The sequence below is a fragment of the Engystomops pustulosus genome, chromosome 7 (genome assembly GCF_040894005.1).
Source record: "Engystomops pustulosus chromosome 7, aEngPut4.maternal, whole genome shotgun sequence".
Lineage (NCBI taxonomy): Eukaryota > Metazoa > Chordata > Amphibia > Anura > Leptodactylidae > Engystomops > Engystomops pustulosus.
In genome coordinates this window covers 145,312,631-145,384,719 of record NC_092417.1, presented here as the reverse complement: position 1 = coordinate 145,384,719, position 72,089 = coordinate 145,312,631, and the positions used below count along the sequence as shown (strand labels likewise).

The window sequence follows — 72,089 nt, the reverse complement described above, 5'->3', positions numbered from 1 at the left end:
TCGGACAAGACGCTAGCGGCAGGGCAGGCAAGAACCTCCAAGGCGTACAGCGCCAGTTCGTGCCACATGTCCAGCTTTGAAACCCAGTAGTTGTAGGGAGCTGTGTGATCATTTAGGACGATGGTATGGTCAGCTACGTACTCCCTCACCATCTTTCTGTAAAGATCAGCCCTACTCTGCCGAGACTGGGGACAGGTGACAGTGTCTTGCTGGGGTGACATAAAGCTGGCAAAAGCCTTGTAAAGCGTACCCTTGCCAGTGCTGGACAAGCTGCCTGCTCGCCTACTCTCCCTCGCTACTTGTCCCGCAGAACTACGCACTCTGCCGCTAGCGCTGTCAGAAGGGAAATACTGTTTCAGCTTGTGCACCAGGGCCTGCTGGTATTCATGCATTCTCACACTCCTTTCCTCTGCAGGGATGAGAGTGGAAAGATTTTGCTTGTACCGTGGGTCCAGGAGAGTGAACACCCAGTAATCGGTGCTGGAATAAATTCTTTGAACGCGAGGGTCACGGGATAGGCAGCCTAGCATGAAATCTGCCATATGCGCCAGAGTACCAACGCGTAAGAATTCACTCCCCTCACTGGCCTGACTGTCCATTTCCTCCTCCTCCAACTCCTCTTCTTCTGCCCATACACGCTGAACAGTGAAGGACTCAACAATGGTCCCCTCTTGTGTCTCGCCAACATTCTCCTCCTCTTCCTCCTCATCCTCCTCCACCTCCACCTCCTCCGATATGCGCTGAGAAACAGACCTGAGGGTGCTTTGGCTATCAACAAGGGAATCTTCTTCCCCCGTCTCTTGTGACGAGCGCAAAGCTTCCGACTTCATGCTGATCAGAGAGTTTTTCAACAGGCCAAGCAGCGGGATGGTGAGGCTGATGATGGCGGCATCGCCACTGACCATCTGTGTTGACTCCTCAAAGTTACTCAGCACCTGACAGATATCAGACATCCACGTCCACTCCTCATTGTAGACTTGAGGAAGCTGACTGACCTGACTACCAGTTCTGGTGGAAGTTGACATCTGGCAGTCTACAATCGCTCGGCGCTGCTGGTAAACTCTGGATAACATGGTCAGTGTTGAATTCCACCTCGTGGGCACGTCGCACAACAGTCGGTGAGCGGGCAGTTGGAGGCGGCGCTGCGCTGCCCTGAGAGTGGCAGCATCTGTGCTGGACTTCCTGAAATGCGCACAGATGCGGCGCACCTTCGTGAGCAAATCAGACAGATTGGGGTATGTCTTGAGGAAACGCTGAACTATCAGATTTAACACATGGGCCAGGCATGGCACATGTGTCAGTCTGCCGAGTTGCAGAGCCGCCACCAGGTTACGGCCGTTGTCACACACAACCATGCCTGGCTTCAGGTTCAGCGGTGCCAGCCACAGATCAGTCTGCGCCGTGATGCCCTGTAATAGCTCTTGGGCGGTGTGCCTTTTATCGCCTAGGCTCAGCAGTTTGAGCACCGCCTGCTGTCGCTTAGCGACGGCACTGCTGCTGTGCCTAGAGCTACCGACTGATGGCGCCGTGCCCACGGATGGTAGTTCGGAGGAGGAGGTGGAGGAGGGGTGGGAGGAGGAGGAGGCATAGTAGGCCTGAAACACCTGGACCGAGGTAGGCCCCGCAATCCTCGGCGTCAGCAGTATATGACCAGCCGCAGGGTCAGACTCGCTCCCAGCCTCCACCAAGTTAACCCAATGTGCCGTCAGCGATATATAGTGGCCCTGCCCGACAGCACTCGTCCACGTGTCCGTGGTCAGGTGGACCTTGTCAGAAACGGCGTTGGTCAGGGCACGGATGATGTTGTCTGACACGTGCTGGTGCAGGGCTGGGACGGCACATCGGGAAAAGTAGTGGCGGCTGGGGACCGAATACCGAGGGGCGGCCGCCGCCATGAGGTTGCAAAAGGCCTCGGTCTCTACTAGCCTATAGGGCAGCATCTCCAGGCTAAGCAATCTGGAGATGTGCACATTAAGGGCTTGGGCGTGCAGGTGGGTTGCACTATATTTGCGTTTCCGCTCCAGCGTCTGGGGTATGGAGAGCTGAACGCTGGTGGATGCTGTGGAGGATCGTGGAGGCGACGATGGGGTTTTTGTGGCAGGGTCCTGGGCAGGGGGCTGACTATCAGCTGACACAGGGGAAGGAGCAGTGGTGTGCACGGCCGGAGGTGAACGGGCTTGTTGCCACTGAGTGGGGTGTTTAGCATTCATATGCCTGCGCATACTGGTGGTAGTTAAGCTAGTAGTGGTGGAACCCCTGCTGAGCCTGGTTTGGCAAATGTTGCACACCACAGTCCGTCGGTCATCCGGTGTTTCCTTAAAGAACCTCCAGACTTCTGAAGATCTAGCCCTCGCTGCAAGAGCCCTCGCCACGGGAGCTTCACTAGTTGACACATTTGCCGCTGATGCACCAGCTCTGGCCCTGCCTCTCCGTCTGGCCCCACCACTGCCTCTTCCAACCTGTTCTGGTCGAGGACTCTCCTCCGTCTCAGAAGCACTGTGTTCACCCGGCCTCTCAACCCAGCTTGGGTCTGTCACCTCATCATCCTCCGATCCCTCAGTCTGCTCCCCCCTCGGACTTCCTGCCCTGACAACAACTTCCCCACTGTCTGACAACCGTGTCTCCTCATCGTCGGACACCTCTTTACACACTTCCACTACGTCAAGAAGGTCATCATCACCCACAGACTGTGACTGGTGGAAAACCTGGGCATCGGAAAATTGCTCAGCAGCAACCGGACAAGTGGTTTGTGACTGTGGGAAGGGTCCAGAAAACAGTTCCTCAGAGTATGCCGGTTCAAATGCCAAATTTTCCTGGGAGGGGGCAGACTGGGGGGGAGGAGGCTGAGGTGCAGGAGCTGGAGGAGTGGCGATTTCGGTGACATGGGTGGACTGCGTGGAAGACTGACTGGTGGACAAATTGCTCGAAGCATTGTCAGCAATCCACGACATCACCTGTTCGCACTGTTCTGGCCTCAACAGTGCTCTACCACGAGTCCCAGTAACTTCAGACATGAACCTAGGGAGTGTAGCTCTGCGGCGTTCCCCTGCTCCCTCATAAGCAGGTGGTGTCTCACCCCGCCCAGGACCACGGCCTCTGACCCCTGCAGTAGTTGGACGCCGACGTCCCCGCCCTCGTCCTCTACCCCTAGCCCTCGGGTTAAACATTTTTAAAATGAGAGTTATAACTTTAATTTTTTTTTAACTTTTTTTTGTGTTTTTTGTTTTTTTTTGTGTTTTTGAGTTTTTAAAAACAAACAATGCTATCCTATAGCTATGGCTATTTTCTAGCCAAGTATGAAAGCACACTACTATGCCAGATGAGATGACACTGAGTTATTAAACAAAATAAACGTAAAATAAAAAAGGACAAATGGCAGACTGTGCCGAATTGAAATCCAACCCCTACAAAATTTTCCCACTTCGGTCTTTGCAATGGATATGTGCGTCACTAAGCGCAAAACACAGCGGTCGCAAGTCTCACTACAAATTGCTCACAATTGGCTAGTAGATGCACTGCAGCAAGTACAGCCACCAGCAGATCAACCAGAAATCAAATATATAACGCTACTGTAGGCGCAAGTAAGCCGTTTGGATTCTCCTATGGCTATTTTCTAGCCAAGTATGAAATCACACTAATATGCCAGATGAGATGACACTGAGTTATTAAACAAAATAAACGTAAAATAAAAAAGGACAAATGGCAGACTGTGCCTAATTGAAATCCAACCCCTACTAAATTTTCCCACTTCGGTCTTTGCAATGGATATGTGCGTCACTAAGCGCAAAACACAGCGGTCGCAAGTCTCACTACAAATTGCTCACAATTGGCTAGTAGATGCACTGCAGCAAGTACAGCCACCAGCAGATCAACCAGAAATCAAATATATAACGCTACTGTAGGCGCAAGTAAGCCGTTTGGATTCTCCTATGGCTATTTTCTAGCCAAGTATGAAAGCACACTAATATGCCAGATGAGATGACACTGAGTTATTAAACAAAATAAACGTAAAATAAAAAAGGACAAATGGCAGACTGTGCCGAATTGAAATCCAACCCCTACAAAATTTTCCCACTTCGGTCTTTGCAATGGATATGTGCGTCACTAAGCGCAAAACACAGCGGTCGCAAGTCTCACTACAAATTGCTCACAATTGGCTAGTAGATGCACTGCAGCAAGTACAGCCACCAGCAGATCAACCAGAAATCAAATATATAACGCTACTGTAGGCGCAAGGAAGCCGTTTGGATTCTCCTATGGCTATTTTCTAGCCAAGTATGAAAGCACACTAATATGCCAGATGAGATGACACTGAGTTATTAAACAAAATAAACGTAAAATAAAAAAGGACAAATGGCAGACTGTGCCTAATTGAAATCCAACCCCTACTAAATTTTCCCACTTCGGTCTTTGCAATGGATATGTGCGTCACTAAGCGCAAAACACAGCGGTCGCAAGTCTCACTACAAATTGCTCACAATTGGCTAGTAGATGCACTGCAGCAAGTACAGCCACCAGCAGATCAACCAGAAATCAAATATATAACGCTACTGTAGGCGCAAGTAAGCCGTTTGGATTCTCCTATGGCTATTTTCTAGCCAAGTATGAAAGCACACTAATATGCCAGATGAGATGACACTGAGTTATTAAACAAAATAAACGTAAAATAAAAAAGGACAAATGGCAGACTGTGCCGAATTGAAATCCAACCCCTACAAAATTTTCCCACTTTGGTGTTTGAGGTGGATATGTGTGCCACTAAGAGCTAAACACAACGGTAGCAAGTCCCCCTGCTAATTCCTCACAAAATGGTACTAGATGCAAATAAAAAAAAAAAAGTAGAACGTTATTGTAGCCCTAAGAAGGGCTGTTGGTTTCTTGGAGAATCACTCCTGCCTAACAGTAAGCTAATAGAACACCCTAACGCTTTCCCTGACCAGCAGCAGCTCTCTCCCTAGCGGCATCCAGACACAGAATGATCCGAGCAGCGCGGGCAGCGGCTAGTCTATCCCAGGGTCACCTGATCTGGCCAGCCAACCACTGCTATCGACGTGTAAGGGTACCACGTCATGCTGGGTGGAGTGCAGAGTCTCCTGGCTTGTGATTGGCTCTGTTTCTGGCCGCCAAAAAGCAAAACGGCGGGAGCTGCCATTTTCTCGAGCGGGCGAAGTATTCGTCCGAGCAACGAGCAGTTTCGAGTACGCTAATGCTCGACCGAGCATCAAGCTCGGACGAGCATGTTCGCTCATCTCTAGTAGGGACTATAATATTCATACAGACCAAGCCCATGGCAGTCTTAGTCTGCCCCTGATCATGACTCAATGCCCATGTTGCCCTACAGGAATATTTCATCTTTCAAAAATGTTACCAAAATCTATAGTCCAGTGTGTGAACATGAGATGTGTTTCTGGTTATTACTGCAGTTCTCACCTCTGTAGTCTGTTTCTCTAGTTTAATTCCTTTCTGTGCTGGGGGATAGAGACCTAGCTGCTGTGACACACCACTCCCCCTCTCTTTTGCAAAGAACTTCTATGTAATGCAACACATTTGGGCACATTTACTTACCCAGTCCTGTAGCAATCCCCAATCCGGACGGTCCGACGAAGATGAAGTCCTGCGCGATTCACATAGCTTGTGCGCCCGATATCCTTCATGTGTCGCTTCCCCGCTGAGGTCCGCCGGAGTTCACCTTCTTCTTCCCGGTGCTTGTGCATGTCTTGTGACACAATTTGAATTTTAAATCCAGCGCATAGTCTGAATCAGTTGGGTTGCCAGGCGCACGCCCCCCCCAGATTTGCATTGCATGAAAGTCAGCGTGATTGTGCCAAAATCCGATCGCGTGCGCCAAAAACCCCTGTTAAATGCGGTGCAAAGCGGAAATCGACGGGAAACCCGCGGACCCTTAGTAAATGAGCCCCATTGAGTGAGTTTCTGTCTGTCTTGCTAGCAAGAAGGAATTCAGCAGAAAAAGAAATTAGGATAAAGGATAATAAGAGGCAAAGTAAGGGAAAAGAGAAACATTTTACTAAAATTAGCTATATTACAGAGTATTCATTCTTCACTTGTACTATTGAATGATGCAAAGGATTTTTACAAATACCGGAACATCCTAATCAATATTTCCTTTTTCTCAAGGATGCAATAACAAAACATTAAACCCAATAAAATAAAAGATAACCCAATAAAATAATTTCTTATGCAGATAAATCCGACTGAGATTCTGATTTCTATCTTTATATAACCGGGGTGCTGTATATATAACTGAAGCCTGTATATTTTACTGGGGGCTGTATATATTACTGGGGGCTGTATATATTACTGGAGGGGCTGTATATTAATGGGTGGCTGTATATTACTGTGGAGCTGTTTATATTACTGGGGGCTGTATATTCTTGGGAGGCTGTTTATATTACTGGGGGGCTGTATATATTACTGGGGGGTGTACATTACTGTGGGGGCTGTATATTACTGAGGAGCTGTATATATTACTGGGGGGCTGTATATTACTGGGGGCTGTATATTACTGGGGGGCTGTATATTACTGAGGGCTGTATATTACTGGGGGCTGTATATTACTGAGGAGCTGTATATATTGCTATGGGCTGTATATTCTTGGGAGCTGAGGAGCTGTATATATTACTAAGGAGCTGTATATATTACTGGGGCTGTATATTACTGGGGGGCTGTATATTACTGAGGGCTGTATATTACTGGGAGCTGTATATTACTGAGGAGTTGTATATATTGCTGGGGGCTGTATATTCTTGGGAGGCTGTATATATTACTGGGGGGCTGTATATATTACTGGTGGGCTGTATATTACTTGGGTGGTTGTATATTACTGGGGGCTGTATATTACTGAGGAGCTGTATATATTACTGGGGCACAAAAACGGGCACAAAAATACTTCAGCCTGAAGGTGGCATTAACTGAGAAGTAAGCGCTGAACCCCTGTGCAGAGCAGCTCATCCCCAGCAGCAGAGCTCAGGAGACACTAGTACAAATAATACAGACACCACAGACACTACAGACATTACAAACACTGCCTGCAAACTCTATTTACAGTTCATCACCTTCTATTTACTAAACAATATGCAGAATCCTGAGCTCTTGAATAACGAGCCCCATTGAAGTCAATGGGAAACTCAAGCATTTTTCACTGAAAGAACACATTGAAAGAACTCTAAAGAAGAACACATTGCAGATGTTTGCAGATGTTTTCACTGAAAGAACACATTGAAAGAACAAATTGAAGAACACTTAATGTTCTTCATATACTATTCTGAAGAACACCGTTCGGCGCGCTTGTCTTCCGATAAGTTAGCACAGCGATGGCGAACCTATGGCACGCGTGCCACATGCGGCACGCAGAGCTGTTCCTGTGGGCACGCACCTCCTGCTGTCGGGAGCGCTGAATGTTATTGTGGTTCCCATAGAAACCACTGTGGGGAGAAGAGAGCAGCATGATACAGCTGCTCCCACATAATAGAATTGGGCAGGGGCATAAGGATCTGGCCCTTAGATACAGGGGTCCAGCGGCTGTCACTGTTCAATGTGCTCTTTTGGGACCCCTGAGCACAGTAATGTCGGCAGGAAGGCAGTCATTGCTCTGCCTTCCCCCTGCTAAAGCCGAGACTCACACAGAGGGCTGGTCACCTGACCCAACCAGCCAATAGGATAGGAGAGGAGGGAGGAGGAATCACCAGAGCCCGGGCTGTATGTAGCAGCTGCTGTATAGAAAGGTAATAAATGACATACATAAAGTATAGCATCAGCTCATTCTCCCCTGCTATCCTGTAAATATAAACTACATCATGCAGCTATTTCATATCTTTCCAGCACCCTCATATCTATCTCTCTGTCTCTCTCATATCTATCTATGTATCTATCTATCTATCTATCTATCTCATATCTATCTATCTATCTATCTACTTTAAGAAAGTTCAAAACAGCACACTTTCGTATCACAGAAGAGAGTAGTTCGGGTGCACGCTCAAAGAGATCGGGCTTCAGATCCTCCAAATAGATGATAGAAAATAAGCAGCACTCCCAGACTTGGTTAGTCAAAATGAAAAAAAGTGTTGGTCTTTATTCCATGTTTTTAGGGTACAAAAAAAATGTACAGAAGCAACGTTTCGGCTAAGAATAGCTTGACAAAGGCTATTCTTAGCCGAAACGTTGCTTCTGTATCTATCTATTTAACTGTAGGAAAGAGGCAGCACTCCGAGGTACGTAGAAAAGGGTGAAGCTTTATTCCATGTGCAACGTTTCGGCGTTTAGGCACGCCTTTTTCAAGCATTGATGTCCTGCTTGAAAAAGGCGTGCCTAAACGCCGAAACGTTGCACATGGAATAAAGCTTCACCCTTTTCTACGTACCTCGGAGTGCTGCCTCTTTCCTACAGTTACCTAGACGGACCCTGGCCAAGGGACCTACGGCTGCTGCACCCTTGTCTCCCTGTGCTGCTTTGGACTCTCCTTTTTCTATCTATCTATTTATCTATATATCTATCTATCCATGTATCTATCTATCTATCTATCTATCTATCTATGTATCTATGTATCTATCTATCTATGTATGTATCTATGTATCTATCAATCTATCTATCTATGTATGTATCTATCTATGTATCTATCTATCTATCTATCTATCTATCTATCTATCTATCTATCATCTCATATCTATCATCTAATATCTATGTATCTATCTATGTATCTATCTATGTATCTATCTATGTATGTATCTATCTATGTATCTATCTTTCCATCTATCTATCTATCTATCTATCTATCTATCTATCTATCTATCAATCAGGGCCCACTGGTGTCTTGTTACACCACTGGGATTGAGGTCACATATAAAGGTCAGCAGACCCCTATGTGTGACATATGACATAGCTATAAATAAAATACATCTATATTAAAATGGGGCAATTCTCTCTATAATGCTGGTTATCAGCTGCAGGTGTACCTGAGCTCTGCCCCAATCCTTCCCCTGAACAGTATACAACAGTTTTAGGCGAGCAGCGGACAACAGTACACTGCCAGGATTTTTTAACGTTTATTACAGAAGTCCCTATATTAAACACCCATATGTTTTTTTTTTTCAATTTTTGTCTTGGCACTTTGCTATAAGTAAGTTGGGTTTGAGTTGCATTTTGGGCACTCGGCCTCTAAAAGGTTCGCCATCACTGAGTTAGCAGATGTTCTGAACATCTGCAAAGTGTTCTTCACTGTGTTCTTTCTGTGCTGTTGGTCATGTTTCAGCCCGCTCCACTCAAGCCTCCACTTCAGGCTCTGATCCTCCAGGCCCGCTCCATCCCCGCTCCTCCATGCCCGCTCTTCCATGCCCGCTCCTCCATGCCCTCTCCAGCCCTGCTCCGATCCTCCATGCCCGCTCCAGCCCCGCTCCGATCCTCCATGCCCGCTCCAGCCCTGCTCCGATCCTCCATGCCTGCTCCAGCTCCGCTCCTCCATGCCCGATCCAGCCCCGCTCTGCTCCACTTCAGCCTCCGCTCCTGCATGCCTGATCCAGCGTCGGCGCTCGTGTCTTCTGCTAAGTAAGCAGATGTTCGGAACATCTGCAATCTGTTCTTCACTGTGTTCTTTCACTGTGTTCTTCAGTTGAATGATCCTGTGTTCACTGTTTTAATTGTGTTCTTCACTGTTCTTCACTGTCTTTTCTTAATTAAATGCTCGATCTCGAGCAGGGGAAATACTTGTCTGAGCAACGAGTCGTTCCGAGTACTCTAATACTCGAACCAGCATCAAGCTCGGACGAGTATACTCGCTCGTCTCTAGTTATAAGCTATGGATAGAAGTTAGGTATATTATTATTAATATTATATATATTTTTTTATTATTATTAGATATATAGATAATAGATAGGAAATAAATAGTTATGAGCAATAGATAGATGATTTATAGATAGATAGATAGACAAACAGACAGACAGATAGATAAAAAGATAGATAGATAGATAGATAGATAGATAGATAGATAGATAGATAGATAGATAGATAGATAGATAGATAGATAGATAGATATAAAAGAAAAAAAGTCCACAGCAGGTGAGAAAGGTAGTAAAACACCGAAACGTTGCTGGTTTTGGATTAAACCATTCCTATTTTCACTTTTGAATTTGGAGTGCTGCCTCATTTTTTTCGGTTGATAGATAGATAGATAGTGTAGATGTGTGCATGTAGATGCATTCTAACAAATCCCCAGTGTATCTCGCTGTTCATGGCAGGCTTTCCTTTGTGTGAGTACGGGTGTAGTCTTGGGTGGAGAATATATTAAGAACTGGGTGTGGCCATAATAATCTTTCCTACAAGCTTTTACCTGCTGGGAGTCAGGTAATGACTACCCCCCTCCACACCCTGTGAATAGCAAGAAACAAGGCTCAACTTGAGTTTCCCGCAGGGGCTTTCAAACAGCCGAGGTGCTTCTTAACACCAGAGTTACAGTATATCTGCTGGTACTATCATCTTGCTTCATTCTGCAGTCCTGAGCTTATCATTGTACATTATGTTTTTTGCTTGCTGTCAGTGAATGGAAACATAGATATAGACGTTATACACCTGTCACAGTCATCAAACAATCAGATGTTCAAAGTGTTTATTAAGTAAAAACTGAAAGATAATAAAGACTCCTCCTAAGAACAAAAACTCCAGTAATAATACCGCTAAAGAGTGTACTTATTCCTATATGACTACTGTAACCGTACAGTGATAGAAAATACTCACCTTTTTGCATTGTTTTCAATGTGGAAGTTAATTGTGTAGGTAGCAAGGTCTATTTCTTCCATTAAAATAGTACAGATTAATATAGAGGGTCTTCCCTAATTGTTTGGAAAAAAAAGCATAAAGGCTCCCGGCACTTTCAATCATCCCCAGAGGGTCATTGACGCATTTCGGCACATGAGCGTCTTAATCATGATCATTTCCACATTCTTGTATTCTTTATGGTGATTAAAAGTCTAATCTCCGCCCTCTAGGATTCATCCATGAACTTATCCAAGATTTCAGTGGCGTATTAGGATGTGAGTGACACCCTAAAATGATGCACTGGATTGGCGCCTATGTTAGGCCAGTAAAGAGTACCTTTCTTCCAACAAACCTGCTTGGTGCGAATGTGAATTTACCTGACTGAACTTAAAGCTGCATAATTGAGCCCGTTATGCGCATGCAGTGAGTTGGTTGCTTGTGGATGGCCATACTGGTTTGCTATTTGATGTATATGTAGCTGAAAAAAAAAGAAACTTCCCCAAAAAACGCAAGGAATTTAAATTTTAAATTTCATTTAAAATAACCTTTGCATTTTTCAGTCAAGAAAATATGTGACATGAATGTACGTCCTCACTCTGCATATTTTACTGGGTGAATTACACAAAAAGAGGACACTGAAATACAGGTGGCTTTTGCATTTATTTGGTGAACATTGCAGTGAATATGGAAGGTTTTATATATTAGTATCTCCTCTGCTTCTCTGATTCCATCTTGAAGAGAAAATTCACTCTAAATCCATCTAGATGGAGTGAGCTTCCAAATTATGTTATAAGCAGAAGCCAAGTTAGTGAGGAAACCCAGGGACAGATAAGGTGGCTAGGCTAAAAAGAAAGTTTCTATTTTGCCCCAAATGCTTTATTTCTACCAGTATAGGTCAGCACATTCCATGTTCAAGCTTATACTTGTAAGTAAGGGCTTATCCAGGTGAACATGGTCAGTCTGTGGATCCCAGGCCCTGTCCACAGCATTGTGAGTGCCCCCATTAATAAATTATCCAGCAGAGTGCCCCATTACTGTAATGTCCAGCAGAGTGCCCATATAAATGTAATGTCCAGCAGAGTGCCCCCATTCATAAAATGTCGAGCAAAGTGCCCCATAATATGTAAAGTCCAGCAGAGTGCCCCCATAAATGTAATGTCAAGCAGAGTGCCTTATAAATGTAATATCTAGCAGAGTGCCCCCATTAATGTAATGTCCAGCAGAGGGCCATATAAATGTAATGTCCAGCAGAGTGCCTCCATTAATGTAATGTCTAGCAGAGTGCCCCCATTAATATAATGTCCAGCAGAGTGCCTTATAAGTGTAATGTCTAGCAGAGTGCCCCCATTAATGTAATGTCCAGCAGAGTGACCCCATTAAAGTAATGTCCAGCAGAGTGCCCATATAAATGGAATGTCCACCAGAGTGCTCCCATTAATAAAATGTCCAGCAGAGTGCCCCCATTAAAAAAGTGTCCAGCAGAGTGCGCCCATTAATAAAGTGTCCAGCAGAATGCCCGCATACATGTAATGTCCAGCAGAGTGCGCCAGAAATGTAATGTCTAGCAGAGTGCCCCATTAATATTTACATCCAACAGAGTGCCCCATTGATATAAAGTCCAGCAAAGTTCCCCCAACAATAGTGTCCAGCAGAGTGCCCATATAGATGTTATGTCCAGCAGAATGTCCAATTAATAAAATGTTTAGAAGAGTGCCCCTATATATGTAAAGCCCAGTAGAGTGCCCCCATAAATGTAATGTCCAGCAGAGTGCCCTCATTAATAAAATCTTAATAAAGTCTCCTTAATAAAACTTAGTACTAACCCTCCGGCCCTGACCCCCAGCCTCTTCTCCCCACAGCACGTCTTTGGGTTCCCGACCGGGCCGGCAGATGGGCGTCTGTGCAATATGACGGCACACAAACTATGACGTCAGCAGGCGGTATCACTGCCAGGTCATAGTTTCTGTGAGTATTAACCTCATTTCTACTTATTCACATTGAAATATGTATAGAATCTAAATAATCCACAGCAACAAGAACAGAGAGTACAAAAGTGTGAGATATCTTCCCACGTGGGTCAACCAGTTACTGGTAAAAATATTCCTAGAATTACTCTTCATGTAAATGTTATTTAGGTGTAAATCGGGTCAGTCACTTCTGGAACTCACCTTGTGTACATCTATCTTTAATTTTAAGTACCTGGATACCAAACTATCCAATGTTACCTGAAACATTAATAGACCTTCAAACCTTTGATGGCTTCCAAACCAAACCGTGTTTGATCTCTAATGGGATTCCACAATGCCAAATTTCCTGTTGCTAAATGCATGGAAATGGTCTAAGCAAAAACAGAGGTATGAAATGAAGGTACTAGCTATACTAGACGGCAAAGAACAAAATTGTAGTTGTCAGTAGATCAAACAATCCTCTCTTCTGGTGGTCTGTCTGGGCTGAACGGAATATACTTATTCAAATGTTGGGGAAACATAGCGAGTAAATGTCAAGATCCCACGAAACTGAATCACAGAAAACATTGAACAATGACCACAATACATAGTAGTATATGACTATTAAAAGTATATTTATTAATGCATAATGTATAAAACAGTTAAATGGGAACATACACAGAACAAAAGGCTAGTCCAAAGTCAATAAAGTAATATTAAAATAAAGAAAACGATGACAGGTCAGAATAACCTTAATGGTAGGCAATTCATCAAAACAACTATGCTGTCTTCCAACTGGTCAAAATGTCTTTCATTGCATCATAGAGGCATGTGTAGTAGGCACTCTCCAAAAGCAGCCTCTGAGAGCCTTCACATGGAAAAGCCCAAGTGTGATCCAGTTATTCTTATACCGCTTCCTATAAGTTTCACAGGTCGTTTAAAAAAAGTGGTCATCCCTCAAATTTTTGGCCACCACTTGTGGAGATTGGGGTGTAAAAGGTTGCACCCTGGTGTCACTCAACAAGATGTTCCAATGTCAACACAATAATTGATATTTTTCCTTCCAAAGATTATTGTAAGTGGTGACCAGTTGTGGAAGATCGGAACAGGATGTAATCCATGGGAGCAACAATTAGTAAGGCATGCTCGTCTGAAGGCTTAGCAGATCACTCTTTTCGGGTAACCTCTCTTTTTAAATCGTTGGGTAAGATCAAGTGAGTCTGAAAGTTCAATTCAGTCATACAATTTTGTTTGCTTCGAAAAAATTGTCCATTAGGAATTCTGTTGCAAGGGTATTCCGGGTGGAAACTGTTGTGATGTAAGAGACGTAATACGTTTTGTATCATGAATTGAAATCTTCAAAACCAAGAATTCAACATGAAAAGTCAAGAAGATGTGCCACTGATTTCTGTTAAGGTAATGGTACAGTCCGGGACATCAATATCATCAAGATATCATCAATAAAGCGGTATCAAGCCTTCATATGCCACTCCTCCCACCAACTGAAAGATAGATTGGCATAGGAGGGTGCACAACCAGACCCCAAAGCTGTGTCTGGTATAAGCATGATCAAAGATGAAATAATTCAAAATAAAGTCAAGAAGCTCCGTTAGAAAAAAAAGCACAATCCCCCGATCTATGTCAGTGAAGAAAATAGGAATCTGTTTTGAATGTGTTTCATTAGTCCACTTCTGCCTGTCCAAGTTGCATAAATTTTTATACCAGTTTTTTTTTAATGTAAGATTTATTTCTGTCTTTCTGTACACGTTACAGCCCCATCCTCTGTATATTCTGTAGGGACAGCTGGGTGGGTTTGCCCATGGATTAACATTGCCATGGGCTCTGGGCTGTATGAATATTATAGCCCCTACAAGTCTGGAAATCACTACCTACATATGGTACTAGAAGCATGCTTCTTGAGAAATGGAACATGTGTTCCTTCTAACTGCTTTTAATCCGTGGGTTTAGGACCCATGGAGAACCTTAAAGGTCCTGAAATAGTGCTTGTGTATTAAAGGACATCTACTACCAGGATGAAGGATTGTAAACCCAGCACATGTACATACTGGTGTGTGCCCCTCTGGCAGAATCTGCTCTTCTTTTAGCTACTTATGTCCTGTTTTTACACAAAAAGGCTTTTAAAATTATGCAAATGAGTCTGAGGGGCTCCATAGATGTTAACGGCTCATTTGCATAATTGAAAGCCTTTTTCTCTGCAGACTCTGCTTCTGGTTTGTGTGGTCATGGGTCCCCCTAGAAGGCGTGGGCCCTGGGTTACTTCTCAAACCACCTATATGATAATCCACTACTAGGTTTACCGTTAGGGCTCCATTACTTACTCCCTTGGTTGTACATCCCCTAAAAAGCAGCAATACACATACACTCACCAGCCACTTTATTAGGTACACCTGTCCAACTGCTCGTTAACACTTAATTTCTAATCAGCCAATCACATGGCGGCAACTCAGTGCATTTAGGCATGCAGACATGGTCAAGACAATCTCCTGCAGTTCAAACCGAGCATCAGTATGGGGAAGAAAGGTGATTTGAGTGCCTTTGAACGTGGCATGGTTGTTGGTACCAGAAGGGCTGGTCTGAGTATTTCAGAAACTGCAGAACTACTGGGATTTTCACGCACAACCATCTCTAGGGTTTACAGAGAATGGTCCGAAAAAGAAAAAACATCCAGTGAGCGGCAGTTCTGTGGGCGGAAATGCCTTCTTGATGCCAGAGGTCAGAGGAGAATGGGCAGACTGGTTCGAGCTGATAGAAAGGCAACAGTGACTCAAATTGCCACCCGTTACAACCAAGATAGGCAGAAGAGCATCTCTGAACGCACAGTACATCGAACTTTGAGGCAGATGGGCTACAGCAGCAGAAGACCACACCGGGTGCCACTCCTTTCAGCTAAGAACAGGAAACTGAGGCTACAATTTGCACAAGCTCATCGTAATTGGACAGTAGAAGATTGGAAAAACGTTGCCTGGTCTGATGAGTCTCGATTTCTGCTCCGACATTCGGATGGTAGGGTCAGAATTTGGCATCAACAACATGAAAGCATGAATCCATCCTGCCTTGTATCAACGGTTCAGGCTGGTGGTGGTGGTGTCATGGTGTGGGGAATATTTTCTTGGCACTCTTTGGGCCCCTTGGTACCAATTGAGCATCGTTGCAACGCCACAGCCTACCTGAGTATTGTTGCTGACCACGTCCATCCCTTTATGACCATAATGTACCCAACATCTGATGGCTACTTTCAGCAGGATAATGCGCCATGTCATAAAGCTGGAATCATCTCAGACTGGTTTCTTGAACATGACAATGAGTTCACTGTACTCAAATGGCCTCCACAGTCACCAGATCTCAATCCAATAGAACATCTTTGGGATGTGGTGGAACGGGAGATTCGCATCATGGATGTGCAGCCGACAAATCTGCGGCAACTGTGTGATGCCATCATGTCAATATGGACCAAAATCTCTGAGGAATGCTTCCAGCACCTTGTTGAATCTATGCCACGAAGAATTGAGGCAGTTCTGAAGGCAAAAGGGGATCCAACCCGTTACTAGCATGGTGTACCTAATAAAGTGGCCGGTGAGTGTATATTTAGATGGTTTGGTTAATATTACATAAAGACTGATCATGTGTGTTTTATTGTGGTTGCTTTTTTTCTTTCTTTTTATTTTTTCTTACAGGTGTAACACATTTATTTAACATGTTTTATTTGTAAAAACATCAACCATGCCAAAACTTGTAACCAAACCTCATATGGTTTAACCACACTATAAATATATTCTTCTTGTAGGTACCTAGTTAATAACGTGTCATTGTATCAAGTAAATCCCCAAAACTATGCATTATCTGGTATTTTATAGTGATTTTCTGGTGTAATGTGACATATCACGCTTTATGAGGGAGGTTGGGAATCACTACAACATAACCTATTGCACAACCATAATAACACATACAGGCGGTTCCCTACTTAAGGACACCCGACCCCCTGTGACCTCTGAATGCTTTACTGTTGTCCCAGACTGCAATGATCAGCTGTAAAGTGTCTGTAATAAAGCTTTATTGATAATTCTTGGTCACATTACAGAAAAAAATTTTGAAACTCCAATTGTCACTGGCGCAATTTTCGACTTACATACAAATTCAACTTAAGAACAAACCTATGGGCCCTATCTTCTCTCTATTGTATCACTATTAGTTCCTCTATCACTTATATATCAGTTATTAATTCACTATTACATAAAAGACTGAATCATCTATGAAATTCCCTTTACTGTTACTATTACATAACTGGCTTTATTGTCACACTTTAGCCTCTTTCACCTCTATAACCTGAACTCTTACATCACTATTGCATTACCAATACATCTAGTAATAGATCCCCATTACATTACATCACATAATATTCATGATTATAACAATAGCAACGTCAGAATAGCATCAGGTCAAGTATTACATTTCCCACACATGACATGTATCATTACTATTACTATTGCGCTAGTATAATAATATCTGGTGCATTCCTATAATATTTATGAACCATGATTATTACATGCACAATTGTTTGCTGTTTTTAATGCAAAACTACGCTAGATTGGACCTGGCATAGTTTTGGCCAGCAGAAGCGCTGCCCACCTAAGCCTCTTAATGTATCCGGCACGACAAGGGGGGGCATGGCCACTATCATAAGATTTGATACATCTCCCTCAAAGATTGCATGGGAACATAAAATATGTCTCTCTCTTATGTCCTAGATCATAAATCTGTTTTCTGCCCATTACATGTGCAATACCTTCACATATATTTTTTTTGTTTAAATAGCCATGTATGTTGTGTTTTAATGAAACCACTTTAAAGTACATAAAATGCATTGGACAGGGAAGAATAAAAGAATAATGGAGAACAAAACAGTATTAATGTTATTGTATTTTAGGGTTTGGCTTGGTTTTATTATTTACACCATTCCGTATAAATAGCTTTTATTTTGCCAGTACAGAGAAGAAAATCTATTAAGCAATTTCTAGATTCAGTGCGAAACTGCCATTTAGCCAGCACCGAATCCGAATATTTTCTGTATTGCTTTGGACTGACCTTTAAATTAAAATCCCAGAGCTTAGAGAGGAAAGGTAGGCAAGGGAAAATGAATAAATTCATAAACCTTGCACTATGTACATAAATCTTACTTCTTTCACCTGATATAAAAAAATCTTAAAGAAAAAAATTTGGACCACTTTTGGTACATGACTTTTTAATTACCCTGACACAGGATAAAGCAATAAATTGAGTAGTTTTATATTGTTTTTATAGTGTTTTATACTATTATTAATACATTGTTTGCAATGCAGGATAAATAATGTGTTCATTTAAAATATCTGGTGTGACAGAAGGCAACAGATGTATTTATTTTGAGTTGTTCTATTTTAATTATAATTATATTTTTTTGTGTCAAAACTCATTCATAATCAAATACACCCGTGCAAATGTCGGCTAGCTCACGGCACAGATTAGGAGAGATTTATCAGGGTGTGTGCGCCAGAATTCTTGGGTACAAGGCCAGAAATAGTTCTGGCATATGTCCTGGAATTGCGCCTATGTCCTACTTACACTATCTGCATGCCAAGACATGGTGCGGCCGGAGATGCACTATCCATAGCCTGCACCAGGAACTGCCACAGGCTAAGCTGCCATTCTATACCATCGCCATTTCTAGGCCTGGGCACAACCCATCGCTAGAATGGCTACCCCCGTCCACACAGCTAATTGCTTGTGGCCTGTGAATTGCACATGGTCATGTGCACAAGGCCTGAAAGCAATAAAAAATGTGCACAATAGAAGCATCTGTTTTTAGCCTCTACCATCCAAACACCCTACCCAAACCATAGATAGATCAAAAACATATATTAAATCTAGCAAGTTACCTAGGAGGACAAAGCAGGCATACAACTGAATAAATCATGAGATGTACAGGTTTGGACAAAGAAGACTGTTACCCGTGCACCTCTCACCCCCCCCCCCCCCATGGCGACAGCAGCGGTTCTTACTTGTCCACGTTCTCTCATTGTTTGTCTCTGGCGGCCTGGCAAACGCAGCTTCTAGGGTGCTCATGCTCTGGCTTCTTGTCTCTTAAAGGGCCAGCGTGCCGCTGATTGCCTGCGATTTCCTGTTCTGACCCAGGTTCCATTTTTGACTCCTGTTTTGTCTACTCTGGCCTACCGCTACGTCCCTGACTATAATCCCGTGCTGCCTGTCTTGACCTCCTGCTTGTCCCTGACCACGGTTTTGCATTCCGATCCTGTACCACAAACAAAGTCGCGCCTGTGGAGCAACCTGGTGGTACTACTTAGACTCCGCTCCCAGGTGTCCGCTTACGTCATCATCTGCGGTGGTCCAGTGAGTTCACTATCACTGTTGCCTGACAAAGACCAGTGGTTTGGGCAGGGAGCAGAGAACCAATGTGTATTCTTTGACATGAAGGCTTCGTCAGAGGTAATAGTAAAAGACCATTGTACAGTTTATATACAAAGACACCAGCAGGTCAGGCGAGTCGGTGAGCATGCGGCCTAGTAATTGGCAACACGCGGTGCCTAGTCAGGCAGCATGATCGCGGCCTAGACAGGACCGGAGCAGAGCCAGGAGAGGTAAGTCCAGGCAGGGGGGTAACTGCGCCACAGAGAAGGGCACGGGTATGTTACGGATCACAGGTATGGCCGTAACAGTACCCCCCCCCCCCCCCTCTAGGGCCCCTCTTCCTTTCTTCTTCAGCCACCTCTTCTTCTTTCTCCGTCTCCTTCTCTTTGGTGATGGGACACCTGAGGAGGAAAACAGGACAAACCCCCATGAGGTGCTTGGACCTGGCAGGGAACAAGCTGAGGATATCCTGGAGACGTCTGGAGTGTCCTTTGGCCGGAAAACGGACTCTGATAACTTGCTCAGCAAGCAATACGGACGGAGGCTGGAGCAGCTCTTGGAAAGCCGAAGCAGCACTGAAAAGCTGCGGAGGCTGGAGCGGCTCTTGGAAAGCCGGAGGCAGGAGCGGCTCTTGGAAAGCCGGAGGCTGGAGCGGCTATGGGAAAGCCGGAGGCTGGAGCGGCTCTTGGAACACCAGGGCCAAGCATGGCAGGCGTGGAACCCGGACTTCAGGTTGCTCGAACATGGACCGGATTTTTGCCAGGAACGTGGTAAAGGTAGCCATGTCCGGATCACCACTACCCCATAGAGGAGTAGCCCAGGCCAGGGCCTCTTCTCCAGAGAGCAAACAGAAGACAAATGCCACCTTAGAGTGTTCGGTGGTGAACTGGAACGACATCAGTTCAATGTGCAGCGAGAACTGGGAAACAAAGCTTCTGCACAATTTGGGGTTGCCATCCATTTTGTCAGGCATAAAAAATTTGGGTCCTGACTCTTCTGCCGGATAACATGGCGGGGTGACTGGAACAGCAGCAGGAGTAGTCACATGGAGGCTTCTGCTGGGAGTCAATCATCCGTCGTGGAGTGGCAGCAAGTTTGTCTAGAAGTACTCCTCGGGCAGCAATCTCTTGAGACTGCTGGGCGATGATGCTAGGCAAATCAGCCAGTAGCTGATGTGGATTCTTGGCACGGTCCATGGCTTTAGCAGAATTCATGACCTTGGTGGAGTCCATGGCCGGATCTTACTGTCACAGTTTGTTGGGACGAACTATCAAAGAGTCTCCTAGGGAAGAGTCACGGTGGCAGCAAAGGTAGCAAGCAGGAACCGTCCTAGCCTGGGATGACAGCAGGAGTGCAACGTTGGTACACAGGATGACACAGGAACGCTGGGATGGATCACCGGAGTAGGAACCACACGGACGGACCACAGGAACTGGAAACAGGAATGGCCACTGGGAAGGAAGACCTCGGGAAGGCAGGACCTCGAGATAACCACCAGGATACAGGACTGCCACTGGAATACAGGACCGCCGCAGGAATACAGGACCCCCCACAGGAACACAGGACCGCCACAGGAACACAGGACCACCACAGGAATACAGGACTTCACAGGAACACAGGACCGCCACAGGAACACCACAGGAATACAGGACTTCACAGGAACACAGGACCGCCACAGGAACACCACAGGAATACAGGACCGCCACAGGAATTGAAAAAACACAGGAACACGGAGGAACACTTGAGTACAGACACACAGAGGAATCTTGGAAATGCTGGAACACAAAGGAACACTTTGAAACACAGGAAGGTTTTCACTTCAGGGAAAATGACTTCCGGCAGTGAGTGAAGGGAGGTGCCGGATTATAAGGGCCAGTCGGATTAGCTAGCGCCAATCAGAGGGACGCTGGTCCTTTAAATACTAAAGATGAATGGGGACACGCGGTAAGTCCAGACAGGGGGGTAACTGTGCCACAGGGAAGGGCACGGGTGTACCCGCGATCTGTAATGAGGAACATGGGTATGGCCGTGACAAAATCCAGTCATTAAGCCCTAATATGGAATCTGCCCATTGTGGCCACCAATACAAGGAGCAGTCTTCTTTTTTCGTGAAAATTTGTTTAACTTGAACAAATCTTCTAAAGAAGTTACAAAGTGAAGAGGTGGATTCAATAGACAGGATTCACAAATGACTTCATCAGTCAACAATGTAGCTAAAGCCTTTACAAAGAGAATTGGGTATCAGTGAGACTTTAATACTCACCTTTCACACCATTCACTTCTATTGTACGTTTGGGACTGAATATAAGACCGCTGTCCCAGAAGTCCAATAGCATTAAATGAGGCAGGGTTGAGCCTACATTCCTCTATCCTTCCAATCATGGGAAGTTCCCAGAAATGGATCTCCATCAATCATGTGTTTATCGTGTCTATTATGGCACAAGCCACGGATGCCACAGAAACGTGTCACAAGCAGTGGGGAACTACCGCAGCATCAGTAAATGTCCTAGCTCATCACCCGGCCACCTTGACATTCACTACAAGAATCAAATGTATTGTGTCTTCTGCTTGTATATATCATTTGGAGGTGCTGCATGTATATATTATTTGGAGGTGCTGTATGTATATTTCATTTGGAGGCACTGCATATATATCATTTGGAGGTACTGCATGTATATTTCATTTCCATGTGTTGTATGTATATTTCATTTGGAGGTGCTGTATGTATATTTCATTTGGAGGCACTGCATATATATCATTTGGAGGTACTGCATGTATATTTCATTTCCATGTGTTGTATGTATATTTCATTTGGAGGCGCTGCATGTATATTTCATTTGGAGGCACTGCATGTATATTTCATTTGGAGGCACTGCATGTATATTTCATTTGGAGGCGCTGCATGTATATTTCATTTGGAGGCGCTGCATGTATATTTCATTTGGAGGCACTGCATACATATCATTTGGAGACACTGCATGTATATTATTTGGGGGCGCTGCATGTATATATCATTTGGAGGCACTGCATATATATCATTTGGAGACACTGCATTTATATTATTTGGAGGTGCTGCATGTATATATCATTTGGAGGCACTGCATGTATATATCATTTTGAGGCACTGCATATATATCATTTGGAGGCGCTGTATGCATAAATTCAAACTATGATTTACAATCTGTCTGCTGTGAAACTACAACTCCCAGCATGATTTACATTATGGTTTACAGAACAGCCGGAGAATGACAGGTGGCAAATCACCGCTCCAGACACAATAATTAAAGTTTACCTTCATGTAGCTTGGAGGTGACCTAAAATGTCACAATAGCCATTGAACGGGACAGTAGGAGTTCACCTGTGACACATAAAGGAAAGTTGTTCTCATTAACACAAACCTGAAATTCAGATTACAATGCACATTTTTTAAACCTGCACAACATTTTTCTTGTCTTGAGAGTCTTTAGACCTGTCCGAGTACTCAGTTTCATATCGATCTAGAACACTGGCACAACAATTTGCCATCCTTCCTTTCTGTAGCGTTGGCCAGCTGAAGGGTTAACATTTTACAGGGCGGAGGTGCATCAACAGGTCCAGTGACGACACGGGATGATACACTTTCCATTCTCTGCCTTTGATACAATTTGGGTTGTTACCTCTATAACATCTCACGCCTCAGCTACACTGCAGAAGAAGTTCTGAGCACCATGATGACCCAAGGCCCCATCGTGCGGCAGGTATGGACTGTTATTAGCTTGCAATCATAGTTTATTGCCAGGTGTGTGGCATAGATGGGGTTAATGTAGGAAAAGGGAAAGGAAAGCTGAAATAAGGTAAAGGGTTATCCTTAGTGTAGAGCTACTGGTGGTCTCCTCCTGGTGTAGGACATCACAGATAAGGGGCATAGACTTGTGTTAGGAAATTTTCAGGCAGGTAGTAATCCTACTATAACAGGTGTGTATGATGTGTGTTATGTTCTGCAGATAACTTGTATGTCCTACACGTGTCATGTGTCGCACTTATACCTCACTTCTGTCAATCTAGCACTTTCCTGAGGAATTTTTCGGAATGATCCGGAGAAAAAGCCTCCATAGGAGACATCTTATAGCTCATTGTAAAGGAATGTTCACGGGTCAAAACCTGATCTTTGACCATAGGATTTCTTTTTCACAATTTCTCTTTTCATCTTCAGCTGTTGTAAAGTTATAACTCAAACCGTTCCCTAGGAGCATGCTGAGAGTTGTAGTTTTGCAACAGCTGGACAGTCCTATTATATCTCCACTAAAAACATACGAGAATAAGAGAGCGGGGTCTATGTACCTGCACAGTTATGTAGCACAAGATATGCAGCTGATCCATCTTTAGGATCCGTCATGAGTAGAACTTATTTTTTTTGGTGTTTTCTGCATTTTGAACAAGTGCCAAAATTAGACAGCCCCTAGCCAAGGCGGAACGTTTGCCCAGCAAGTACATCCAGAAATTTACCAAGCGGGAACATCAGCAGATGGGCGCAGTTTAGTGGCGTCTACGGTCTTGTTGTTCTTTACCCCACACTTTTGTGACACGGGGAGATACCTGATGAAGTTGTAAAGATTATTTTGTAAAATTGAACCTCAAAAAGTTTAAAGGAATCATTTTTGTATATGGATTTTACAGCCATGAATCCATCTGGAGCTATTATCAAGGGCAATTACGAAAATAAGAGTTTTTTTAGGCAACAGACGCCGCTTATAATAAATTTATAGCCTATTATTATCTGGTGTAGTTATTGCACTATTTTTTTTTCTTCTACCACATGGAATGTCGCAGTCCAGCAATGTGTAAGTTACTCTAACCGAAGGGACTGCAGCTATAGAACCGGATTCTCTATGTTACGTCCTTAAGGCTTCTTCACTAGCTCCACATAGAAAAGTGGAAATTCTACCCCTGCGACTGAGATCCCGTAAACTGTAGCAGTGAGTTTTTCTGATATCTTCCCATAACGCTTAATATTACTTGCTGTATTATACACAGATTCCCAATATAGTCAGAACTGTTTTTCTATAAACATAGCGGAAAAGATCAGGAGGTTATAACTTTTTGGGCGAGATCTTGATTGATGGGAGGGAAGTTGTAGTTCATGTCATACTATGGTAGCTTTACCCAACCTCATCATTCTCTGCTCTAGAGACTTTTGGTTAACAGAATACTATATCTACGCTCAGTCCCTGTATCCTGTCCTTAAAGGGGTTGTCTGGTCGCTACAAGTTTTCGCCTGTACACAAGATAACTTGCTGATTGCTGAGGCTCCATTGACATCTTTGGAGCTGGAGCCCCTCGGGTTTATTTGCACTCACGATCAACATTCTATTATGTTTGTGGATAAAAACACATCTGATATCATCCTTCAGCTAATAACATTATTTGTTGAGTTTAGACGAACAAATTCATCATTTTTGTAGTCCATTTAGATGAATGTGTTCGGTCAGATGTAATCTCAAAATGACAATTCATGGGATAAACTAGTGGTTGGAAGTTCCACTTGCTTCGGGATGTTTGGTAACACCTGTGTTTACACTGGACAGGTCTATGGGGAGAAAGTATTAATGAGTTTACTATTGTCATTTCATTCATGACCCTGTAAAGGTCATAAGGGCAAGTCTTAGAGTAGATGAAGGCCTTCAGCAATACAGGGGATGTACTTATTGGGGCTTATTTACTAAGGGTCTTGGGCGCACGCGATCGGATGTTGGCACAAACCCGCCGACTTTCTTGCAACACAAATCGGGGGGCGTGGCCTTCGGACAACCTGACTCTGATTCGGACTGAGTGCAGGATTTAACATTCAAAATTGTGTCGCAAGCCATGAACTTACATGCACCAGGAAGAAGATGGTGAACTCCGGCGGACCTGAGCGGTGAAGTGACACATGCAGGATATCGGGTGCACAATCTTAGTGAATCGTTGCAGCTTCGAATCTTCGTTGGAGAACGCACCTCAGGAATCACGACAGGACGGGTAAGTAAATGTGCCCCATTATGTCATCAAAATGGACTGTGTGCTTGTATTTTCATTGACATTATAAAAAAACTCTTGGGGGCAGCTTCAAAGTAAAATCAAAATATACTGGGGCACATTTACTTACCCGGTCTGCGAAGTGTATTGTCCGCAATTCACTAAGATCGTGCGCCGGGAGAGAGCAATGGCGGCGCCCAGCGCGATGTACAGAGGTCGGGCGCGGAAGCCAGAAGACGAACCGCGTGGACATCGGGGGAGCAGCGCTGCAGATTGTGGCCACCGTAGGGTGAGTATATAAGTTTATTAAGTATTTTTTAAGTGACTCGTGTATAAACCGAGGGGACGTTTTTCAGCACATTTTTTGTGCTGAAAAACTCGGCTTATACACAAGTATATACGGTACCTGTGCAATCCGTGAACAGTCCGACAAAAGTGCACCGTCCGACCCTTAGTAAATGAGCCCCACTATGTACAATCTGCTCAGCTCCTCCTGCTCTATAACATACTGGCTGCAGATAGGACACTATGTACAATCTGCTCAGATCTTCCTGTTCTATGACATACTGGCTGCAGATAGGACACTATGTACAATCTGCTCAGATCTTCCTGTTCTATGACATACTGGCTGCAGATAGGACACTGTGTACAGCATAACAGGTTCATTTTAAATTGGGACTTAGTCCTTCAGTTTTGTCCATGTTTACACATGGTGAAATAACAAAGAGGATCTAAGTCCATTGTTACCCTGGTATATTCACCTGGGAAAGTATTTCTATGCCATTTAATAGTTCGTTGTGATGATGATACAGTGGCAGGAACCAGAGCACACAATGGTATATTTTCTCTAATAAGATCTGGGAACATAAAAGTCTTATTTAATAACACAGGAGACAACTATGAAAGGAAGAATAATGCAGTTCAGATAAGGACAGGGGTGAAGGTCATAGAGACTAGTGATAAGAACATGAATATGCAGAAATCTGGAGTCCTCGCATAACAAATATGTATATAACTTTTTATTGTTTTGACTTCTTTAGAAATAAAAGAATCAGTTTTTAAATCGGACGCTACAAGTACATACAATATACACTCACCGGCCACTTTATTAGGTACACCATGCTAGTAACGGGTTGGACCCCCTTTTGCATAGATTCAACAAGGTGCTGGAAGCATTCCTCAGAGATTTTGGTCCATATTGACATGATGGCATCACACAGTTGCCGCAGATTTGTCGGCTGCACATCCATGATGCAAATCTCCCGTTCCACCACATCCCAAAGATGCTCTATTGGATTGAGATCTGCTGATTGTGGAGGCCATTTGAGTACAGTGAACTCATTGTCATGTTCAAGAAACCATGATGATTGCAGCTTTATGACATGGCGCATTATCCTGCTGAAAGTAGCCATCAGATGTTGGGTACATTGTGGTCATAAAGGGATTGACATGGTCAGCAACAATACTCAGGTAGGCTGTGGCGTTGTACCAAGGGGCCCAAAGAGTGCCAAGAAAATATTCCCCACACCATGACACCACCACCACCAGCCTGAACCGTTGATACAAGGTAGGATGGATCCATGCTTTCATGTTGTTGACGCCAAATTCTGATCCTACCATCCGAATGTTGCAGCAGAAATCGAGACTCATCAGACCAGGCAACATTTTTCCAATCTTCTACTGTCCAATTTCGATGAACTTGTGCAAATTGTAGCCTCAGTTTCCTGTTCTTAGCTGAAAGGAGTGGCACCCGGTGTGGTCTTCTGCTGCTGTAGCCCATCTGCCTCAAAGTTCGACGTACTGTGCTTTCAGAGATGCTCTTCTGCCTACCTTGGTTGTAACGGGTGGCGATTTGAGTCACTGTTGCCTTTCTATCAGCTCGAACCAGTCTGCCCATTCTCCTCTGACCTGTGGCATCAAGAAGGCATTTCCGCCCACAGAACTGCCGCTCACTGGATGTTTTTTCTTTTTCGGACCATTCTCTGTAAACCGTAGAGATGGTTGTGCGTGAAAATCCCAGTAGATCAGCAGTTTCTGAAATACTCAGACCAGTCCTTCTGGCACCAGCAACCATGCCACGTTCAAAGGCACTCAAATCACCTTTCTTCCCCATACTGATGCTCGGTTTGAACTGCAGGAGATTGTCTTGACCATGTCTACATGCCTAAATGCACTGAGTTGCCGCCATGTCATTGGCTGATTAGAAATTAAGTGTTAACGAGCAGTTGGACAGTTGTACCTAATAAAGTGGCCGGTGAGTGTATATACCCGTCCCTTGCGCGATCCCAGATCCGGAATGTCCGATTCACTTAGAATCCACTAATTTGAATGACAAGGTCAGCTCCAGGTTTCAGTAGGCCCCTTTGCTACAGATCCTCAGTGGGCCACTTTGCAGTGAACTCACATGGCAGCATGAAAAATTCAGAAACTAAAACAGTCTCCTCAAACAGCCCCCTCATGGTTATTTTATATACCAACACTATATGGATTCATTAGTTGCAGCCCTCCCTAACCCCCATAGATTCCTTGTGTAAAGACTTATGTGGGCCCCCCTGCAGGTCTGGGCCCTGGCACTAGCCCAGGTATGCCCAGTGCTGTGCCGGCCCTGTTGATTGGTATCCACTGACAATCTAAGGAGTCTGTACATCATTCATACTCACCATTCACCATCATATTCTATCTAAAGATTGGTTGATTAGGATGGTGTTCCCCTTTAACTCCTTAACACTCCATGACGATCCTGTACATCATGGAGCTGTTAAAGATGTATGAAGAAGGTTCATGGGGTGAGTGCGGCGCTCGGCAATCTCCGTCAACTCCATAGAGATGAATGGAGCAGAAAGGAGATGCTCAGCCATCTGTTCCATTCAGCTCGGGGAGTGACAAGGGGTCTGAGGTACCTCGGACCCCATCTAAATCCTCATTCTCGTGATCAGCAACTTAGTTCTTATCCTGTGGATAGGGCATAACTTGTTTGGTGGGAAACTCCTTAAGTATGAAACAGAAAATAAAAGGTGAAATTTTGGTATGGTTATTTGGTATGGTATGGTTATTCAGGCATCAGAAGTATTTGGTACTGAAAAGGCAATCAGAATATTTCTGTAAGACTAGTAATGATTATATGTGCCATAGCTACTGTCATCTCTAGTCATCATTCAGGTGCATTGTCTAGAAGTCTGGAGACTCGCCTTATATAGGAGTGAGTAACATGTTTGTCTACGTAAAACTTTCAGGATATTCCTGTGGCAGAGATAGGCTAACCATGTGATTCTGCTTTACAAGGCTAGCTAGACTTTATATAGTATTACTCACACTTTAATAGAGATATGACTGTGGTACAATAGGACAACATTCAAATGAATTACTGTTGTAAGAAGAGATAAGAAATTGCCGCCTTTTGTGCTAGTAATGGGGAATGTTAAGGAAGCACAATGCAGTTACCTTTGACCCCTGAACTTTATATAGGCCTTTTATATAGTACTCCATCCATCAACTCACCTCTCATTTCCCAGGCCACCAGAAGGACAAGATCTTCACTTGTATCCTGCAGAAACTGCAGCTTTACTTCAAATGTACACTGCAATAGTCATTTCAACGGAATATGAAACTTTTTTTTTTCCGTAAGATGTTCCATGAGTTTTATAAAGCATTCAAAGTTCTTGTTCTGGTGAAAGCCTAAAGCACTAAAGAGCTGATTACACTGATGAAATGGTGAATGAAATGATAGATCAGTAGGGCAGATATCTAGCCCTGGGCTTTGCCCACAATGGCTTGTTCCAGAATATGATTGCATGCATAACACAAACCTCCCCTTAAGTACTATCACCCTTTAAGTGAAAAGCAACATTGCTTAAGTTTAACTTTTGTGGTATGACGTCAGCGAGTTGGCCACAGCTTTATTACAGATAATTAACACTAGCAACTTTCATAACTTTATATAACTTTAAAGAGATGAGTATGGGACACCTGAATGCCAGCCTACCTAAAGGGCATGATGACCCAAGCCACTCCCCAGGCATGACCACCACTAAGCCCTGGTCCACCGTCACATTGCGTTCAGCCCGTGCACCAGCCTAAACCTTAAAGGGGCATGATCCCATATTCCCTGCTAAGACCATTCATTCTACTTCTGCCTGCAGTCATTAGCCCAACGGGTATACGCCCACAGGCTATCAAAATCTACTGGATATCAGTTCTACATTCCTATAATACGTTTATCATCCCACATAAATATACAAAAAATAATCAAGCCCTAAACCATGCTCTATCGTTAAGTAAAAGCTCCAGAAGAATAGATTAAATTTTTTATGGAAGGTATAGTACGGTGGCTGAGTGGGTAGCACTTCTGCCTTGCAGCGCTGGGGTCCTGGGTTCGAATCCCACCCAGGTCAACATCTGCAAAGAGTTTGTATGTTCTCTCCGTGTTTGTGTGGATTTCCTCCGGGTACTCCGGTTTCCTCCCACACTCCAAAACATACTGTTAGGTTGTTTAGATTGTGAGCCCCATGGGGACAGGGACCAATTTGTCATGCTTGTGCAGCGCTGCGTAATCTGTGTGCGCTATATAAATAAAGAATTATTATCATTAAAGAATTATTATAGTATGCACAAACATATACAGCTATGAAGCTCATGTGATTCCACTAATCAAAATCCATATTCTATAAGCTCTTATATTATTATTGTTCACCAACATCATGTGGTAACTTCCAATCCCATCATGATAAGATTTGGAGACTCCACTAACACAGGATAGGGGATAATTTGCTGATCGGTGACGGTTCCAGTTGTAGGACCCACACGGATCAGAAAAACTGGGGTCAATAACCAAGTGTAGTACTCGACTCCTTCTATTGGTGCCCTAGAAAGTGCTCCATTCTCCTGATCATGACCAACCAATTGGACCCACACGAATCAGCAAGTGGATAGGGGAAAACTTGTAGTGACTGGACTACTTTTAAGGGAAACTATCTCAGTTTTCCAACTATGTGATGCTTCCTAACCAATGTTTCACATCCGTGTGTTTCATGCTTCTCCTGACCCGGCTATGCTGTTTTGTATCGATTTGTGATGCTGTGAGGACTTCAGGTCATTACTGGCAGCGGTAGCCATAGACAGTGGAGGACCCTGCACAGTAACAGTATATGGTCACAGGCCATCCAGTGTTCCATCACAGACAACCATTATGTCCCTCTAACCATCTAGTGAATGGCATCTCATTTACACAACCTAAAGCCCCATGCACATTTATTGGATCCACAGTCTGCTGTTTGTAGTCATATGAGGTCCACTCACACGCTGATAACTGTAATATAGACTGAGCCATAAACATGGAAAGAAATAGGAATTGTTCAGAATTTTGGGCACGTGCCAGGGCCCAGAACTACTGGGGGCCCACATAAGGCTTTACAAGGGAATCCATGGGGTGAGGGTGGGCTGTATCTAATGAATCCATAGGGTGAGAGGGGGCTTATATAAAATAACCATGAGTGGGCTGCTTGGTATGATAAACTAGGGAATAGGAGACTGTCTTAGTTTCTAATTTTTTTAATGCCAGCACGTGAGTTCACAGCAAAGGGGCCCACTGAGGCTCTGTTGCCCAGGGGCCTACTGATACCTGCAGCCAACCCTGAACACAGCCTTATGAATGAGCCCATAAAAATACATGTGTCTATGTGCTATCCTTTGAATTAGTTGATAGCACCAGGACGAAAACTATGTTTGTGTGCATGAGGGCTATTAGGCAGTAGACAGTGTACTGACCCCATTAGCTTTTGTACTAAGGTCCTATATAGATTCCCAATGAGAACATTTTATTAAACGTTCCAAGACTTATTAAGGTTTTTAAATTTAGGTTGATTTAAAAAAAAAAGACAGCTGACATGCCAGGTAACCTCATAACTACAATAGAAACTCTCTTAAAGGAAACCAGTCAGCCTGGAGAAATCTTGACTCTTCAGAAGTTGACTCATCTATACTTATTTGCATATCAGAAAAATAGCTGTAATTAAGGTACACTGCCTCTGGACTTTTAACTGTTTACAAGCAGGTATTACTGGTATGAGGGGTAAAATTCTGGTGACAGGTCTTCTTTCATTCACGGACCAACCACGGCCTTGTGCAACAGCATACAAATACAAACTTACAGCCAAAAAAGTTCAAACATCAGAACTAGTAGATGCAGATTATGTGCCATCATTAACTTTAAAGTTAGTTGCTTTAAAATTGGGCATGCCAATGACATAAATGTGGTCGTCCAGCATAGAAAGCACTGTCTGGTAGTCTTTGTACAATTTTTTGTACAGGAGGTTTTAATTTTTGTAAATGTATGAAAACATTATAAAACCTATACAAATTTGGTATCCTCGTAATTGTACCGACCCAAATTGAAATCCCTAAAATCCAAGCCCACAAGAATACGGCGCAAAGCGTTTTTTCACCAATTTCACTGCATTTGGAATTTTTTCCCGCTTCCCAGTACACGGCATGGAATATTAAATACAACCATTTTGAAGTGTAATTTGTTACGCAGAAAATAAGCCGTAACACAGCTCTGTACATGGAAAAAAATAAAGGTGGGGAGTAAAAAATTAAAACACTATGGCATCATATAGTTGCGCGGGTCTGAGTATAGCGTTTTTTTTTCAAGGGGGCTCAATGTGGACATTTCTGTAAAGGGACGCTTTGCTGTGGTTATTTCTTTAAAGGGAGCTCTACAGTGGAAATTTCATTTATGGGGGAAGGCTTTTCTGTTACCATTTCTGTAAAGGGGGCTCAGCTGTGGACATTTCTTTAAAGAGGGGCTGTAATGTGGACATTTCTTTAAAGGGGGCTCTGCAGTGGCCATTTAATTAAAGGGGGCTATGCAGTGGCCATTCAATCAAAGGGGGGCTCTACTGTGGCCATTTCATTAAAGGGGGACTTTGCTGTGGACATTCCATAAAAGGGGGGCTCTGCTGTGGACACTTCTTTAAAGGGGGGTCTTGCTGTGGACACTTATGTAAAGGGGGGCTGTGCTGTGGACATTTCATTAAAGGCGGTCTCTGCAATGGCATGGGGGACGTATGTACGGCCGATATACGTCCACCATTGACGCCAATGGGCTCACGGCGCCCTACGGGAGCGGTACGGTGCAGCACACGTGTGGCACCGTACCGCTCCGCACCCCGTGAAAAAAATAGGACATGTTCTATTTTCCCACGGCATACTGCGCCGTGCGCCATGTTTCCCTATGAAGAGGGGCAGGGGTGAGCAGCGCTCTCCCCCTCCTCTCCCCGCACGCTGCCGTGCAGGGACCGGGCTACGGGACGGCGGGCAACGGTAGTGTGAATCCAGCCTTACCTTCACTTTTTTATGGATGATCTTTGGATGTAAATCTTGAATAAAATGGATACATTTTTTTTATTGATGATTAGAAGTGCCTTAAAGAATACAAGTAACAGGTACTACATTACCTGGGAAGTAAATGTGTCCCTAAGATTATGAGAGAGCTCGGTCTGAGAGCGATACACTGGGCACTGGTGGGATTTCCCGGACCGAATTTCTATCACAGGACTCACCCTGTGCATTTCAGTCCGAGAAATCCTGTCACCACCCAAAACATTTTTCTTGTGGACAACCGGCCCTAGATAATTGTCTTTAACCATATAAAGGTTTTCGCCTCTGTATCAGTATTAAAGTATAACTGGCTGAATTAGAAAGATTTGTACTTTTTCAGCTGAACAAATTATGTTCATATTTTATTTTGCGTAATCAACTATTAGTCAAAGCAAAAATAAGGCTCAGTTCACACTACGGCTGTGATTTCTGTTTCTTGTATCCTGCTGGAAAAGTAAAAAACTGAAATAGAACGGATCAGTTTTAAATCCTATTAATATCAATGTAAATTTTTATGTCTTCCGTACAGTGATCTGTTATCCTTCAGTTTTTTTCATGGTAAAAATGACAGAGCTTGCAGTACTTTTTTTCCATTTCAAAAAAACTGACCATAACAGCTGCATTAGTTTTTTTTTTACATTGAAGTCAATAGGAGTAAGTGTCAGTTTTTATATTTTATTTTTACATGAATAGACAGATATAGATTGACAGAAATAGTTGATGGATAGATTATAGATAAATGTGAGGTATAGAGAGAAGGATGGGTATGGAGATAGAAATGAGAGATCAATAGGTAGATAGGTAGGTAGATGATAGATAGATAGACATGTAGACAGATAGATAATAGATTGGAAATAAATAGTTATGAGCAATAGATAGATCGATAGATAGATAGATAGATAGATAGAAAAGAGAAAAAAAAGTCTTTTTGCAGCACAGTGTGAACAAGCCCCAGTGTGGGGGGAGCAAAACAAGGCTTCAAAGTCCAGGTACGAGAATTCCATACATATCCAACAAAATTGAAGCAGCACTCCGGGTAGTTGGTGTAAAAGTAGGGTGTGATTTATTCCAAGACAAGCAACATTTCAGTGCAGTGTGCATTGTGCTTGAGAAAGGTGCACACCGCACCGAAACGTTGCTAGATGGATAGATGGATAGATTTGAGGGATGAAAAAAAAACGATACTGACACTAACTGAAAGTGTCGCTTTTTTAGCCAGAAAATGTTAGGGTATCAGATAAAAAACGGACACTACGTCATCAGTTACTGTCAGTTTATCGATGTTTATTTATCATCCATTTTTTTTTAACGGAAATAAAGAACGGATGTGCCGATGGTAGTGTGAACTTAGCCTTACTGACAAGAATGGATATTTTTAACATAGACAGTGTACGTCATGTGGACAGGGCCTCACTGACTTTTCTGCCAAGATAAGGTGTCCAGGACTTTCTATAGCGTTTTTCACTAATGGGTGGGAAAGGGAGGAAGATTCCTGGCTGACACGAAGAGGGGGATGTTACATTCCTGTATAGAGTGCAGTGAGTGAGGTGTGAGACCGGCAGACTGCGAGGAGCAGCAGACACATCTTGTTCCTCTAGGGATCTGAGCGCTTACAAGGTGCTGGATCAGGTGTGAGTGATCTGCAGAACATATCCAGGTGTGAAGGCGCGTGCAAGAAGAAACGAAGGAGGCAGCCACTGCAAATAATCAAGGGACAAAAGGATATTGTAGGCCAGCAGGGACAGAGTGACAGCAGGATAAGAGTATTAGGTCACAGGGCGGAGTATAGAGGAAAGCAGGGACAGGTAGGAGTGCTGAGGTAATGGCAGGGTGGGGCATGGAAGCTGAGACAGGCTGAGAGAGCGTGGAGAGGAGGCCAGTGACAGGCAGGAACTTTCTGTTCCATACAAACAGACTTTGTAGACAGTATAGGAGTGCGCCATAAGTGAGCTACGCTTAGACAGGTGGAGGAGAGTGCCACATACAGTGTACAGGTGGGGAGCCTCAGGTGAGACAGACACAGTGTGGGAGATTGCTCTTCCACCCTCAAAGCTTGAAAATGCAGGACGGTCACTTCCTTATGTCGGCCCTGCAGCCACACACCGATATCACCTCGCTGGCGTTGCCTACGGATTCGCAACTTGACCGGAGACTGCGTGATGAGAGCCTGGAGCTGCGCAATGCCCGAGTCCAGGAACAGGTCCGGGCACGGATGATGCAAAAGGGACCGAGTACATCAAGAAGCAACTCCATTTATGGAGGTAAGGAAATCGCACCAAAGTTATTGCTTATTATATTATTTGCGTATACTGAGCCCTAATCCTGTACTGGAATGGACAGGGTTAAGCCGCCCGCCTGTGGCTATCCTAGACATGACAACTCGCAGTTAGTTACCGCACCACTCCTTACAATACTAAAATGAAAAAGGAAACCGCAAAACCTGGTCAGTAAGTTGCCCGGGGCAAGTTACTTTTTCCATTTTGCCCAATTGCAGTCAATTGTCCTTTTCAATCCAAGTGTTCTTCTATTCAGCTAAATTATACTTGGCAGTTCCTAGGAAATCTGGGTGATAGCACATACTATTACCAGGGGTTATCACACAACAATTTCTGCAGTGTTGAGGCATCTGGGGAAGTTGTGGGATCTATAATAGGTCCATATTGGTTGTCACTCAGCTTTCCTAGAAACCTATGCAAACCCACTTACTTCAAAGTAGTTCCTCCTGTCAGTGTGAAATATTTGGGTGTTCTCTATATGGCGGACCATTACTCACAGGGCATGGTGTGTTTGTGTTTGGCGCACATGAATCAATTACTTCATCCCATAATCCTGAGGTTCCTAATAAAAGCAAGTTGGGATTTCCTTCATTTGTGTTGCTCGGCCCTGATCCTGGAGTTTTTATGACATTCCTTTCTCAGCTTGTGTGTCACTACTGGCCTCGTTAAAGTCACTTGGCACGGTAATAAAGAGCGCTAATACTCGCTGCTTTGAACTGGCTTTAAGGCACATTAATAATTTCTGCTGGGGTTAATTATAGAGTAATCACCAATGGAAGCTATAAGAGGTGCTCTATAGTTCACTGTGATTTCTGATGACCTACTGTAGTAAGGTGATAATTGTTTTAGGGTATCCTACATTGGTACCCACAGGCGGAGCTGTCTGCTAGCACATTTCCCCTCAAGTTTTAAAAGAGTAACATAGTCAAATTTGTAAGGCCTAAAATGGAACCAAAATGTCCTTCTGACGTATTAGGAGATGCCGGCTCTATAGATGGTACAGGTTAAATGAAAGACCCCAACAGCGATAAATGGGGATACTTTAAAACGTAACTTGAAGCATCTGAACCCTAATGAAAAATCCATACCAAGCCAATAAACTATAGTATATTATAGTACTGGTCTACTCATATTTGGAAGAAACTTGTCGAGGACCCTCTATAGCTCCTGGAACTGGTTTTGAGTGCTACCTCCACACCTCCTTGAATAACACCCCTGTAGATGATGGGTGGGCATCCACAAAGTGACTTTTGACCTTTTAGTAAGGCCAGTTGCACATGATCGTGATCGTATAAAAACAGATGTATCTCTATGATGGACGGAGTCCCATTCACTATACCATGTGTGGTTTGTAAAATCCAACCAGTCCGTGATTCACTGACAGGCCATGGACATGTGCAGTCGCCCTAAGGCTGGTTGCCCACTTGCAAGTTTAGTCCGAGAAACTTGTGCCATGCACTGTTGGTGCATTTCCCAAAACTCATGTCCCAGGGGCATAACTTGAGGGGGAGCAGAGTGTGAGGTTGCACCGGGGCCCATAAGGTGTTACTGTCCCTTATGAGAAGACTAGTACTATAAAACATACATTCTAGTTGGGGCCCTGGCACAGACATTGCACTGGGGCCCATCAGCTTCAAATTACGCCACTGTCATGTCCATATAATTCAGCGGTTCAAAGTTCGGTCCAGAAACTCCCTCCAGCTTAAAAAGCAAGTTTCTTGTACTGACCTCGCTTGTTGGCAATAAAAGGGGTTCTCCAGATGGTAAATACGTGATCATATACAGTATTGTCAGTATTTCCTGGACCCAATGCTGTGCAGGGACCAAACTCCCAGCAGCAGCATCATCTCTGCTTCCACAAGAGATCACTGTCCCATTACTGTAGTCATGTTTTCACCATGGCAAAGTAGATCTGCAGAAAGAAGTACTTTTCACTAAGTGTAAAATTTCAGCCACATCTAGTACATCCTCTTTAATTGGAGTATTTCTTTACTGCTCATCCAAGCACAGTGCCGTACATTATATAGTGGCTTTGGCTGGTATTGCCGTTTAGCTTCATTACCGTGAACGGAACAAAGCTGCGAACAGGTCACATGATCAATAGACGTAACATTACAGGTTAAGGAAGTGGAGGTCAGCAGGGTGAAACATGTGATAAGTGTCAGACCCTCTCTGATCTGGATGTAAAGGATAGATAATTCTGTGATATCTCTTTAAATAAAGAGAGAGTAGACGGATGTTTGTCTCTAAGCTGCAAATTGGATGATGCAATCTGTGTGTAGTCCATAGTTCATAGTCTCAAGTTCCCTGAGTCATGGAAGGTACATGATTTGTCCTAGTACAAGTCCAAAGCCACAATTAATATGCAAGTTATTAACTTCAAATTTCTAAGGTGCAGATGCTATTCAGATGGTGCAGTTAAAACGTTATTGAAAAAAAAAATAGAAAAACATTTAATTAACGAGTTCCCAGTAAAATCGGCTGCATACACCCAAATATGTCCTCAATCAAATGGTCATACATTCATACTGTCTGTAGGACTACAGTCCTCTTCACCCTTCATCAGTCTGGAGTTCATGGGGGTTTATGTTGGAGTATTTTTGGATGAATCATGGGAACATCCTCCAGTCTTTGCATTATGATACTGTGTGACATTGGGTGGAGTGGAGGACGCACTTGGCAAGCTAAGTCCTGTCTTCCCCCATGTATGAGGAGCCCATTACACATTGTGTAGTACACATTCCTCCTGGGTGATGTGAAGCTTTATTGCTTGTGACTGGTGGCTGTCCAGGCGGGGATGGGTGTGTACTCACTATCTATGCTGTTGTCACCTGTGTGTAATAAGGAGGCGCATGTAAGGGTGGAGAAATAAGGGAGTGTACGTGCTTTTACCTTGGTGTTGAATTTCGGATGCTATGTATATCAACCTGTAGTAGTCATACTACTGAGTGTAACCATTTCTGTCCTGTGTGATCCTTCTCACGCCCATGAAAAATTAACTAGGCGTGACTTTATTAGGGTGTTCATTATGCACATTGAAATCTTTATTCAACCTACTTAAAATCTCTTGAATCTGATCTCCATAATAATGTGTCATCTCACAAAAACTGGTTGTGGGCATGGAAAAGCTCTACCTTGTCCACTGCCAGATTGGCCCACCTGAAAACCAGAGGATCCTCCAGTCGGCCCTGACTTTAACCTAGTAGTGGAGACCAGTACTAGGTTAGTAGGGTCTGTTTTATGGTGGATAATAAAATTATTCTGGGGAGCCAAAAACTTTATCTAATAGGCCAAAGGTGAAGTGGTCTGACACGGACCTACGGTAGTAACAATAAAAAGAAATGAAATGCAGAGTGTGCCACTTCTTTGGCCTCGTTGGAGCCAGTTAATGATTTTTTTTTTTTTTATGTTTGCTAAATTGGTGGTCAAAGTATGGCCAAATAGTTCTGGGGAGACTTTAGACCATCATCCAGCAGTAGACACTGTAATACATTTGGCAAATTGTATTACTACCCACAAGTTAAATGGGTTTAGTTCATCCAAGTGAATATCCTGGATCTCCTTAGGGTGCAGTCACATTGTGCGTTCTTAGTGCATTTTTAGACGCACCAAAAACGCATGCCTTTTTGCATGTTGACCACAGGTTTGGTTGGTTTAAATCGCTTTTTCTTCATTTCTGGAAGTGTAAGCAGTAGTAACATTTTCACAGTTGCTCAAACTCTCAAAAATGAAGCCTCAAATCAGCCTCAAACCAGCCAAACGTATGGTAAACCTGCAAAATGAATGTGTTTTTAGTGTATTAAAAAACGCACCAAGAACTGGTGTGAAATGTCGATTAACTGAGCTATCATGGATATTGGGTGGAATTCTTGATGATGACTAATCACTTAATACAAAATCGGTAGCTTGGCCATTATTAGAAGTGTAAGCTGTCATACCCCCAAAAGTCCAACTGTGACTTTTTAGCACCAGTGCCCACAAAACGTAGAGTAGCAATGTTCTCATACTAGATGAACATGTTGCGCCATGCAAAAAAAGTTTATACTTTGACAATCCTCAGTTACACTTGCGCTAATTAACAATTAAATTTATGTTGCCCTAATAAGTTTAATTCATGGAGCTCTATAAAATATGGGTCAACACAGAGTTCATAAACTTTTACTGAACTGGACCCTCTATTGACCGTTTTGTTGGAGGGATTTTAGACAATTTGTTGCTAAACATTGATTAATGTTTAAAGGACATCTACCACCAGGATGAAAGACTGTATTCAAATGAGCCTCCATTGACATCTATCGAACCTGGAGCCCCTTATGCTCATTTGCATACAGTCCTTCATCCTGGTGGTGGTTGACCTTTAAAACTGCAGGTGAAATGTCTTAGTTGTTGCCATAGTTTAGGATAGTTTTTAGGAATATACTTGTGACCTATACCCAACTTGTAACACATCTGATTTTATGCTACACCCATGCTTACCATATGTATGGACATGTTTGCATCTTATGTTGGGGCCATTTCCCTTTTGTATAGTCTAAAGCAGCGTTAGTGAACCTGTGACACTTGGAGCCCCCTCATTGGGCACACATCATGGAGTTCACTAGCTCAGGATGTGCTGTTTTAAAGTGACACATCCTAAAGTCCATGCGGTAGCAGCTTTGGGCAGGGCATTATTATCATTGCAGTTCATGCTATCGGACAAACGATGTGGACGGTATAGATTTTTTTTCCCTGTGGGGAAGCTGCAGTAACAATTTGTATTTCTCTACCTTCTTTCCACTGTATAGGCATCCACAGGACACCAATAAGATTGAGATCTGTGACCGACCAGGGAACAATAAGTTTCTTCTCAAATTGCCATGTTGGCACTTTCCATAAATAAGTGGGTTAAGGTAGTAGTTTTGACACTCGGTCTCTGACCAGAACCTCTGAACCTTATCGAACACCCTGATTCCTCCATGTATGTATAATTGAAACAAAAACTAGACAATCTGCTCTCTATAAAAGATGGACCACCAACTCTTGATGTCATTGATTTTGGCTGTCCTCTAGCTTTCTCACAGACCCACCATTACTGAGCAATGGAACTGACTCCAGTATCAGCACTTCATCTATGGTCAGATGGTTTTCATCCAAGCATTCAGCAAACAAGTTGTGGAAAGTAAATAACGAGTCAATGTCCCAAGGATTTGTTCAGACAATGAGCTAATGGGGAATTTCATTCTTTTTTGTTTGTTTTTCTTTAACCTTATATTAGTCTTGTTTGGCAACCCTAGCCCCTCAGACCGGTATATCAGTACATGGTGTTATCTCTCCATCACCAGGCCCCTCCTTACTGCTGGTCAGTGTCGCTATGCATACATTATAAATAGCTGTTGTCCAGATACCCCCCCCCCCCATTGTATGTACATGCATGTATGATCAGGCACGGTAAAATTCATTGTTTTGGATAAAACGGATTAAAATACGGAATCTACGAATAAATGAAAACTATAAACTAAATTATTTTAATTAGCAAAAATTACATGATTATACTTACCCATTACAGTATGATTCCAAATGACATGGCCTCCTCCATGTGTTGTCATACAGGTTCTGTCAGATGCCACATTTGTGAAGATCTTGTCCCTTACCAATAATGTTGTTTATTTTTTTTACATACTAATCTAATTGCTTTCATATCATTTATAGAAGTATAAAGCGTTACCAACTATAATTCAGCAGCTCCATAGATGTACAAGGCACACCCGAGCCCCATTCCCCAAGAAAAACTAAAACCTCCTGTCCAAATAAAATAATCTTCATTTTGCCATCTTCTGGTACCAATAACTTTTTCATACTTCAGTGTACGGAGCTGTGTGTGGTTTTGACGACGTCTTCAATGCCACCATTTTGAGGACTGCATGGCCTTTTGACCCCTTTTTATAGATTTTTTTTTTTTTTTTTTTTTATATTTTGCAAAATGGTAAAGTGGCATTTTGGACTTTGGGCGCTAATATCCATTACGGAATTAAACGGCGGGAATAATCGTTGTTATATTTTGATAGATCAGACATTTTCGGACATGGCGATAACTAACATGTCTATGATTTTTACTGTTTATCTATATCAGTTCTAGGGCAAAGGGGGTGTGCCTGGAAACTTTTTCATGCCTTGTATACCAAAAGAACAAATAAGGGTCAGGTAGTGTAAGTTCTCCTTCTGGCTTATAGCCATTGATGCACCACTAGGGGATTCTTGGAAATATGCAAATGAGTTTTCTTTTGCTTACGTCTAAGGCAGCCCCCTTCACCATCAAGCATGACTTTCAGGAAGTCTAATGACATGATTAAAGATTCAGCCATCCCATTCCCATTGGGATTAAAGCCAAACCAGTACAGGCGGTCCCTTACTTAAGGACACCTGACTTAAAAACGCCCCCTAGTTAAAGACGGACCCCTCTGCCCGCTGTGACCTCTGGTTAAAACTCCCTGGATACTTTCCTATAGTCCCAGACTGCAATGATCAGCTGTAGGTTCTCCGTAATGAAGCTTTATTGATAATCCTTGGTCCAATTACAGCACAAAAATTTGAAACTCCAATTGTCACTGGGGCAAAATTTTTTTGTCTGGATCTACAATTATACAAATTCAACTTAAGAACAAACCTATGGAACCTATCCTGTACGTAACCCGGGGACTGCCTGTATATCTATTCCAGAAGGAACAGATTCCCTACTGTAGACAGCACTGTTTTGACATGGTTGCATCTCTTCAGTACAGCGTAGGGAAATGATTTTGCTGTATATTGCCATGTGTATTTTCTTCATACAGATGCTAGAATATGGCCACCATGGTGTCTGAACAAGGTCTTCTGCCCAGAAACCAGCTATTTAGCAGAGTCCTGTCACTTTTTATTGCTATTTAGCAGCACAGTGTAACTTTACTCTATGGACTAAAATATACTGTTACTAAAGCTTCTTTATAGACTGCTAACGTCGTATCATCTCATTGTGCCTTAGTCAATAGACAAAGTGCTGAGCCCGCAGTTACAGCTCTAGTAACTAATCATAGATTTATAGATCAAATCTATATGTTCAGCATTTGATAAAACGTGACTGTTTCTATTTTGTTGTATTCTGTACTGCAGCTGAGTGAAGGTAAGATGCAATAGTTAAGACGACCCTTGAACTCCTTTAAGCTTCTGTTGTTCTGTATCGTCTTCAGTTGGCATTAGTTTCAGGTGGCGTGACTTTATGAAGGGGCATGGTATAAAAATCTTTTGTCATACTGCAGACAAGGCTCAGAGGGAGGTCACTTCTCCAGACAGTTGACTCAGAGCAGTAAGGAGAAGCTCTAGAGAAGTTTACTTTGTGTTCCATTTTTAAACCGGTTGTCCATGGGCAAGTTCAGCCTGAGAAACTTGCTCTTCGCAGGATTTCCCAGATCAAAACCTCAAACCGCTGCACTGTGGACAGTGATTTTTGGTTTGGACACTGGAATCTTGCAAGGGCACAGAGCGACTTTCTTCAGGCAGAAATTTCTTCTGGACAACCAGCCTTAGATGTTGTACGCATTGTATGCATGAATCGGACCATGGGAAATGATGAGATGAACAGAGGAAGTGCTGGATTGTTTTTTTGTGAACTGTCTGCGTTTTCATGACCCTGTAATGACAGTACAGAACTTCAAGAATATCAAATTTCTTTGTAAAACTGTAGCGTGGCATTTCCTTCTTTTTTACTTCCCAAACTTCTTTAAAAATGTAGCTATGCTTTCTAAGATATTGTCCATGCAGTGAAATGTAGCTCCATTGCCTACCTGCTACAACTTGTTCGCTTCTGAGAACCTCTCCCATCTGCTGTAGTATTCTGTTCCTTATCAATTTAGCACGGTGACCGTAGACTTAGTGTGAAATACATTTGTAGGACTTTCGGCTCTGTGCATGTGTTATCTATCTACTATGCGGCTCATGTTCCAAGTACTTTTTGTTTCTTTTCAGTAATCCTCTCGAGAATTGTCTCCATCCTAAATTCAACAAAGTTATATCCACCCCTGAGTTGCTGTTGTTTTTGTGGACTTTGTAACGTCCTATTCCTTTGTACAAAGTGTCATGTGTGTTTATGTATAAGCTATGTGTACAACGTCGCCTGTATTTGTAGATGTTTTAATGCTACTGTATGTGCAGTGTTTTCCTTAACATTTCCTCACTAAGTAAAATAGCTTTCAGTCTTGACTCTTGTTGACTTTGTTGGACGGATAATTTTTTTCATTTGACATGTTATTGTTTTACCTGTCCTTCTAAATGAAGACCATAAAAGAGAAAGTGGTGGAGACACTGCCCAAGCAAGACCTGCTGAGCAACATTGTATAGGTTGTATTTATGTTCAAAGTATGGCCAAACCACTGTGGGGGAGGGAATTGTAAAAAATATATATGTATATCAAACAGAATGGGCTCAGGACATTGCACTTTAAAGCAAATCTACCATTAGTTTAGTGATGGTAGATGTGACCTAATAAGTTCCTGAGGAACATCGTTCCTCAGGACTTATTTTTTATAACTATTGCTACGTGTTCGAGTGACGTAGCCTGAGCGCCCCAAGGTAATTTGCATTACTTTAACAACTCTTTATGTCCTCAAATAGAGTTATAATAAAACAAGTCCTTAACATCAGTAAACTTATGGTAGCTTGATAGATGTCCTTTAAATAATGGTCCATGACTAAGTCTCAATTCACACCTGCTTTAGGGGTTTTCGTTACAATCTCCGTAGGTGAGCGTAACGGAAACTAAGAATGGAAGGTGAACGAAAGACTTTCCTATTGACTTCAATGAAAGGAAGGTTTTCCTTCCTTTTCACTGCTTTTTATAATAGCAGAATACAAGACACAACCTTCTGCTATATGGGAACTGAACCTACTGAACTAAGATGTGAACCAAGCCTAAAAGAGTAGATATTACAGTACAATATAATCAGCTTTTGTTACACCTGGTAGGCAGTTTCTACTTTTTTGGGTGGTTTCATACAGTACTTGTCGCCATTGATGTTGGGTATTTATATTGACTTCAATATCAGACTGCTAAACATACAAATTTTTGGAACCTTTTTTTTCCCCCATAATTTGCATTAACAATATAAAGCATCACATTATGCTAGTATAAGTCATAGTAAAAAGATATAAGAACAGTATGTTACAACTTCCATATAGATACCAAGAGTTATGAATAGAGAAGAAATATTAGAATGGGAAAGAAAAGGAAAGCTTTTTAATTAGTTTGGTGTTCCATGCTGGTTTAAGGTGGAACTGAACCCCAAGTTGGCACCTTCTGTACCTGAATATTTACAGAATATAGCATATACTTGAGTGACCATTTATCAAGGGTCTAGATGTAAAAACTCTATGTAGAAATATGTATTCTGAAATTAAGTTCTCCCATCTAGACGGCCCCTCTAATTGTGTTAATAAATATCGGTGGAGATACATTGCCATGATATAATAATAGAGCAATCTGAAACCTGTCCCTTATAATAATACAAGTCTTGTTTTAATTATAGGAAAGTGAATTGTATTAGGGGTTGTCTACACTGGAAGAATTATTACAAAAACCAAAGGGATGACATTCTTCTGCAGGAATCTCTTTGCCTTTGGCCAAGTTGCTATAAATAGTTTAATGTTCTTAAGTTTGGTCATTCCCGATGACTGAGACAATGGGAGATACCCAAGATACCTCCTGTAAAATATATAAGTGAACCTAATCTGTTTGCAACTATATAATTTACTAGGGCTGCGCCATAATGAGTTTTACAGAGATGAAACGTTCACTGGTAGATTGTGTTGGATATTCTCTTACGGACCTTTTCGTCCAAGAAAGCTATCCTAGTCATTAGTTGATCTGAGGGTCCCTCTTTAATTTATGGAAATTTTACATGCCTTATATATTTGCTAATGGGTATTTATGGGTGTGGGTACCTTTTAATATATAGTTGTGTTTAACCAACAAAATCAAACCATCGAAGGGCCAGACCCCCTCTACAATATACACAGTACATTTACTAGCAGATCCCATATTTTAAATTATTGGTGACTTTAGTTGACTAGTAACCAATATGGCCACCATCCCAGCTCCCACAGCAGCTGCCTAGTATTCTCAATATCAATGATGAATGCTATAGGTACTTGCAAACTATAAAGATACCCAGGGGACCCTGAAGGAATTAATATGTAGGAGGTTAAAGTTGACTGTCATGATCAGTGACATAAATCGCAGGATACCAGTTAATGTGCTAGCATTGCCCCTGATTTATAGTTCCATTAGATATGGCTCAGCTGAACCAATAGGAGAAAGGGTTTGATGACTTAGCAGGTCATAACGTTTAATTGACTCATACTAAAGCACTAAACTGACCAAAGAGTAAGGGAGTGGCATTCCTGTGGGCGCTATGCCATATAACCCAATTAAAGGAACAAGCCAGTCACAGCTGATTTATTGAATTATACCTTGTGCAGGGCCAGAAGACAGGACTCTAGGTTCTAGCAAGGCCTGAAGGGAGGACTCTAGGTTCTAGGAATACAATGACAATGGGGGAGATTTATCATCAAGTTTCTGAGGTAAAACTGTTCTAGTTGCCCATGGAAACCAATCAGAGCTCAGCTTTCATTTTATAAACAGCTGTGGGGAAATGAAAGCTGAGCTCTGATTGGTTGCCATGGCCAACTAGAACAGTTCTGCTCTACAAGACTTCTGATAAATCCCCCCCAATGAGTCATGCTCCTCCCTTCAGACCCTTCACCGTGCATTATTCAATGAATTAGTTTAGACTGGAGTGTTCCTTTTAAGTATAGTAGTAGATAAGGTTGATGTGCCAAGTTCAGTTAAGCAAAAAAGAAAAGTACTGGACAATAATGGAACAGTTGGCGATTGGAAACTATTAAAAGTCCAACACTTGTAGGCCCATTTTTATATTAGCCAATCCATAACATCCTGTGTCTTGTGTATGCAATGTTATGAACTATTAGGATAGGTGCTAGTAGTTGAACCCCCCCACCCCCCTTTTTGGATAAGTTATCCATGAAAAAAAATAGTTTAAACACTTACCTAGGGAGTTGGTCTTTATGTTGTTCCATAGAACCAAAACCTTTCTAAAATAAGTCTTTCCCACCTACAACCATCAGTTGTATTGACAACTACTACTAGGAAAATGAAGAATTATGCGCTTGCCATTCAACTAAATGTCTGGCTAGTCTAGACTAACTTATAGAAGCATTAGATCTATCGAGTAGCACTAGTTTTGACACATAAAGGAAATATCTAGTGAGCGCCCCCTCTCTCTACTTATGTTCTAATGAGTTTTATTAACAGGGGGTTGGCATTCTGAGACTTTGTTCTCCCGGCAGCTATCACTGTAGTGGAGGATTATATACAATTGTTTAAATTGAGTAAAAAGTTGCTAAGGTCAACGGCTTCTAAACGTCCCTTTTGAAAATGGTACAATACCCTTGTGCTTGGGTGAATTTTACAGCCTGGTACAATCAATACATTTTAGTTCTTGCAGGTAGAGTTTCCCACTAGCCTAATACACAAGAAATAAAGCCAAACCAGCAAAATCTAATATAATCTGACCCTATTTTATTTTTTAATCTATAGATTTTTACTTTAGGGCATCAGTTTCCAGAGCTAAATCCAAAGCAAAGTTCCCATATTAAATTATACATTTATTTTGCAACAACTAAGCTATGTGTGAACTTGGCTTTATAGTGCTCACCGGCAGTGGCGTAACTACCGCCGTAGCAGCCGTAGCGGTTGCTACGGGGCCCGTGAGGTTCAGGGGCCCGGGGATGCACGCTCCCTGCAGTGCTATGCCACGGCCTGGGGTAAGTGGTCCGGGGCTGCAGTGCCGGATCGTGCCCCCGGGCCCCTCCCTCTCTGTGCATCTACACGTCTCCTGAGCCCGGCCGCCCACCTCTTTCCGGGATCCCTGCCTGCTCATATCCTTGACCCAGTCCCCAGCCAACCCTTCTGACCCGCCCCCCTCATCTCCCTGACCTGCCCGCTCATCAGCCTGCAGGGCGGCACAGTTGATTCTCTGCCCCCCCCCTTCCCCCGCTCGCCCCCCCCGCTCGCGCCCCCCCTTCCCCCGCTCGCCCCCCCCCCCCCCCGCTCGCGCCCCAACCCCCCTCCCCCCGCCGTGTGAATGCATCTGGACACCCACCTGAACACCTGCCTGAACACCCATACAGCTCCTAAACTTCCTAAAAGGTAAGTTATACAGATGTATTTATCTGTATGTATATATGTATTTATATGCATATACTGTGTACATATGTATATACAGTGTATGTGTATATACAGTGTATATACAGTGTATATGTGTATATACTGTGTATATGTGTATATATGTATATATTGTATATATACTGTGTATATACGTGTATATGTGTATATATTATATATATACTGTGTATAGGTGTGTATATACTGTGTATTTGTGTATATATTGTATATATAGTGTGTATGTGTGTATATATTGTGTATATATATACTGTGTATATACTGTGTATATGTGTATATATTGTATATATATACTGTATATATACTGTGTATATTGTATATATATACTGTATATATACTGTGTATATACTGTATATATACTGTGTATATACTGTGTATATGTGTGTATATACTGTGTATATGTGTATATCTTGTATATATACTGTGTATATGTGTGTATATACTGTGTATATGTGTATATATTGTATATATACTGTGTATATGTGTATATACTGTGTATATGTGTATATATTGCGTATATACTGTGAATATGTGTATATATTGTATATATACTGTGAATATGTGTATATATTGTATATATACTGTGTATATGTGTATATATTGTATATATACTGTGTATATGTGTATATATTGTATATATACTGTGTATATGTGTATATATTGTATATATACTGTGTATATGTGTATATATACTGTGTATGTGTGTATATACTGTGTATATGTGTGTATATATTGTATATATACTGTGTATATGTGTGTATATATTGTATATATACTGTGTATATGTGTATATATACTGTGTATATGTGTATATATACTGTGTATATGTGTGTATATATTGTGTATATATACTGTGTATATATTGTATATATACTGTGTATATGTGTGTATATATTGTATATATACTGTGTATATGTGTATATATACTGTGTATATGTGTGTATATACTGTGTATATGTGTGTATATATTGTATATATACTGTGTATATGTGTGTATATATTGTATATATACTGTGTATATGTGTGTATATATTGTATATATACTGTGTATATGTGTATATATTGTATATATAGTGTATATATGTGTGTATATACTGTGTATATGTGTATATATTGTATATATAGTGTATATATGTGTGTATATACTGTGTATATGTGTATATATTGTATATATACTGTGAATATGTGTGTATATACTGTGTATATGTGTATATATTGTATATATACTGTGTATACATAAAAAAAAATATATATATATACTGTTTATGCATATTCCGTATATATATATATATATATATATATATATATGTGTGTAAATCCTATGTATATGTGTATATGCATCTACTATGTATACATGTATATACTGTGTATAAATGCATTGAAGCAAATACTGTATTTTTACATGCATGTATTTATATTAGCATATATATATATATATGATGTGTGTTTATGTATGCTGTATATACTGAATGTATGTGTATATTCTGTATGTATATGCAGCATGTGTGTATATGGTGTTTTTATCCTGCATGTATGTGTATATATGGTCAGTGTATACTGTATTTGTGTATGTATGTATATATGTATATATATATATATGTGTGTGTATTGTAAATGTATTATATGTATATAATGTGTATACTGTATGAGTTTGTATATACTCTGTGTATTAGTGTATAAATGTATAGGAGTGCATAAATGTGTGTGTATAAGTGAATGCTTGTATGTATAAGGGTGTGAGTATACGAGAGTAGAACTTTATGTGTGTATATAAAGGTGTGTATATATCAGTGTATAAATGTGTGTAATTGTATAAACATGTCTGTATAGGGGTACCTTCCCAAGAACATATGGGGGACGTATATCTGGCCGCAGATTTGCTGCCGGATATACTTCCCCCATAAGCTTCTATACACCAGGGCTCGGCACGGTGAGCACAACGAGTACTCACTGTTTTGAGCAAAAGAGATAGAGCGTGCTCTATCTCTGGCCGTAAGAACGACCATGCGGCTCTATTCTCTATGGAGAGGCGCGCTCACCTCTCCTCCTCTCCAGCGCGCCCGACGTGTGCCTGCCATATATATATATTTTAAGGGGAAGGGGGGCCCCATGCAGAAATCTGCTATGGGGCCCAGACTCTCCTAGTTACGCCCCTGCTCACCGGTCTGCACCATCCTGTGAGGGTGCGGCTGGGGAATGGCTGTCACTTCTTTCTCTCTCTTTAAGGCTCTGGTAACATAAGTAGTTCTCCTTTGTTATCTGCTATCCCCAGATAATACCCTGGTATCACAGGGGAGAGCGCTAGGAAACCAAAGCAGTCCTTATTCAATTGTATTTCGGTCTAGCCTAGTGTATACAGTGCTATAAGAAATCGCTTAAAAACATATACTTTTACCTTTTTCCTTTAGGCCCTCTGAGCAAAATCTAATATTGGTTCTAGTAATATAAAAAACCTAGAACGGCTGGAACCCGATACAAAAATAAATGTACCCCCTATTTACCTTTTGCTATTTATAGAGCTTGTATCTTGTTATTTCAAAGCCCACCTCAGGCATCCAGGCCTAAGTGGCCGAGTGCCATCTGCTTTTGAATGAATGGCACATGACTGCACTCAACGCGATAATTTTTAATGGATCAGCACCAAATGCCGTTATTTTAACAATATGTTACTAATCCGAACGTTTGACTGTAGACTATAGTTTGAGGCAAAAATGGATGTTAGACTGATGCAAGTCCACTGTGAAAAATGGACATTAACATCCATTTTTCACAGTCGATATTGGTCATGGTGTGCAGGTAACCCCACCACTGCACCAAGGGTGGATAATAGCATTATAGGAACCACTTGTTTTCCTTTGTCAATTTGATGACAATGTGGACCTTGACATAGAGCAGTGGTGGCGAACCTATGGCACGGGTACCAGAGGTGGCACTCAGAGCCCTTTCTGTGGGCAGCCAGGCCTTCACCCCAGCACAAAATTTGGTAGACATGACTCAAGGTTTCCTCCTGTGGTCCAAAGCTATTTTAAAGCGACACCTCCTTGGCTGCCAGGACTACACAAGAAGCGAGAAGGTATGGACAGAGATGGATTATGGTTGGAGCTCCTGCTCTGGGTCCCATGATTCTTCCTCTTCAGGGGACACTGGAAGGAAGCTACAATCCAAATTTTCTTTCTATTGTATTGGTGTCCTTAGAACACCAATACGATTAAGATCAAGTTGGGATTAAGTTGGGATCAATAGGTTATTGCTTAAATTGTCATCTTGGTACTTTGAAACATAAAAGTAGGTTTTGGTTGTAGTTTGGGCACTCTGTGTGTAAAAGGTCCGCTATCACTGACATAGAGCTTCTTTTTTATGGTTCTCTGTCAGGATCACAGACTTGGGTTCAGGAAGGATGCGGGTCACGCTGAGCCACTGTCTGACATCTGTCTGCCCTCCAGAACCGGAGTGACTTTAGGTATCACCACTCATTGTATATAAGGCTGATGGGACACCTTGCATAGATTATGGCAGGGCTGGCACCAGCACTGGGCAGGACTGGGTCAAGTGCTGAGGCCCAGAGCTATTGGGGAGGTCCACTTAAGGCTGTACATAAGGAATTTAAGGGGGTGAGGTGGACTAATATATATATATATATATATATATATATATATATATATATATATATATATATTTATTAACCATGACAGGGCTGTTCGGTATGACAAACCGAGGAATATGTTAGAACAGAAAACTGTTTTAGTTTTTGAATTTTTAATACCGCTACATGATTCACTGCAAAGGGGCCTATTGAGCATCTGCTGCCCAGGGGCCTACAGATACCTGGAGCTGACCATGGATTGTGCCCAAATACAAAATTACCATTGATAATAAATCAATAAATTTTGGTAAATTTCAGAGTTGTGGGATTGTTAGAACACAAGAAGACTTGTTAAATTGACAATTTAATATTAAAAAGGACAGTGCTTACAAAAGAAAATGGGGACAATTAAACAAATACATACAATGCACAAATAACAGTTTGACAAAATAAAAGGGATAAGTCTGGTGCCAAAGAATGAACAATTCCTATCTGCCAAGTAAGTATGATTCTAATGACACAGGAGGCTTGGAATATGATAATTGCCTTTAATGACATAGTATGTTTTCAAGATACTTGTGTGTCACAGAATCTTTATATTATGATCTTTATATCATAATATATCTTTCTTTATATTATGATCTTGCCATGTGGGCATCCTATGAACGCGTTCTTTATGTCCATCTTTTCTCTCATGATGTCCTGCATGCATACATACCAGTGATGAGGATATCAGGACTAATATTTTGGGTGTTACCGTATTCAATTGTTGGCTGTTGCTGAGGGTCAATTTCTTTACCTTTTGAAACCGTAACAGCAGAGAGTGAATGGAATTATTAGGGAAAGGTAAATGGCTGAAATATGAATTATGCCACATTATGTGTTTGATGTGTATTGCAAGATCGGTTTTTCTAGATGTGACCTGGGAGATTTAGGCCATTACCTCTTGCTGACCTTGATAATGGAGAATCTCCTCCACACGCCACTAATTTTACAATAGGATCTCTGGTTTTAGGGAAAGATTGGTTTATTGCCCAAGCATCCTGGTATGGGTTAGAGGAATTCCAGAGGAATTTTAGAAGGCTGGGGTACCTATCACTCGTAATTTTGAGAGATTGCTGAAGAATTTTATGGAGAATCTAGATTATATACAGTAGTGTCCCCAGTTGCACATTATTTCGCAGACATAAGGGAGCGCTGCTGCGTACCCACAGTTGCACTGACAAGTCGTTCTCCGACCTCCGTTCTCCGACCCATTTGTATGCAAAATGCACTGGTCTTTCCTACTTTGCAACACAATTTGCAGTAGAGTCCAAAAACAATTATGGAATGGTTGGGAATACGTATATAGAATGTACCTTATAAACTGTATTTAAGGGCAATAAAATCTCAAACTGTCCATAGACATTACATATTTCTTGGCAGGTTCCCACAATTTTCCTGCCAGATCCCATCGTCTGGCATAGAGGATACATGTCTGGGATACTACAAGTAGTGGCAATGTCTGGCAGCTGCTCATCTTCCCCCTACTCCATTGTTTACTGGGGGAGTCAGAGATTGTAGATGTTGGCCAGAGGATCTTTTTCAGTAGTAGTGAGTGAACACCTCCTTACAGAGAGGCTCCTGTCTCCATCCTTCCCTCCCTCTCTCCCTCCATCCCGCCTTTACAAATCATTCACTAGTTATCAGGGCTCTGAGTTTGTTCTCTGGGAAACTCCCCCATGAATAGAGGCAAAGTCTGCGGGCCAGCTGTGTGGGTGTGTTTGGGTGTGTAGAGAAGTCACTATGGATATGTCTCTGAATGTGTGCGTATAAATCATGCCGAGTCTATAGAATGTATGTGCTGTGAGAAAATGTATAAAAGTCTGTGTGTGCGAGCAGGGTCATCAACTGGGCAGTGGCAAAGGGCACCAAATCCAGGGAAGAGTCAGAACTGCTGCACTCACTCTTATCTGCACATACATTCAGTCTTATCAGAAGAGGGTTAATAAATGGCATCGATTTTTCTGGTATATGGTGAAATAATTAGTATTATTTTCTGTCAATGTTAGTAGGTCATTTATTGCGACAGGACCTTCTTAAGTGCATGAATTCATCAGGACTCAAATTGCTTTATCTATTAAAAGGTATTGCATTTGGTAGAGGAGGGACTATATAGAGTTGCCCATGGTTGTTATATTAAAGGAGATGGGCAATTTGCCTCGTGTGTTGTAATGTGTGGGCAGTATATTAGGTAATTTATCAGTACACTTAAGAACACCCGACTTACAAACGACCCCTTGTTACAAACGGACCTCTGAATGTTGGTAATTTACTGTACTTTAGCCTTAGGCTACAATAATCAGCTGTAGGAGTTATTAAAGGTGTCTGTAATGAAGCTTTATTGTCAATCCTGATTCTTATGACAACCCAACATTTTTAAAATCCAATTGTCACAGAGACCAAAAAAATTCTGGCTGGGATTTCAATTATAAAATATACAGTTCCGATTTACATACAAACTCAACTTAAGAACAAACCTACAGAACCTATCTCCTATGTAACCAGGGAACTGCCTGTACATCTAGCAAAAGTTCTGCTCCGCTTTCTTGTAAAGTGAAGCCTCCTGTCTTTTCCCTCATCAGCCAGACATTCCTGTCCAAAAAATGGCTGCAAAGGTGGGGTATTTGATCTCTGTCTCCCCACGAACAATCACCCTGCTATGACCATGATCTTATGTTCATAATTACTATCATAAGGTCCTGTCAGAGTGATTGCTCATGGTCAGTTAGAGATCACATGACCCTCCATCTGCAGCCATTTTATGGACAGGAATTTCTGGCTGATGAGGAGGTAAAAGACGGGAGACTTCACTTTACATATCAAGAAAGCGGAGTAGAACTTTTACTAGATGTATATTCATAAATTATCTAATATCCTGCCCCCATACATGAGGTAAGGTGGCCAAACACTTTAACAGACTATGTCACCAGTGTGCTTGGTTTACAATCCTTCATCCTGGTGGTAGATTTCCTTTAAAAAGTAGAATATGTCCTATTCAAAACAGTTTTTCATGGATCCCTCAAACTTCAGTTCATGACTTCAAAAAAACGGATGCCACAATGAAGCAGAATGGTCATGAAAAAAACGGACGTAAACGTTTATTTATCATGCCAGACTTTTGCAATTTTCCTGTGCAATTAGCCTTAACAGGATTGGCACAAGTTGGAGGTATCAGATTCAGTATGATGAACCATTGCATTTTAACATGTTCAGTTTCCTTTGCACATTTCTCCTTCCGCAAAGTTTCCTCTGTTGCTCCGTCTTGTATTTGTATATGTAAAATGAGTCTCCCCAAGTCTATCCTCCCCTGTAATCTTTTGCATAGCTCAGTATCGCTGTATTGTTCAGCAGACTTCATAGACGCAGATCATGTTTCGTTGTGTAATGCAGCCACTTGAAGAACGTATATCACTGCTACGCTCTTACCGTGTTTTATTACTGAGCCCTGAAATAACATATACAATTTCTGTAGGGTCATAAAAACCCCAAGCATTACTTTAGTCATGGTAAGAACATATTTTACTTTCCAGAATTTAAAGGGGATCATATCAGATAACTAGAGGTCACAATATATTGTTTAATGTTTTGTGTTTTCTGAATATAACTATGGAGGCTGCCATGTTGCCTGAGCTCTGTTAACAGCATTTAGTGTTTTGCTTGGTGGCAGCATCATGGCCATACACAGTGATAGTCTGTGGAGAATTTTTTTTTTTTAAGGCATGGTCTATGTAGATGAGAGAAGATAAGTTGTGACATCCCCTATTAGTCGCTAGTGGATGCAATGATGGTGATTTCTATAGAGACTGTACACAGGGGGAGATTTATCAGAAATGACTGAGAGCAGTACTGCTCAAGTTGCCTATGGCAACCAATCAGAGCTCAGCTTTCACTTTCGCACAGCTGTTTATAAAATGAGAGCTGAGCTCTGATTTCATGGGCAACTAGAACAGTTTTACCTCAGAAACTTCTGATAAATCTCACCCACTGTATCTACTATTGTATTAACTGTGGAGTCTAATTCAGCACTGGTCTATTCACCAGCACTTTCATTAACCCATAGTCTATATATGTGGCTATATTAGATAATATTTTTCAAACCATTTTTATGGTTACTACTGACCACCATGTGTATAGCATGCAGTCTTTTGACACACTCAATGGCAGATTTCAAGTACATGTTGAACATGAGAACATCTCAGGATGTCAAATTCTTTAAAAAGAAAAGATTGGCTGCAAATTTTGGCAGGAATAGGACCTGCTCTGAGTTGTGCTGCTCTTGGAAACCACACCTGTGTGTGTATAAGCCCATAGAAATACATGGGGACGTGTGCTAGCCTTTGAAATGAATGCTAGCACATGGCCAAAATCAACATTTGTGAGCATATGAGACCTAAATGGCAGTAATCTTGTGTGTAACCAGCTTATACCTATCTAGGTGCAGCCGGTTTGTCCTCCCAGTTCCAGAGATCCCAGTCCATCCTGCTTGTTCAGTGTTTCATACATAGTCCTAACTACTCCAGACCTCAACATTTTTACCTATTTGCTTGCCAGTTGGAGATTCTGTGTTATTTAACCATCATTAGTAATACAAATGATCTTGTCCGACCTGATATTTACAAAGAACAACGCAACCTGTTACAGCATGTATTGTTGCCAAAACGTCAATGGCATGATTCGTAATGTGGCACATGGGTCGCACCCATCGGAAATATGTCAATGATCAGCATAATTCCGTGAGTAACGTATGATGCATTGTGATTAATCAGCATTAAGGTAACACATCTTTCCCGGAGCAGGGTGTCTCTGTGTATTGCTGCTGTGCCGCAGTGCTACAAGTATGTTAATTTTAGTAGCTCCCATATATTTCAGTGGGCATTGAAGTGCAATCAAATATTCTCCAAAAATATTTTAGCTTTCTAACCCTTTCAGGACTTTCTTTTTACAGAGATGTGTGAGGGCTTTTTATCTGTGGACAAATTGTACTTTTTAGCGGCACCATCTGATATTCCATGCAATGTACTGGATAGTGCAGTAAAGTTAACAAAAAAAAGAACACATTTCCGGTGCTTTCTTTGTGTGATCCAAATAAAACTTTGCCTTTATTCTTTGGGGCATTACACTCAAAGGGATACATGCCAAATTTATATAGGTTTTATTGCCATTTTGCCAAATTCTGAGACCAATATTCTGTTAACGTGTTCATGGCCGGGAATGATCTTTCTTTTTTTATATTTTGATAGAACAGGTATTTTGGGACATGGCGATACCTAACATGTTTTTACGGTTTATTTTCCAAGTTAAGGGGGGTGATTAAATACATACACCCATTCAGCACCACAGCATTATAGTATGTTGTAGTATGTCCTTGATTGGGCACTCTTAGTGAAAACTTGATGCCATTACAGCTCCAATGAAGTTCTTGTCCATTTTTGCAAGACTTTTGAGTATCCTCTGTTTCTTGTTATGAGGCTACAGAAAACCCCACTCTTCAAATTTTCACATTGGGCTTTCATGAGTCTAGGAAAGGACGTTGTCAAACAATTTAAAGTGATACTCTACATATGCACTTATCTCTTCATTGGTCCACTGCCTGGATATAGTTGCCACTCAGGGGCATAACTACAGGGTAGCAGCCATAGCCGTTGCTATAGGGCCCACAGTCTTGGGGGGCCTGGCATCTGGGGTATTTAGTGTGAATATACTGTATGTCTGTATATAAGGTGTATATACTTTATGTATATTCAGAATTCTGCTATGGAGCCCTGCCGTTTCTTGTTACAGCACTGTGGCCACTTGACAAGGAAGGAAAGTGATAAGGGGAAACCTCACTGTGGACATCAGGGCATGTCTTTGAGTTGCGCCACAGTGGTCTAATGTGAAAAAATCCTACCAAAAAAACACTTCTATTGCCTCAAGTTTTATGCCCAGACAAGAATTCTAGTAATGTCCTTATTTTACACTCGGTTAGTCACTTGTATTTGTGGCTAAGGCAGTCTAACTGGTTTGGTCAGCATGACTAGTACATTCGTAGTCCTTGAGGTTTTAAAGAAATATTTTTAGCTGATTCAGCAGTAAAGAATCATACAAATTCGTAATCTAGTCGATATGGAAGGACATACGGGGCTTAAAGGGATTCTTCAGAAATTGGGCAATGTATTGAGGAGTATCCATGACTACAGTAAATAAATCTAAGCTCAAATCTCTGTGTGTGTACACATAACCTGTCCTTTCTCAACCCCGTATGAATATATAGGGATCATTGGTAAATTAAAAATGCCTCTGTCTTGCCAGATCGTAAATGCTCGAAGCCAAATCCCCTTCTGTTCAAAACTGACGAAAAGCCACCGCTCTGGTGGTTTTTCCCTTTGCAACAATGGACGCTCATGTACTTTGTTACATGTGCTGGAGTTAAAGGCTTGCGACTGTGTTATATACTGATGATCTATCAATTTCAGATTTGTTGGCTTCCTGAGCTCCTTTTGGAGACAGAATTTGAAGGCTCCATCCATATTGTATAGTGGCCACGCTGGAGACCTGAGGTCTGTATTTTGGACATCCACTGATTTGATACTGATGACCATTCACCCAAAATAAAGATACAACATAGACTGAAACACATTCTCCTTTTATCCCCGAATGGTTCCCTGCTACACCCTGCCGCCTGCATTATTTCGTATTTCAGTGAATTTGGCAAAAGAATTCTTACTCATGAGCACAAGGGCAATTAACCCCCATTCCCACTCAATGGACTATAACTCTTCCAGCCATGCAGGGTATTCACAGAAATCACTGGCCAAGCTGGTAACCAAGGAGCCTCGAGCAAGTGCTAAAGGCTTTTTGGTTGATATAGAAACTGATAGGACCACTCCTTTTTCCTAAATAGAGTCTTTGTGTGTGATATACTGGTTAAGCTGACCATCGAAGACACTGCAGAATCATAGGATTTCTTTTGTTTTTGGATATACCTATATAAAGTGGTATGGCAAGTGTCAGATTACCTACCATTTTCATAGGGGATCATCACAAGCCTCAGTTCTTATGGTTATGGTAAACAGGATCAAATTTAACTAAACCTTACCATTTTTTGCCAGCCAAGTGTGATTGGAAATTATGGATTTTAACATGTCCAAGGAGAGAGGAATTATTCCCATTTCCTTCATCAAATAAACACATGATATACTGAACCAGACACGGGTGTTTTCAGAGACACATCAGAAGGAGCTCCTGGCAAGGTGCTTGGTAAATTATTAAAATCTTCACACCTTTTCTTCTAGTAATCAAAAATTAAAGGGTGAGCTTTTGGTTTTTCTTTTTAGAAACCACATGCCACCCCTCTCTTGTCTCCTCTGGTGTCTGGTATTGCAGCTCAATCCCATTCATTCATTCATTTATTGTGCGTGATACATTGACTTATCATAGCACTAAGCACCTGCTTAGAGGCAGGACACGTAATAACAGGTACAGAGGTTGCTATATGACAGAGTTTTATTACTAGACCGTGTCCATCTGCTTAGAGCTTCAAAGAAAGAGAGTTGGCCCTGCAGCAACACAAACCTGATAATCTTTGGTATTTTACCAAATTGTTATAATGGGAAAATTGTGGAAGATGCACTTTCAGTAATAATGTGCAAAAATGACTGGCTGACCTCAATCACATAAAAGATTTGCACTTTCTGAGGTGTAAAAAAAAAATATGAAAACTAATATGGTAAAATACGGTAATCAATAACTCAAAACGGTCACTTAATTTTGTTGTACAAAGTGGAAGATTTGTTTTAAATAACTCATCATCTCACAATAGTTGGCCTCCTTTTTAATGGTTCAATTCCTACAATTTTAGTTCCATTTTCATTCATTGGCTGGCCATCAGCTTCTTTGGTCATTCTGTAGATTGTGCTTTTTGGAGTGTGAGGCATTCCACCCTGCTTTTGGATGGACCAGCGACCATCCAGTCGTTCAAGACTAGAGACTCCTGAAGATTGACCTTCGGAAATAGTATCTATACTGTTGTATGTAAACATTTCTGATTGCTTGTATAGTTGGTACAGTGCAAAATTACTTTAATCCTAAAGAGTTATGTGTAATGCACCACCTTGTCAGGTCCTACTTTGGACCTAACCAAGATTATAAGTCATCCCAAGTGTGAGCAAGTCCTCAGACTACTTGTAGATTTGCAGTCCTTTAACCATTGATGCGAAGCCTCATGGATGGGTATAGATCCCACTGTTCCCCAACCAAATGAACAATCCAATTCAATATTGTAGATTTCAATCTATAACCGACTACATAAAATCACAGTTATTCGTGGTGCACAGTTTGCCCCTTAAGGAGCTTACTCACGGTATAAGACCGGTCCACACAGTCTTTGAAAAAGTCCACAAAAATAGAGGAAAAAAATAGAGAGAAAAAAAAGCTAGCGTCCCGTTATGTGAATTTGTGATATGCGCATTTTTAATGGATTTTTGTGAGTATGATGAATTGGAATAAATTTTAACCTTATTGGAACGTACCACACCATCTGCCTGCATATTTTCTTCCAGTTACAATACAATTAAAAGAGAATGAGAGTGCGATGGTGCTAGTCTGAATGGTGACATACTTCCAGCAGGAGAAACTGAAGATTGGTGCTGTTCATCGAAGTTTTAAGATAAAATAAGAGGGAGAAGAAGAATCTTTGGAGCTCCGGTCATAGTGGAAAAAAAAATTTTTCTCTATTTTTGTGGACTACATAAAATGTTTTTGTTAAAGCTGAAGAATTTTCCAGTTGAAGAACTGATCACCTTGACTGGCACAAAAATTGGCAAATCTAGTTTTGCTTTTTAATGAACTGAATAAAAGTATTGAGTTTTTGGATGAATTGGATCAATGTTTGAGTCTACAGATCAGATGACAATCATGATCCATGGACTAATAAAGTCAGACTGTAACTAGTCCCAAACATCATAGGATGACATGCTGGTGTTTTCTAGGCGATGTTAGTTGTATTGGTCACTGTGCATCTTGTCTCATGACTGTAGACAGTTTCAGGTTGAGATGCCTCAGTCTTTGTACCCATGGGTGACTGCACTATTTTGCTTAATATTTCTGTTATGTATGTGTTATTTGCATGCATGTTGTGTCACTTCCAGGGAGGGAGTAGATGATGATGGTGGCCTTTATAAGAGTAAAACACAACTTCATATATCCAGTTCTACTTTCAGTGAAGAGCTTATTATATAATAATTTGGAGGATTTCCTTTGGAGATGCTGATAGTTACTGGCCAAGGACCTACTTCTGATGAAGTTCTGATGGGTTTACCTGGTATGTGATTTCTGGACTTCTTCTATAGCTCCTGCTATTAGAAGTGAAATGGGTTTCAGAGGTGATACATGAGTGCAACAATGATTTGGTGCAGATATCCTGCATTCTGTAGGTTGTTGTTTGATCGTCCATGTGCAAAGTCACTGGGGATAAAATTTTATGGTAGTAAAAGTAATGTTAATTGTACCCTTAAGGTACATGGAACCCACAAGATATATCTGGTGCAGGGGCTTGCAGTATACCTTATGTATGTTCTCTTGCGTTCCATGACCAGATGTTCCTCAATGTAACATGTAATTAGGAAATGCTGTATGTACGCTCTGTGCTAGTTCCAAAAATTTTCATAAGAAGTTTTTTGATTGATGTATCCAGATATTTTACCAGCACTAATACCTATTCCTTTGCACCTAAGTACATATTTAGGATCCTTCTTGTATCTTTACAACTTTGATGCTTTCAAAGTGGAAGTGGGATCGGCAAACATACAAATCTTGCAAAATCTACTGCTCTTTGGAGCGATCCTCATTTAAATTATTAATGAGTATCCTTAGGATAGGGTATCAAGTGGAGAACTTATTATAGGCATCTGTGTGATAATCTGTTTGATGGCACTGCAACCCTCAGTTTAGCGCGGTAGACTCTTCATCGTATACCTGTAGACCATCTAGTTGGGAGTCAAATTGCTAGGGCTCCCAACTGGTCTTTTGTTTGCACACGTTTGTATGAAGGTAAACTGTATTTGAACAAAGCATTGCCCAAATAGGTATTCATGATTTTTTAATAAAATTAAACTTAGGTTTATTTCTGGTAGGAAATGGTACATTAATGACTGGAACACCTAATTTTCCATTTAGGTTTTTTTGGTCATTTCACCAGTTCAGGGTTATTTGCTTTTACATAGGAGCAATATTTAACATTTGACATATTTTGCTTGATTTGTTGGGTCTTCCGTTGTTCTCCTTGTTGATGTTGCTTTTTTTTAGCCTTAAACTAGAGAGATTTTATTGACCTTCAAGGTTTTTACATCAATGAAAGAGATGTCCTGAAGTTGATTTCGCTTTGTTGTATTGTTTTTGGTCACAGACTGGTAGCTGAAAAGGCATCAACCTTCAAAAATTGGTCATGACACGCATACATGGTGGATATACTGATGCCTTGGGTCAGAGATTAAGAATGCAAAATAGCTAAGGCTACAACCAAAAAATTTACTGCATGCTGTAGTCTTTATAGGAGACTATAAACCAGACAATAGACCTTGCATATCCTGGGGCTTTATGTTATCAAAATGTATAGTATTTCAGACAATGGCTATAGGGATTCATCTTTAAGTTCTAGACAAATGATTCATAATTGGCAATACTTCACTTCTACGACTGTAGGTGACACATCTAGGGTAAATGACTGTTCAGCACCATGACTTCACAGTAGTTATGTGATATTATTACTAGCACTGTATTTATGTTGGTATCCTATAATGGTTAAAGGCCTGAGAGCGAGGGTAGGGATGATGGGAAGATGCATCTTACACTAGGTCACTTGATCCCTTGACAAAACAAAGCGCTAAGGGTGCATTCATAAAAGTCAATTGTGTCCGGCCTACAGTTTGATGCCGGAGCTAGACACAGTTGATGACCATACGGTTTGAAGATTTGTGTCCAAAAATGTTGTATGTAGTGTTTTTTGATCTGGCATTTTTGTTAGGGCGGCACCGTACAATGCAACAGCTTCTGCAGGCAGATCGGATCCAATAGAAATCTATATATAGAAAACAGTTTCTTGTTTCTAATATTTCTATAACTATTATAATCATTTTAGGTTTTTGATGATTGAAACATGTTTTTCTGTCTTTGCAGAGAGCTTCACCACTCGGTCCCAGTACAGTACTGTGCCAAATACCTATAGTTCCCGCTCCCAAGTCCTCGGTACAGATCAAAGGATATCTGTAAGTACTTGTTAAGAGGAACCGGTAGGGTGGGGTAATATTATTGAACATTGTAAATACATCACAAGTATCTTGTAATATATTCATAATCCAGAGCAAATACTTCTTTATAAAAATCTTTATTGCAATCTTCCCCAGTCGTGTCAGAACTTGTGTTACCACTTTATACTAAAATGCCCGGTTTTTCAGGTAGTGCCATACTCTCCAAGAATGAGGTGTTGTTCTTGGAATAAAGAGAGTATTGCATAATCCTAGATTTAATTTTTCAAACTAAGACTTCTAAAGGACATGTCCTTCTTGTATGAGTTCCTCTTCCTTGTTTTTTACAGACTTCTCGATCTTCTGGATATGGCACAATGGGAGGGATGCGTACAGGCTACTCTTCCCGCTCTGCTGTGGATCTTGGAGCATCACAAAGAATCAGTGTACCACCACCACAACAGCAACAACAACAACAACGTCAATACTCTACCTACCGGCCATCCTCCTACCATGAACGTGCATACCAAGGCAAAAGGGAATATGATACAATGTCTCTAAGGTCCTTGCGTGTGGGAGATGGTGAAGAGAAATATGGCTCTTCCGGTTTCTATACACGCCAGATGTCTTCTGCAAGTGCAGGGCCAGCACTTCAAAGGTCTCTTTCTGGAAACCTTCTCCAGGATGGTGGCACCTCATGGGTTGAACGAGCAGAGGTGGCACAGACTCGCACAATCCGAGCACCTGCAATGCGCACCTTACAACGATTTCAAAGTAATAACCGTGCCCGTGCTGCATCTGGTTCTTATGGCACTCTGACGCAAGTTGTCCCACAGCAAATGCAACAGTCGCAAAATGTTGTAGGCTCCAGCTATGTATCTAATGTGATTGAACACACCTCTCGGGCTCCTTCAGTGCGGAGCCTGGCTGAGTCTGCTCACCAAGTACAAGAAATGAGAGGCATTGACGTATTTGACGGGAACAAGAGTTTGATGAGTCAACATTCTTTCACAAGCGGGTAAGTCGCAGATCATGGTGGCACCAAAGCAAATTAATAAATGGGGTGGTATAGGATCTAAAGAGACTTTTTAATGTTTCCTCTAGCAACAGCACCACAGTCTGTTGGCTAGTTTTGCAGCACAACCACTGTTGATGCTTGGTATCAAATATTTTCCTCTACACAATAAATTTTTTATATTCCATTGACAGCTTATTTATAACCATTATGTGGTTGCATCTAACAAAGATCTAAAGACTGGTAATACAATCTATATTGATCTATAGGTTTGATGACATGAGCATGCCTACTGCTGTGAAAGATCTGGTAGCTGATGACCCAAGCCTGCAGGTCATTGGAGCAGCTTACATACAACATCGGTGCTACAGCGATGCGGAAGCCAAAAAGCAGGTGAGCCTGAGCTTTGAATGCATTGTAAATTTGGGTTTTCTGCACTGACTGACTGAACATGATTTTTCTCGGAGCCTTCCATAATTTTTTCACTACACACACACAGGCTCGAAGCTTGCAAGCAATACCAAGGCTGGTGAAGCTGTTTAATAACCCAAACCAAGAGGTGCAACGTCATGCCACAGGAGCCATGCGCAATCTTATTTATGACAACGCTGATAATAAGATAGCACTTGTGGAAGAAAACGGCGTCAATGAGCTTCTACGGGCACTGAAAGAGCCAGATGATGAGCTGCGGAAGAATGTAACTGGTATGTTTTAACTTTTCTTAAATTGGTTTTCCCACTAAACAAATTAGGCCTTATCGACATGAGATGAGTGAAGTAGCCGGTCCTGCATGTCCGGCTCTATGGAGCTGGCGGAGATTGTGGCCCTCTGCAATCAGCTCCGTAGAAATGAATGGTGGAACCCCGTAATGCGCGGAAGACTGCTCCGCTCATCTCAGGAAGCAAAGAGGAGTCCAATGGAGGCACCTCGGACCCCATCAGACCCTCCGTTCTCAAGATCTTTGGGAGTCTCATCACTGAGACCCCCACCGATGAGCAAGTTAGACACTATCCTTTTAACCCCTTTAATGCCCTTTTTGTTCCGTATATATACATTTGCTATAAAAAGTTATCTTTATCGATTATAGCCTACAAAATGAAAGAATATGTGGTTGTGCGTGGTCATGATTAAATATATGATTTTGTATCTGCAGCAATAGAGGGGACATAACATGTCAATGGGGGTTGCGGCTTAAAGGGTTTTTAAAGCTAAAGTTCTGACCTATTTTATAGTGCCTCCAATCTCCAAGGAAGATAATGAGTAGCCTGATTGGATGTGCTTCTTGACATATTCACAGTGAACATTGTTCATGAATATAGGAATGTGTATATGGCCTAGATATTGCAACCATTAAATTACTTTTTTTTCCCCTAATTTTAGGAATTTTGTGGAATTTGTCATCAAGCGACAACTTAAAATCAAGATTGGCACGTGATACTCTGGGCCCTTTAACAGACCGGGTGCTGAATCCACTGTCTGGGTCACCAGGATCTGCTCTTATCCAACAGAATGCATCAGAATCGGAGATCTTTTACAATGCCACTGGCTTCCTTAGGTATAATATCTGTAAATTTCTTCTAAGACTATTTTCACATCACTTTTAAGCTTCCACAGCAAACTCCATAGTGGAACCTGATGAAGACCATTGTAATTCCATCTAGTGTCTATGGTATCCACTGACCAATACTGCATTGTAGTTCTGTAATTCCAGATGAGAACAGCGCCCAAACTTTATTTCCACTAGTTATGGATGAAAGGATAATGTCTGGTTGGATAAAGATACGGTGAAAACTTGACTAGATTGTGAACGTTCTCTGTTACTTTCTTGTAGGAACCTGAGCTCCGCAAGTGAAGAGACTCGTCAGAAAATGCGGGACTGCCCTGGTCTACTGGAATCTTTGGTTGGCTACACAAACCATGCATTACAGGCCGGAAAATCTGAAGATAAGGTGAGAAACGGTCACTGTAGTATAATTTGTTAGGGTCTGGATTAGATACCAAGGCACCATTCATTTGCACTTTGATTAAAAAGGGCCACATAGACCTCCAAGAACTAGGATGCTTTGGCTCTCGACTTCTAGAGAGGCATTTTCAAAGAAAACACATTCAGGTTCTGCCCTTTTTTCTTTTTATAAAAAATCTAAAGCAATTTTTTAAAATCTATTTTGTAGAGTGTGGAAAATGCAGTATGTGTACTGAGGAACTTGTCTTACCGACTTTATGATGAAATGCCACCATCTTACCTGCAAAGACTAGAAGGTACTCAGCGAGGAAAGACTATAGCCGGAGACGCCATTGGTTGTTTCACACCTCAGAGCCGCAAACTGAAAGAGGTAAAATGGCACGAAATTCATGAGGGGGGACCTCTGTGATAGACGTTGAAATGGTTTATCCCTGCCTAAATATCTAATGTTAACTGATTAGTATTGTAACATGCTCTTCAGTTGTATTTTTTTTCTCCACAAACAGCAGCAGGGCACAGACTTTGCAACATTTGCAGAGATCTCAAGGGATCCAAAGGGAATGGAGATATTGTGGCACCCACAGATAGTCAACCTGTACAACCGTCTACTACAACAGTGTGAACTAAACAGACATACCACTGAAGCGGCCGCGGGGGCTCTACAGAACATCACTGCTGGAGACCGTAGGGTAGGTCGCTCATATGCTTTGTTGTTCAGGTTAAAGGGATATCTAAATGTATGCTTCAAAATGAAAAAAAAGAGTTCAACACTTCTATAAGTTGTGTCTGCTTCATTAAAGAAGGAGAACTACACACAACTATATGCGAGAGCCATGATTTAGAGATGCTGGACAACCCCTGTAAAGGGGTTGTATCACCTTTTCAAGTTATCCTCTATACAGTTATCCTCTTTCAAGTTATCCAGGATAGGGGATAACAAGCTGATCAATAAGGGTCCAACTGCTAAGTCCCCCATCGATCATGGTAAGTGTCTTGCCGCTCCATTTAATATTATGGGAGCAATGGCAGATCCTCATATAGGCGGCTTGGGCGGGTTCCCTACCTGGGCCCTATATAGAGATCGCTAGGTGAAAAAAAAATCTCTACTCACCTCTGGCTCGTCCTTCCTGCCCCCCATGGCTCGGTCTTTTCCTGTTCCGGCCCTTCTGTGGACATTTAATTTATGGGAGAGGGCTCTGCAGTGCACATTTCATCAAAGGGGGGCTCTGCTGTGGCCATTTCATTAAAAAGGTTGCTCTGTTGTGGACATTTTATTAAAGGGGGGCCAGTACGAGTTGCGGTGGTGTCATCAGCCGGAGGAAATTAGGCCTTGGGGCACGAGATTGGTTTGGACGCTGGGGGGGTCTTGTCGTTTGAACAGCCCAGGGCACATGGGACACTTAATCCACCACTGTATGGGAGTGTCTGGAATTGACAAGCAAATCCCTTTGGTATCTCCGGCACTCTGTTGCAATGAATGGAAATGCTGCAGATGGCTGAGAACTGTGCTCTCATACTGTTCAGTGGAGTGACAGGACACATTCTTGACTTTCCTCTAAAGCCATTAGTAAAAGCCATACTGGTCAGCTTATCGCCTATCCTGTAGAAAGACCAATCAGTTTCTGTACCCAGTAGACAAACTGGGCTCTCTATTGTAAAGAAGGCAGGATCGGACTGAAGCAAACAGGTTCTATACTGTTAGGTGGGCAGTGCCAGGCTAATAGCCATATTTAGTGTTAAAACTTACAGCGCTGTTTGCTCTGGACTGGTGGATGCGGGAAAATGCCAAAATGGTTGTAGAAGAATCTATGGAAGGGTGGATATCGATAAGGGGTGAATACACATGACAAGATGCAGTACCAATTGTTTTCCTCTGAGACCATATTTACGCTGTTATTTGTCTTATTTCAGTGGGCCGCTGTTCTGAGCCAAGTGGCACTGGAACAGGAACGTATTCTAAACCCAGTTTTGGATCGCTTGAGGACAGCAGATCACAGCCAACTACGTTCTCTCACAGGCCTTATCCGCAACCTGTCTAGACATGCCAAAAACAAGGATGAGATGTGTAAGTTCTCAATATATGGTGTACTCTCCCACTTTTTTTTTTATAATGCATGGAAATGTACTAGTTTATAAAACATATTGTCTTTCCGTAGCCACCAAGCTTGTGAGCCACCTTCTTGAGAAGCTTCCTGGGGAGAGCACAGACAAGAGCCCACCATCTGAGGTCATAGTGAACATCATTGCTGTGCTCAATAACCTGACTGTAGCTGGACCCCTGGCAGCCCGAGATATAGTTTACTTTAATGGGCTGAACAAACTGATGTACATAAAGAGGAAGCGAGATGGGTAAGTTGCAGTGATAAGGTTTTCTCCGAATCCTTCGTAGTCAAAATGCAAAAAAAAGGTATAATTTTGATGTCTTGACTTGAGACCGAGTTGGCAAGCTCTGTGTAGCGCTGCGTAATCTGTGTGCACTATATAAAATAAAGAATTATTATTGAGTTCCTGGCACCAACTAATTGGTCTATGTTTATTCTGTTATAAACCCTAAGAGAAGGACAGATCTTTAGAACATTCACTCAAGTCTCCCTTCTTCTATCGTTCTCTAGAGAGAGGGAAAACGGCCTGAGGTTCATATGGGATTGACGTGACGGTTACGTTTTTGGGTCTTTGCTTCTTGGGATGCAATATTAGTTATACCCACGTTTTTGTGAACAGCCTTTATGCTCCATTTAGATTGCTAATCTTATACCCCATGTCTCAATGAGCTTAAACGATGACCTCAAAAATGCCCATAAGAAGTCTTAAAAATTGGTTCATGGCTGATGCCTGGATCATAAGAAAGCTATATTTAAGGGATTGTCCACACATTTTTATTGATGATGGGCCATTGATGCAAACCTTTCTAGCCAATGACTTTAAGGGGTTGTCCAGCCAATTAAATGTGAGAAAATGTAATGAACTGTCCCTGACAGATTACTAAGACTTTACTTTTCTCTTCTATACAGTCCAGACAATGACAAGTCTTCTCGGGCTGCTTCTAGCCTTCTCACAAATATGTGGCAGTACAGCAAGCTGCACCGTGACTTTAAGGCGGTGAGTAATCCCATTACATAATTGGTCATATCCCAGCAATAATCCATAAACCACTGCATTGAACAAATGCCAAACCTTACCTCTCAACATTGTGTTGTTCTTTTACAGAAGGGATACCGGAAGGAAGACTTCCTTGGCCCATGATGTGTTCTCCACCAACCACGCTAGTGCCTTCTTCCTCCTCCCTCTCAAAGATCACTAAAAAGCACTGATTTACTGAGTTTTCCCCCTACCACATTTACATTTGGCACTCTAAATACAAGAAAGCAGTGTTTGTGGGGCAGTGCATGTATAAATAAGTAGATAAGTGCATAGTTTGCTTTTATTTTGTATAAAAATTTTGAAAAATTCCATGAAAATGAATGTATGGGCTAGTATGTCAAACTGAAACTTGACCTTTTTGGGTGTGTCTGGGTCTGAATATTTAATATGCATACACATACTATGGAGCATATATTCTTTTGGCTACCGTTGAATGGAAAAATTTGATCTTGAAAAAGTAGCAGGAGCATTATCGCTTTCTGTTTTTTTTTTTTAATAATATTAGTTGTTTCTCAGGGTGACTAAACGCTGTTATCACTTCTGACTTGTTGCTTTCGGAATCACTTCCTGTAAAATAACTTTTGGAGACTCTTTTCCTAAAATGTATCGGTAAGACCTGTCTTTTTAAATACTGTGTGCATGATGAACATTCCCTATTGACCAGGGGAAGGGTAACGGCCAATTGCTAATTTAAGTAATTTTACAATGCAAGATGCTCTAGAATGGTTTCTATGCTCAAACAGACATGTTAGAAGAGATTACAGATCCAATTTAAAGAATTTCCTACGATACAATACAAAAATAAAATCCAGTAACTCGAACCCCTTCAAAACTTTTGTTGTATTTATGTAAAGAGTATACTTGCCAACATTTTTTGGACAAAATTGGGATGTTGAAATGCTTAGAAAGAATGGGGTAACAATGTTAATGAAATAATGAAATCTCACCATCCCTGAGGGTGCCCAAAAACAGGCCTTGAATGTCCATTATGGGTGGGGTTTGTATAAACCCTGCCTCTTTTACAATACAATTTTGGGACCATCCCAGCAAATAGAGACATGGTTGACATGTATGTTAGGACAAACTTGGTGATGGCCATAGTTTAGACACCTACAAAGACTATCACCAAGGTTTCCAGACTCCTCAAGGAAGGATCTGGCAATATATGTAGAGAAATGACCAGAGGTTGTAGAAGAGAAGTGGAAATTAGTAAAGCTGATTGAAAACCTATATAGGGGATGTGTCAATGGCCACATGGGTTCTCTCCCAGCCTTAACTTAAGGAGTCATGACATCGGGGGTCTCACTTTTTTTTTTTACTAGTAAAATTTCCCTGTTTTATAAGAGAGCCATTTCCAGAAGCCATGTGCCCTCATATCTTCTGGTTATGTTTTAGGTAGACATTATATTAAAAAAAACTGATATGGGTGCGGGCAGTAAATAAATTCCCAGTATGAATGTTGATAAATGTGCGCAAGGGCAGCTGTAGGTAGGTTGTGCACCAGAATCCCCCTTTTCCCTAGGATTTTTTTTGCAAATGAGAATACACTGTGTAGTTTTTTTTTATATCTCAGGTGCTTATGTCCTTGACTTGCTCCAATGTGCCTTATTCCTCCTTGTATCATCCTTGTAAAATATAGCACAGTGTTCTGTAAACAATAAAAGAAAAATTTGGAATTCTATAGACGATGTTGTGTGTTTGTGATCTGACCTTCAAGGGTTAAGTGTGGGAACCCTATGAAAGAGACGGCCTCGCATTCCTGGGTGGAGGTGGAATCTTCTCACAGATTCCGTTGCCTTGCCGGGGCCTGTCTTATGACAGGATCCCCTGGAGGTGAAGACGACATTTTACATATGGACTTGCTGCAAATATTTGATGTGTGCAATTGACGGGGAGAATAATTATTTAGTATTTGCTTGTTCTTTGGATGTTCAGAATCTGTCTGTCATTTTCTAAAGTCGTTCTAAGAAACAAAAAGGAACAGCACAAAATAACATTTATATAGTAATGTTACAACCTGGAAAACATTGTCAGGTTGCTATTCTCATTCCATTTCACATTTGAGAACATAATGCAGGTAGATATTATATATGAGCAGAAGTATTGGCTGCTTCTGTAGGACCCTAATGCCGAAACCAGGTCATAAAGACATGCAGGGGCGTAACTACAGTGGTAGCAGCTATCGGGCCCAGAGTGTGAGGGGGAGCCCCAGCATCTGACCTGACACCTAAAGGTTGTGCACCATTATATAACATATATTTGCTGTATATATGTGTGTATCTATGATGTGTTTATGGTGTGAACATACTGGGGCACATTTACTTAACCGTGTGACGGAGTTCACTGAAAGTTGTCCGACGATAATGCACTGTGCTGCGTTTTACTAAAATCATGTGCCCGATATCCTGCATGTGTCGCTTCCCTGCTCAGGTCCGACGGAGTTCACCTTCTTCTTCCTGGTACTTGTAAGTTGATTGTCTTGAGACACAATTTGAAAATTAAATCCCGCGCTCAGTCTGGATCGTCGACAGCACGGCCCCCAATTTGTGTCACATGAAAGCCAGCGCCGCTGTGCCAAAATCCGATCCCGTGCGACACAATCCCAGCACAGACCCGTTACATACCTGTCCAAGCCGTGCAAAACATCAGAAAAGACGAAAGGTCTGACGAAAGTGTTATCTGCGAACCTTAGCAATTGAGCCCCACTGTAAGTGTGTGTGTATATGGCACTGTATGTATGTGTATATGTGCTGTGTATATGCTCTATATGTGTATAAATGTGTGTGTATACCTGTATGTTTATGTATATAGGTATAGAAATGTGTGTGGGTGTAAATATGGGTGTAATTTGTATATTTTTAAGAGGGAATTCTGCTGCCTCTCCTAGTTACGCCCCTGAAGACATGAATATGTAATGTAGGTATTGGCTTTTGTTATCTTAATCATAAGTCATAGTATGAGTTGGCAGCAGTCAGTCAACTTGCTGATAGGTTATGATTAACAACATTTCTTTAATCTAAACCTTTTGAAGCATATTTCTTTTTTAATTTCAGAAATGAATAGAGTAGATGATAATGGCAAGGGCTTCACAGTGGGTTTTCTCTGGGTCCTCCAGTTTCCTCCCACACTCCAAAACATGCTGGTGGGTTAATTAGATTGTGAGCCACATGGGGACAGGGACGGATGTGGCAAGCTCTGTGCAGCGCTGCGTAATCTGTGTGCGCTATATAAATAAAGAATTATTATTATTATTAACTTTACATTATACTTCATTAAGTAAAGCAGCCACTATGTGCCTTGTTTATGCTCTTTCTCATGTAGTGTGCAGTGTATCTGAAATCATTTTTAGGTCTTCAGACAGATAAGGAGGCTAATGGTTTACTCTTTCCATTTCATTTGTTACCTTTTTTTATTTTTATTGTTTTGCCATTTCTTAGACCCTCTAGGGTATATTAACCCTAGATAGTCTGATCATTCCTACCATATACTGCAATACGACTACATTGCATTATATGGCAATTTTGCACAATATTCATTATAATGAGCCACTGGCTCATTGTAACGAATCTGCAGAAACCAGACAGCCTGCTGAAGACCCGAGGATGTCATGGCAACTGATCACCGCCGCCCCGATGATGTAATTGGGAGGGGCCAACAAATCCAAGGTGGTAGCGCCCACCCGTTGCCAGGACAGGGTTACCACTCTGTGTTCAAAGACCAGGGTTACAGGTGTTAATGGTGGGTGTTTGCTACAATAAGCAGCAAATGCTCACCTTGTATGTAGAGGGCTCAGCCCGTGAGCCTTCTCCATACACCCACAGCTGGCATGTGACGTAATACTACATCACATTTCGGTAAGGGGTTAAATGCCAATCCTTTCATCATAATGCTAGTTTAAAGCTGATCATACGTACGTGTTCACATGTCACTACACATACGCATGAATGTTTACTAACTCCATTCAAACGCCTGAGACACGGATGCAGGGGTACAACTAGGAGAATAGGGCCCCATAGCAGACGTCTAAATGGCGCCCCCTTCCTGCTTAAAATTTATACATATTTTTATACAATACAAA

At 41.9% G+C, this 72,089-nt stretch overlaps 1 protein-coding gene across 2 annotated transcripts; it reads left to right on the top strand.

The window, feature by feature from the left end:
- The first annotated feature begins 22,708 nt into the window (after nt 1-22,708).
- Nucleotides 22,709-69,692, top strand: PKP3 (plakophilin 3). 2 transcript variants are annotated; one of them, XM_072118123.1, is made up of 14 exons: nt 22,709-22,867; nt 34,597-34,762; nt 61,825-61,913; nt 62,243-62,910; nt 63,177-63,300; nt 63,407-63,611; nt 64,288-64,462; nt 64,739-64,856; nt 65,079-65,240; nt 65,377-65,559; nt 66,782-66,935; nt 67,027-67,219; nt 67,882-67,969; nt 68,078-69,692. In XM_072118123.1, the coding sequence occupies exons 1-14, from the start codon at nt 22,838-22,840 to the stop codon at nt 68,111-68,113; spliced, it is 2,391 nt and encodes a 796-aa protein (XP_071974224.1). In that variant the 5' UTR covers nt 22,709-22,837; the 3' UTR covers nt 68,114-69,692. The 2 variants fall into 2 exon arrangements, with proteins under 2 accessions (XP_071974224.1, XP_071974223.1); XM_072118122.1 differs by lacking the exon at nt 22,709-22,867 and having other exon boundaries at nt 34,034-34,762.
- The last annotated feature ends 2,397 nt before the right edge of the window (nt 69,693-72,089 follow it).

Bases quoted from the DNA above. Each gene is read 5' to 3' on its own strand.
- PKP3 (XM_072118122.1), top strand. From the start codon at position 34,561: ATGCAGGACGGTCACTTCCTTATGTCGGCCCTGCAGCCACACACCGAT. The intron at 64,857-65,078 runs GTGAGAAACGGT...TCTATTTTGTAG, and splicing joins CCGGAAAATCTGAAGATAAG to AGTGTGGAAAATGCAGTATG. The intron at 67,970-68,077 runs GTGAGTAATCCC...GTTCTTTTACAG, and splicing joins TGCACCGTGACTTTAAGGCG to AAGGGATACCGGAAGGAAGA.